Here is a 72089-nt window from a genome sequence, read left to right as displayed (position 1 = left end):
GTTATTCCTGGGCACAAGCAGAAATGACCTTCAGTGAGGAGAAACAGAAAATAGGACAACTGGTCTATCAGGCTCACATTTAAGGAAAGGACCCAAACCCCAGGGACTAGAATGACTTCAGCTTCTTCAGAAAAGAAGGGAGATGGGGAGCTTCCGCATCCTGCCTACCTGAAGGGCTACCCAGACCTGGCCAAAGGGTAGGGGGACTGCAGCAGAGGGTTCAGAGAGTCAGGGGCAGAGACAGGGCCAGCAGAGGGAAAATCAAGGAGGGGTGAGGTTGGGGTGGGAGTGGCTCTTTCCTACATATCGACTAGGACTCTTGGAATGAAAACTTAGAGATTAGTTTTTATATGATTAAATCAATGTAAGATGTCAGCCTGCTTTTCTTTACTAAGCATGAGTTTTAACATGAAGGATCTATAGTTCTGCAGGTGAAGATGAACAGGACAGGAAGCAGACATTTTTCCATTGGTCAGTTTTAAGCAAAATGTTTCATTTTGTTCTATGACTCATTATGCCCTGGTCGCATCCTAAAGATGGTGACACCAGGAAGAAGGGGACCGGGACAAGTCCTGACACACTAGTCATCCTCACCTTCACCTCCATGCAGGGCCAGGGAGTAAAACTCACACACGGAAAAAACCCCATGAAATGCCTAGGCATCTTATTGTGGAAGGCAGCTTTAAGACAAGGAAAAAGGTTCATTCATTCAGTAAATATTTATTGAACACCTACTGTGTGCTTTAGGCAATGGATACTGAGGGAGCAACAGCAAACAAAACAGTGTTCTTGTACTTATGGGCCTTGTTCTAGTCAGGGAGACAGGGAGTAAACAAATAAATACAGTGTTACCGAGAAGTAATAGAAATAAAATTGAGTAGATAGGGACTAAAGCCTAAGGGTTACGCTATTATAGAGGATGATCAGTGAAGGAAGCCCTCTCTGAATAAATGCCTTTCCAGCAGAGACCTGAAGGAAGGAAGGAAGTAAAGGAAGGAGGGAGCCATGTGCTGGGTGAAGAAACAGTGAGTGCAAAGGCCCTGAGGCAGCAGGTTTATGCTTGAGATGAGCATATGCAGATGAAATATGCATGCTCCAGGTGTGCAGGGAGAGATGTCAACAGAGTGACAGCTCTTCTGGAGGCTCTAGTGGAGAATCCTTTTCTTTGCCTTTTCCAGCTTTCAGAGGCCGCCTGCTTTCCTTGGCTTGGGGCTCCTTCCTCCCCTCAAAGGCAGGAGAATAGTATCTTCAAATCTCTCTCTCTCTTTCTCCCCCTAAACCCCTGCTCACCTCTGCTTCCCTTGTCTCCTCTCCTCAGACCCTCACCCTCCTGTCTCCCTCTTATATAGACCCTTGTGACTGCACTGGGTCTGCCTAGATAATCCAGGATAATCACCCCATCTCAAGATCCTAAATTTAATCACATTTGCAAAATTCCTTTTGCTGTGCTAAGTGACATCATGGCAACTTTCAGGCCTTAGGATGTGGACGTGTTTCAGGGGCATGATTCCATCTACCACCAGATGTAATAAGAAAGTCTACCCTCTAAACAGTCCCTTGCTCAACACTGTTCTTGGCCTTAAGATTTCTTGTAGAGACTCATTCTTCACCCCTTGAAAGCTTTCTGCTTTTTCAAGAATTCACGGATAAAACATACATGCCCGCTGACAGATACAACATGTTAAACTTTATCTGTGGACATTGTAGCAGGCGGAGAAATACCCTGGGAAATAATCAGAGAATAAGGGGTATTTGTGTACTATAAGCAAAAAAAAGAAAAAAAAAAATCACTTCCCAGTTTTAAAATTTTTTTATTTTTAAACATTTTTTATTGAGTTATAGTCATTATACAATGTTGTGTCAAATTCCAGTGTAGAGCACAATTGTTCAGTTACACATGAACATACATGTATTCATTGTCACATTTTTTTCTCTGTGAGCTACCACCGGATCTTATACGTATTTCCCTGTGCTACACAATATAGTCTTGTTTATCTAGTCTGCATATGCCTGTCTCCCAGTTTTTGCTAAGAGCTACCTCACTCTTTAGAAAGAGCACATGACTGGAGATCTCAAATCCTAGTCACTAATTAGCTGTAAACCACAGAAATTGCCTTTAATATCTTTGTGTCTCATTTTCCTCATGATATAGAAGAAATAATAGCTGTCTACCTAAATCATAGGGCAGCGTGTGGATGGAATTTAAAATCTGTACGGGAGAGCCCTTTACAATGTAACACACTAGATTGGCTAATATTCATTCAGGGATAAATCTTGGACGGGCAACATCTCCTTTAATGTTGAAACTGCTCCTTGAAGAAGGTGCTTGGATTACCCCCCATTTAACAGATGAGGAAACTGAGGTTTGGGTCAAATAACCTGACCAAGATCATACAGCAAGGATGCCGCAGGGCTGGGGTGTGAATCCAGATGGCTTAAGTCCGGGGTCTCTGCCCTCCATCACTCCAGACTATTCTGCCTGCAAAACATCAGTAGAAAAACTGTAAACCAGCCCAGGGTACAAGGCTGAGCACTGCATCAGCGTGAGGTTATAGAAAAGAAGCAAATAATAAAGAAAATAAATGCAGGCTGTCTTTAAAATTATGCAAGGCAGTAATTTCAAGGCAAGTGAGGTTTGCAAAGGAAACAGTTACAGTTTAGGGGTTAACATTATGAGCCACTTAAAAATTCAGGCCACTGGGACACAAATCAGTACAAAGCATCCCCTTTCATTCTGTCCCTCTGCCCCTCCCTGCCCCAATCTCCAGGTTGGGGAGACTGCAGACAATGCCAGTTTCAGGATACACACAATTATTTTTGTTTTTAAATTATTGAACACTTACTTCAAGACTTTCAAAAAGAAGAAGAGAAAATAATAAAATCCTGAAGGCATCAGAAGGAAAAAAGCAAGGTGATTTATGAATGAATAAATTAGAAACCAGGACATAATTTAAATGACCAACTCCATTCAAAGGAGGTTCCCTGAATAAGAAAACTCCCCACCAAAAGAGACGAATCCTGAAATGTTCTTTGAGAAAAACACAAAGGCAAGAAGAAAAATAAGAAAAGCCACGGAACAGATGAAATAAGTGACAGCATTATAAACACTGGAGCATGTATTTTCATGTCGACAAGTGTACTTTCCCAAAAAAATGACAACAGGAGAGATGAGAAATGGGAACAGACCAAACAGGAATGCACTTCGCTGGCCTGGGTCCCGCTGACTCCTCCCGTGAACTTTGGAGAATGCTGTTTGCATCTCTGCACCCTGAACTCCTACCCTCTGCTTCCTCCTTTCTTTTATCCACCCTGCTCCCCCACCCAGACCCCTTCCTGTACCACCAACCCTGTTCCCTCCGCCCCTCCCTTGCCACGCTTGTGTCTTGTGGAACTCAGGCTCCTTTCTGAACCGGCTTCCCCATAAGTTAATGTATTTTTAATTAGTTATTTACTTATACAATTATTGTGTTAATCATGAATGAAACAGACCAAAGTCCCTGTTCTCCAAGAAAGTACATTTTTAGTGGAGGATGGCTGATGATTATAATACCTCCAGAGGCGGTTAGGAGAATAATAAAAAAGAAAGGCAGGCACTGAGCCACGCCTGTGCAGAATGTCTGCCTGCATCTTTGTTATCAATCATAAGATGGATTTTCTCCTGCCTCCATCCATCACTGGATTTTCCCAAGATTATCTGACACACCTTGGTCTGACTACCTAAACTAGAAATGGTTAACACAGAGGCAAGTAATGCATTTAATCCTCATAGCAAGGCTACCAAGTCAACATTACAATATCATCGCACTTTTTTTTCACAGATGCAGAAACTGAGACACTGAGGGAGGAAGGAAGTTTCTCACAGCTGGGAAGAGGCTGAGCTGGGATCTGAAGCAGAGGGTCTGCCTCTGGGGTGGGTGCACTTACGGCTCCGACCAAAGTCATCTCACAAGGTCTTCTTCCACTATTCTCCTCCTCACTTCAAAATGTCAGTGTATTTTCAGTCTTCCCTATATTTGTTCAAAAATTGACGGTTTCTTTTCCAAGCCTCACCCCTGCTCCTGCCCCTCCCTTGCCCCTTCTGAGACCCTTTCACGCCTCTCATTGTGCTCCCTTCTGTTGCCTTTTTCAGAGAAGGAACTGAGCATGAGGATGAAATTAACATGCTCTCCTTTGGCCCCGCCCAGGACACAGACCTTTACCAGCGCCGTCCTTTGTGGCCCTGAGACGGCTGTGAATTTGGAAGGAGATTAGGATTGCTGTCAAAGGAACAGCAGCAATTCCCAAAGGGCAGGCAGAAACATCTTCCAAGATGCAATACAGGATTCTGCCTTTATTCCTCCCCACTTCTACCGCTGTCTAAGGCCAGCTGGGCTCTACTGGGTCAGCTCCTCCAGCTCTGCTATTGGCTGGGGGGAATCCCAAAGAGGGCTTTGCAGGGTCCAGGGAAGGGGAGTAAAGAGAAGAATAAGATTTAGGTGCTGTGAGAAGAGGAAGGTTGAAAGAAAGAGAGCCGGCAGAACTGTGTCCTAACCACTCCCTCTCCAGGCTCCATCCTGGAAGAGGTCAAGGTCAGTAGAGGACGGACTCCTGCCAACTGCCCATCCAGGACCCCAGGAGGTCACCTGTCCATCATGCTGCCCCATCCTGGGCCTTAGCCCCACCAAGGAGAATCTGCTTCTGTGACCAAACACCATCTTACACTACCTGAGTTCTCCTTCCTGATTTCCTCTTAATTTTTCAACTCTTCTTTCATCTTTCGCAGTTCACTGCCTTCCTTCGTCACGTGTCAGTGCTCTCCAAAGTTTTGTCCTCAACACTGTTTTCTTTCCTTTAGCGATCTCACCATTTTCTTATGGTAATTAGCAGCCACCTCTAGGAAGATGTCTCCTAAATCTGTATGTCTGGCCATAACTTCACTTTTTTTTAATTGAAGAATGGTTAATTTACAATACTGTGTTAGTTTCAGGTGTAACAGCGAGGTGATTCAGTTATACATATAGACATCTTCTTTTCCATATTCATTTTCATTATAGGTTATTACAAGATATTTAATGTAGTCTCCTGGGCTGTATAGTAGGACCTTGCTGTTTATCTGTTTTATATAGAGTAGTTTGTATCATAACTTCATTTTTGAACTTTTGTATTTTATCCCCAAACCCCCTTTTTCCACCTGTTCTTTTTGTCTGTAACTCCAATCAGTACAATTAAAACTGCATGTGTTTCCTCATCATCACCCATACCATTCTCCCTGCTTTCCTGTAAATGTTAATGACATCCCCATTTAGTGACTTTCCCTGCTTTCCATTTTGAGGGGAAAATCCTCAAAACACCTCACACACATTTGTAGTAACTTAGTCGAGCACCTAACCTGTAAATACTATCTGCTACGTGCTAAGGGCGTTTTATGTGCTAATTCACTGAGTCCTCACAACAGTTCTGTGAGATTGTTTCTATTATTACCACCATTTTACAGCTGTGGAAACTGAGCTAGTAAACAGCAGATGTTGGGATTTGAACCCAGGCAGCCAGGTCTGGAATCTGTTCTCTTTCTTTCTTTCTTTCTTTTTTTTTTTTTATATTGAAGTACAGTTGATTTACAATGTTGTGTTAACTTCTGGTGTACAGCATAGTGATTCATTTATACATACATATATATTCCTTTTCATAAATTTTTAATTGTAGGCCATTACAAGGTACTGAATATAGTTCCCTGTGCTCTACAGTAGGACCTTGTTTTTTATCTGGTTTAAATGTAGTTGTTAGTATCTGCAAATCTCTAACTCCCAGTTTATCCCTCCTCCCCGCATTTCCCCTAGTAACCATAAGTTTGTTTTCTATATCTGTGAGTCTGTCTCTGTTTTGTAAATAAGTTCATTTGTGTCATTTGGGTTTTTTTTCCTTTAGATTCTACATATAAGTGATATCATAGGGTATTTGTCTTTTTCTTTCTGGCTTACTTCACTTAGAATGACAATCTCCAGATCCATCCATGTTGCTGCAAATGGCATTATTTCATTCTTTTTTATGCCTGAGTAGTATTCCATTGTGTGTGTGTGTGTGTGTGTGTGTGTGTGTGTGTGTGTGTGTGTGTGTGTATTTTTTTTTTTATATATATAACAGCTTCTTTATCCAGTCATCTGTTGATGGACATTTAAGTTGCTTCCATGTCTTGACTATTGTAAAGAGTGCTGCTGTGAACATTGGGGTGCAGGTGTCTTTTCAAATTAGAGTTCCTTCTGGATATATGCCCCAGAGTGGGATGGCTGGATCGTATGGTAACTCTATTTTTAGTTTTTTAAGGACTCTTCATACTGTTTTCCATAATGGCTGCACCAAACTGTATTCCCACCATGTAGGAAGGTTTACATTTCATTTTGAAATGACTGCAATGCTATGAAACATGGGAAACACAATTGTCACGTAATTCCCTCTCCCCAACAGAGTCTAAGTCTTCCAGTCCCTTTCACCATCCTGGCCCTGGCCCTGGCCCTGGCCCTATGATCTCCTACCTGCATATCAACTCTCATCTGTGTAACCATCCTACATGCCAGATTAATATTTTTAAGTCAGTGTTTTCTTTCTATCACTTCCCTGTTCAGGAGGTTCTTGTCTTCCTGTTCCTCATGGAATTCGATTCATACTCTTCAGCTTGGCATTATATTTGTCCACAATCTGGCCCTAACCTTCCTTGGAGGTTTTTCTTCCATTTTCCCCCCTATATGTTTCCTCTGATCAGCCCCATTTCAATCCTTGCTCTTTCGTAGCTCTAGGCAGCTCCAAGATAATCCTGGCAGAAGCGGATTCAGCACCCCAAGCCCCGAGGTTGGAATTAGCCCCTGCCTCCTGGGGGCTGATGTCTGCTGGTCTGGGCAGATGCCCCAGGCTGCTGGGCACTGCCCTGCCTGGGAGCCTGCAGTGTGGTGAGCAGGGAGCCATGAGGGCATCTCAGCATCACCAGCCCTCCTTCCAGATGAGCTCCTGGCCTGGTGTGGGGGCCTCTTCTGCTCTGTTCCCTTTGGTTCTTCTGCTTTTTTTCCCTGAAGGAAATGATGACCAGGTGTTTTGCACAACTCCCACCAGGCTTCTGCTGGATCCCACTCAGCCCTCTGGACTTCTTGTTGGACCGACAGCTAGGTTTCCCAGGACAGTACTCTGCTCACTGAGTGAGATCTCCTGCAAGCACCTGGCCCATGTCTGGGGCCCCTGGGCTCTGGAGGGGGCATGACAAACTCCTCAGCTGTTCACGCTCACCCCACTGCGTCACACCCCCTTTCCCAGACTTGCTCCATCAGCATCCTGTTTTGCCTTGTCTTGCCAAAATTCCACAGAGGGTACCTGGGAGTCTTTAAGATTTGGCAGTTTCTGTCCCTCACCAAAAAAAAAAAAAAAAAAAAAAAAAAAAATCCTCCTGGATCTTTTCTGCCCCTTGAGCCTTTGATTATACTGTTCCTTTTGCTCAGAACCTCTGGTGAACACAAATTTTTTATACATCATTTTTTTATTGTGGTAAAATATATATTACATAAAATTTAACATGTAGAACCATTTTGAAGTGTGCAATTCAGTGGCATTTACTACATTCACAGTGTTGGGCAATCGTTACTTCCTCCATCTCCAGAACTTTTCATCATCCTCAACTGAAACTTTATCTTCAGTAAACAATAACTCCCTGTTCCTCCTTCCTCCCTGAGCTGGGCATCCACTATCTTACTTTCTATCCAAATGAATCTGCCTCTGTAGGTTCCTCATACAAATGGAATCACATAATACTTGTCTTTTTGTGTCCTGCTTATTTCACTTAGCCTAATATTGTCAAGGTTCATCCACGTCCTGGCTGACTCTCATTTTTATGGCTGAACAGTATTCCACTTAATGGATTTACCACATTTTATTTATCCATTCATCTGTTAATGAATTTACCAATCTTTTAAGATCCTTCTTTTTAAATTATTGAAGTATAATTGATTTCCAACATTGTGTCAGTTTCAGGTGTTCGCAACAGTGATACAGTAATTGTGCAGATTATCTTCCATTGTAGGTTATTATAAAAGGGGTATAATTCTCTGTTCTCTCCAGTCTATCCTTGTTGCTTACATATTTATACAGAGTAGTTTGTATATGTTAATCCCTTACCCTTAATTTGTCCCTCCCTCCTCCCCTCTCCCCTTTGGTAACCAAAAGCTTGTTTTCTATAAAGATATGCTCTAAATGCCACACCCTCAAGTGGTCCTCATCACACCGCAAGCTTCTGAGAAAGGACCATCTTCCTATCCTCACATGTGCAGCACAAAGCCTTTTACCGAACAGTTCACCAAATCCAGCAAGCATTTGATGTGTTGAATATAAGAATGAGACCTTATATAGCACGGAATCTACTAAACACAAACAACCCTTCCTTTTTTTCCTGCATTTTTATCAAAAGTAACTAGTTCTCACTAATCTCTACAATTTTATTATTCAAAGAAAAACTCTTTTAGGAAGCACACATACACTGTCTGCAGATCATCTTGCCAAAAATAACAATGCATTGTCATCATCTAACTGTTATCTAATTGTTCTATTAAGTTGAAGTAAGCCAATGCCTTTTGCCGGGAGAGAAAACTGACCCAGGTGAGTGTTTCTTTCCAGAGTTTTACTTGACCAGGTGATCAGAGATCAGATCTACGATTAGGGGTGGTTTTAATTCTCAGACAGCCTTCTGAGAAGTGAGACTCTCAGCAAAGTTATTTAATTATGGAAAAAGAAGAAGCCATGGGTTTACTGCATGGAATTCAAAACCTTGCCTAATGTGAAGTATTCTACAAAGTTTCAGATTTTCCAGGACAAGCGTTCCCCAGAAACACCCAACTAGACACATCAAACATTTTCTTAAAGTGTATCAGAGAGCGAATGGTGTGGAAGAAAGGAAAAAAGCAGTGACTGTTTATTAATAACCAGAAATATACACTATTCCCTGTACATTTGAATCCCATGACTCAAACTATAGAAATAGTCTTTTTAAAATTTTTTTTCTTTTTTCTATAAACTTTTTTTATTGATTTATAATCATTTTACAATGTTGTGTCAAATTCCAGTGTACAGCACAATCTCCCAGCCATACATGAACATACATATAATCATTGTCACACTTTCTTCTCTGTGAGCTACTGTAAGATCTTGTATATATTTCCCTGTGCTATACAGTATAATCTTGTTTATCTATTCTGCATTTTGAAATCCCAGTCTATCCCTTCCCACCCCCCTGGAAGTAGTCTTCTGAACGGGAAAAGTTCCAGTTTCTGGAAAAGAATCTAGAAAAATTTTAAGCAAGTGAAAGCAGAGAAGAGACAATGATGGAATATCCACCCTGCCTTGATGGTAGCGTGGTCACCACGATGCTGTAATTATCTCATGAACTCCAGGCAAAGACCAACACCGACACTGCCGGACTCAGCACAGGGACAGGACTGGGATTTTTTGCTATTTTTCCCTTGGGTCCGGTGGCTGAAACTTCTCGTTAAGGGTGTTAGGCTGCCATCTGCTGGTTCCCCACGGATACTGCTGGGAAAGAGGGGGTGAAATTCACAGAGGCCTCCCCAACCCCTCTCTTTTTTTTTCAACTTTCTTCTCTTTTGGAGACCATCTCCCAGATGAGACCATGGTAAACTTGAAGAAGAAGTGTTGGGCTTTTTATCTTGGTACCTGGCAGTGTATTTCAGACTGTGAACTCTAGAAAGACTCTTGAGAAAACTAGCAGGACACTGATACTACAGAGTGGTAACAAAATCCTCCGAGACCGAGAGAATTCAGAAAACCAATCTACGCATTTCTAGTTTCACGGTGTTGCCATCTGGGAACACGGGATGCATGAATTAAACCAAAAAAAAAAAAAAAAAAATCACTTCGCCCTTAAGTTCAACAGTGTTTCATTGGCTGCTTTTCTGTAAAATGGGATTAGCCACAGGGTAGCAAGAGATTCTTCCAGCTGCCATCTGCCATTGGTACTGTCAAATGGGAGCTTTGTGCAAGTCCAGGTCATTCTGTGGCATTCAGGCCCAGGAGATCGACCTGCACTCTCCAATGTGGTAGCCATCGGCCACAGATGGAGATTCTGCACTGAAACATGGCCAGTCTGAACTGAGTTTTGCTGTAAATATAATACTCATTGGATTTCAGACTTAGTATGAAAAAAAAAAAAAGAGTATCAAATATCTTGCTCATTATCTGTACTTATTAGATAATGAAGCAGTAACATTTTGGATACAGTGAATTAAATAAAAAATTAAAATGAATTTTATCTGTTTAATTTTTTTAACATGGCTACTAGAAAATTTTTAATTACACACATGGGTCCCATTATTTTTCTACTGGACAGTGCTGAGTTCCACAAACAATCATGGCTAATGTTTACTGAAAGCTTGCTGCATAGGCTAAAGGTTTTATGGACGCTGGTTTTTCATTTAATTCTCATAATAGTAGTATTAGAAATATGTATTGTTATCACTCCAATTTTACTGGTTAGGAAACTGAGACTCACAATTAGGAACAGGCTATGTGGTTGGTGTGACTCTGCCTTTTTTTTTTTAAATTGAGGTACAGTCAGTTTACAACGTTGTGTCAATTTCTGGTGTACAGCATAATGCTTCAGTCATCCATATACATACATATTCATTTTTATATTCTTTTCCATTATAGGTTACTACAAGATATTGAACATAGCTCCCTGTGCTATACAGAAGAAACATTGTGTATCTATTTTATATATGGTAGTTAATATCTGCAAATCTTTTTTTTGTATCTGCAAATCTTTAACTCCCAATTTATCCCATCCCACCCCCTCCCCCCCCGGTAATCATAAGTTTGTTTTCCATGTCTGTGAGTCTGTCACTGTCTTGTAAATAAGTTCATTTGTGTCTTTTTTTTTTTTTTAGATTCCACATGAATGATATCATATGGTATTTTTCTTTCTATTTCTGGCTTACTTCACTTAGAATGACATTCTCCAGGGCCATCCATGTTGCTGCAAATGGCATTATTTTATTCTTTTTTATGGCTGAGTAGTATTCCATTGTATAAATATACCACATCTTCTTTATCCAGTCATCTGTCAATGGACATTTAGGCTGTTTCCATGTCTTGGCTATTGTAAATAGTACTGCTATGAACAGTGGGGTGCAGGTGTCTTTTTGAAGTAGGGTTCCTTCTGGATATAAGCCCAGGACTGGGATTACTGGGTCATATACTAAGTCTATTCCTAGTCTTTTGAGGAATCTCCATACTGTTTTCCGCAGTGGCTGCACCAAACTGCATTCCCACCAGCAGTGTAGGAGGGTTCCCTTTTCTCCACAGCCTCTCCAGCATTTGTCGTTTGTGGACTTTTTAATGATGTGACTGTGCCTGTTCTTGAAGCTGGATGATTAACAAGCCAAGTCCAGGATAGTCTTATCTACAAGGCACAGACCCATCAGCACGGCTCTCCCTGGTCCTGCCTCTGTTGGAGTCTTTTCCTTGCTCTCACCCCCTGACCAGCTTGGTGGCTTGTCATAAAGCCTTTTCTTTCCCCCACTGTAGGACCACCTCACTGTAAATTCTACAGACAGGTAAAAAAGATTTCCCTCCCTAACATATTTTCCTAGACCCATATTAAATAACAAATTTAGAGGCAGGATGGTATATAAGGGTAAATTCTTTCCAATGGGTCCTTCTAATTTTTGACCATCTTGGCTTTTAGTGTCTCGAGGTATAAAATTTCTCAGACGTTATAAATCCTTGAGAAAGTGCCCTAAGAGGTTTTAGTTGCAAACAAGTTTTCCAGACTTGCCTGGAATTATTAATTTTTTTTAGGTTTTTGCAAAGAAAGAAAATTCCATTTATGCCAAAGCACTAGGTGGAATTTCTGTAAGCCTTAAATCCTTCCGTTAGTTGTGCATATGGAGGCTACACACACACACACACACACTCATCTCTCCTGCAAGGAGGTTAGGCTTTGATTTTTTTTTTTTTTTTAGTTTTGTAAAGCAAATCTTAAATTTCTCAAATAAGTAAGAGCTATTATCTCTGGAGTAATTCTTCAGGAACAGATAAATGTAACCTCTCCCCAGTGTCCAAATACTTTCTGCACTGTCTCCATTTGTTTTGATTCTCTCTGGTTGTGAAGTGCCAGGAACTTTTTAGCCGTGGCTGGCAGAGCAAACTCCAAACAAATCCCACCTTAAATAACATAGTTGTCAAGTGCAAGCAGAGAAGGCAAAGACTAGATTTCGTAAGACCCAGCCAGCCAGCCAACTATCCAGCCAGCCAGCCACCCGTCCACCTGCCCACGCCAAGCATGGGAAATAGAGATTCAACAGTAAACAAAGCAGAACTCAGCCCTGACCTCATGGAGTTTATACTCTTGTGGGAAAGGCAGACCATAAACAAGTCAACAAGCAAATAAAAACTACAAACTAAGATGGATCCTATGAAGGAAGCAATTAGGGTGCAGAGACAGAGGGCAGCCTAGTTTAGATGAAGTGGTCAAGGAAGCCTCCTGCCCTGTGGGAGCCGGTGAAGGAAATGGTGCAGCCATCCGGGCAGAAGGAGCTGCAAGGCGGCCAAGAGCCTGCAGTTTTAGGGAAGGGATGGTGGACACCGATGGAACACAGTGAGTGAAGGTGAGTGTGCAGGATTTAAGGAGAGGCCGCAAGTGTGGGGAGAGCTCACGCGGGGAGAGTAAGGAGGTTGGGTTTCACTCAAAGCTCTGTGGGAAGCTACTGGGAGTCTCTAAGCACATGAGTGACACATTCAGATTTGTCTTTTTAAAAGACTGTTCTTCAACATAGCGGCGGAAACAAGACAGAAGAGACAGGATGCAAAGTTGGCTGTTTTCCTGGCATTAGGCATCCCTCCACTCTTCCCTGGGCTTGCCCCGCTGCCAGGTGTCTCCACCTGGTTTCCCAACCTGCTCCACTTTTTTTTTTTCCAGATTAAAACCTTTTCATTTTCTTTCTCACTGTTTTTGTTTGTTGGCTTTCTCTCTGCATACCTAGAACCTTAAAGCTCCTGAAAGAATACTGTTTCTTTCCAGGGGCATTTTAAACATCAGGATGCAGTGTGGTGGAGAAGTGCATCTCTGGGCCCAGATGTGCCTGGGGTACCAAGGACCTGGCATAGCATCTCCTGGGAGACCTTTCAATGCTGCTGACTTCTAAGCACTCTAGCTTGTCAGCAAAGGTGTTTTCAGGAGGATGATGAGACAGCGTGGGTGATTCCTGGCAAAAGCTTTGGAGAACACACCCTGCCTCCAGCACGGCCCCAGGGGGACCCTCTGAAGCAGCCAGGCTCACACAAGGCCTGTCACCTGTCCCACTGGGGCTTACCTGGCGCTTTCTGCACGTCTCCACCAGCCTGCTGGCCAGGTCTCGGCTGCCCTGGGCGCCCGCCGGTTACCCTGGGATTATCACACCCCCACCACCTCTGTCAGGTGGCCTGGCCCACAGGGTGGAGGGTGGCGACCCCTTCCTCAAGGAGTGGAAACACGTCTTGTCCTGGAGCTCTTTCACGGCTCCTCCGGACCTGCTCTCCGGCCATCTCAGCCCTGCTCTTGGCCCCAGGGCCTGGCCTGCGGGCACTACCCAGTGTCCTCTGGCTTCTTGGGGGGGTTGGCCACTGAGGACCCCAGCAGGAGACGGGAGGGAGGAGAGCGAGGTCAGCATTCTCCCGCACACTTGCTGCCTGGAGGTGGTCCGGGGCAGACCGTATCCCCTCCTTCCCCACCGCCCCTCCACATGGCCGGCTCTGATTCCTGATGCCCCTTGAGGCCGCAGGATGGTAACGGCACCCCTGCTGTGACCAGTCCCAGGACCCTCTACTCCTCACCCTAAAATCATCCCAGTTAGAGTGAGCCGTCTCTCCTGCTAGGACCCTGGCAGATACTACGCTCTCCTTGAGGGTCCCTCTTGCCCTCCTCCTGACAAGGTGTAATGCCTCTGACCCCTGACCTTTGAGGGACTGGCCAACTTGTCACCCCAACCTTTCCATTGAGCAGGACACTCCTTCTCTACAGGGCCACACCACACCCTCCCAAGCCTGTCAGACCACTTACGTCATTCCAGAGCTTTTAAAAAAGATGCTTGCTTTTAAAACGAAGGTGTGTATTCATTTATAGTAAACTGGTTCCCAAACTATAGTGTAAAGACAATCGAGGGGTTTTCACATATGAAGATTCTTGGCCCCCACATCAAACTTCTGAATGTGAATCCCTGAGGCATCCCAAGAGGCAGAGTGGCCTCCCAAAGATGTCCACTTCCCAGTCCCCCAAAACCTCTGGATATATTTCCTTACTCATCAAAAGGGGCATTGTAGATGTCATTAAATTAAGGGTCGTGAGATCAGAAGATTGTCGTGCATTATCTGGGTGGGCCCAATGTACTTACAAGGGTGCTTATCAGTGAAAGAGAGGCAGGAGTTTCAGAGTCAGAAGGAGATGTGACAACAGAGGCAGAGGATGGAACAAAGGGATGCTGGTGGCCTCTAGAAGCTGGAAAAGGCAAGGAAACAGATTCTCCCCTACACCGTCCAGAAGTCGTGCACCTGCCTGACTCATCCTAGACTTCTGACCCTCAAGACTGCAAGACAATAAAGTTGTGTTGCTTTAAGTCACTAGGTTTGTGGCAACTTGTTACAGCAGCAGCAGGAAACTAATACAGACTGTTCCCGACTTACCGTGGTTCAACTCATGAGTTGACTTCAAGGTGGTGTGTAAGCGATACGTGTTCAGAAGAAACTGGACTACTTCAGATTTTGAATCCTGATCTTTTCCCAGGCCAGCAAGATGCAGCGTGATACCCCCTCATGCCCGGGCAGCAGCTGTGAGGTGGGGCTCCCACTCAGCCACCAGATTAGAAGGGCAAATAACCAGTACACTTTGCAGCCATGCTGGACCCAGACAAACATTCTGCCTTTTTACTTTCAGTAGTAAACAAATTACTGAGATATTCCACACTTTATTATAAAACAGTCTTTGTGTGAGATGATTTTGCCCAACTGTAGGCTAAGGTAAGTGTTCTGAACACGTTTAAGGTTGGCTAGGCTAAACCATGATGTCCGACAGGTGGGTGAATTAAATGCATTTTTGACTTAATGGAATTTTCAAATTACAATGGGTTTATCGGGATAAAACTCCATCATAAATCAAGGAAAATCTGCACAAGAGTTAGTTCAGGAATCTGCACTTGTGACAAGTTCTGGGTGATTCTACTGCTGATGTTCTTGGAGGAACACTGTCTAGGTACAGCCTCTGGCAACAGAAGTGATCAATAGTTCATCCAGCTTTTCCTTTTTAAAAGGAGCACCACCTGCCTCCAACATTTTACAATTTAAAATAACATTCTGGTATTTTATTTATTTAAAAAATAAAGGTCATTGGTTTACCACGTGTATTAGCAATTGATCATGATATAGTCATGAAAGGAAGTGTAGCTACAATAGAAAAAATAGGACATTTATAGAGTTAGGTGGCCCCAGGAGCCCGCCACTTCTGAGATGTGTAATCTTGAGAAAGTTCCTTCATTTCCATGAGCCTCTGTTTTAAACCCACTGGTAAATTCTAGGATAATATCATCCCAGATATGTACATTTCAAAGGCTCGGTGTAGCAGCAGACACAGGGGATGCTCAGGAAAAGAAAGTCCTTTCTCTTTTCCATGTTTCTGTCTGCCCTTTCCCTCTTCCCCCAAGTATGATGACAAAACCTTGGTAAGAGTCTATGTATGTCAGTCTACACGGAACAGCTCATGCTCATTCTGCTTCCACAGAGACCGCAAGACGGCAGGTGCTAACTGCGTGCTCGTCTCACAGTGAGGGGCTAGGCCACCCAGCCAGAAGTTGCAAAGCAGACATTTCAAACCAGTTTTGTGACCCTTAACCCAGATCCCTTCTTGCAGGTATCAAATCTTTGCAGTTGGAGGTTGGACAAGATTTCTCTGGAGAGCATGACTGATGTGCTGTGCACATTCCTTGCCAAGTGGGAAGTGTGGTCATTGTTCCATGATGCAGATGGTGTCTGCCCTGTGCTTGGAACATAATCTGCAGGCAACTAACCGCAGGGCAGCGGGAGAAGCGTGTTTGGAAAGTGATCGTGCACCCTCTAGTGGCGGATCGGAGGGGCTTGTTTCTGATGGGCCACATGTGGGCCGTGCCCGGAGTTGGGGGTGCCGGCTGGTGTGGGACCGTGAGCTGGAGGGGTTCGGAGATCTTAACAAAAGAAGATGGATGAAGCTGTTCTCCTGAAATCAGAGACCCAGGAATAAGCTCTGCTCGAACCTAAGAGAAATGCTGATGAACTGTCCAGTGCGATGGGGAGGCTCCCAAGGACCCACAAATAACCCCACAGAATAGATGCCCACGGCAGGTGTCGGGAAGGGGAATGGAAATAGAAATATCTTCATAGCAGAACTACCCCATGACCCTGCTTCTTCAATATAATGGCCTTTTTAAAAAATTTAGTGTAAAGGGAAAATTATATAAGATCGTTCTGATTTTTTTTTAGGAATAATCATATTCCAGGAAACTTTTAAACATTTTTGGAGGAATGTAAAGCCTATTTAATACCCCCTTGAACATGTAGAAATCATCTGTTTACATTTTTGCACACGAATTCCAGGACCCTCCTCCTTGCCTCAAAAGGAAATAGCTTCAGTGTTTCTTTCCAATTACAACAGTAATATGTGCTCGTTGTAAGAAAATACAAAAAGTACAGAGAAGTTTAAATAAAAAAGTGAAAATAGCTTGCAATCCCAATAGCTTGCAATCAGGGTTAAATACTGGTAACATCTTGGAACATATTCTTTCCAATTCATAATTCTCAGGGGTGGTGGAGGGTATAGCTCACAGTGGTTAGAGGACATGCTTAGCATGCAGGAGGTCCTGCGTTCAATCCCCAGTACCTCCATTAAAATAACTAAGTAAATAAATAAACCTAATTACCCTCTCAAAAAAAAAAAAAAACACCAAATTCATAATTGTCAGAGTTGGGAAAACATGCTTAGAGATGATATACATTAATGTCTCTCTGAAGGAAAGAAGTACCTCTAAAGCATCCGGGATCAGGGTGCTGTGAGTTACAGGCAGGTGGACCTTAACCTCTCCATTGCTCATTCTTCTCATCTGTAAAATGGGTATAAGAACAGATACTTTATCAGTTTGGGGAACATTTAATAAAATGATAAACATCATTTGCACTGTGTCCAACATGCAGCAAGCTCCCAATAAATGTTGGCTTTTTATCACCTCTCCCTTTACCTGACTCGGGGAGGAGTTGCCCTCTGTCTGCCTTCTGGATTTCTACAAGAGACATTCAATCCCTCTTCCATGTGAGGCCTCCTAGTATTTGAAGATTTCCCTCACACTCTTTTGTGTCTCCATTGGATGTCCACAAAGTTGTCAGTGTTCTTAAACTATGGCCCCTGGAGGGGGCCGCAGTGCCCCAGATGCCGAGGTGCTGGGCTCCATGAACAGCTAGTTACTGGTGTGTCCTGCTCACCACTTCGCACTGTACGCTCACACTCATCCTTGTCCTGGGAGCGGGCCCCATCTACTCTGCAACTGGTTTTGCAATCATATGCAACATGGTACATCCATCTCTACTCATTTTCATTATTAGACTTAGTAATCACTTTTTCTTGGAACGTGATTCTGTCATAGAACAAGATAATTTTTCTCCCTCTGTGCTATCTACGCGTTGTAATCACACCTTCCTTTTCTTAGTTTCACAAATGGACTATTCAACTACCTCTTATATAATTTTTCCAGGGTTTGAGGATAAGCTCTGTGGTTTTCAATTTCTGGAATTTTTCTTCTCTTAAAAAAGAGTATCTGCCTCCATTGGGTACCTTTCCAACCCTCTGATTGTTCGTTATGTGTTTGGTAACACACCAGTAAGTTCTTTTAGGACCCTGGGGTGTTATTTATCAAGCCCTAATTATTAGAACTTTTTTAAAGTGTGGTGTTCTGACTTTCGACCTTATATGCCTGGACTCCCATTTCTATGAATAAACTACCAGGATTAAGACAGGAGACAAAATATATCTGATACATTTCATTCATAGTTTCCTTGTTTGTTCGTGTTTATATTTAAGGGTGAGTATGCCATTTTATATGTCATACTGTTAGAATATATTACTAAAACTATGCACTAATTAAAGAGGTGGCTTAAAAACATACTATTGTGGTGATGATGACATTAATGATGAGGAATTAATGAGAAATATTAAATTGTAAAATTTTAGCTTGCCAGATTTTTCTCTAGAGCTCTATCCACTTCTTCCTTATGATCTTTCTAGCAACAGGAATTTAAAACCATAACTTGTTGTGGGGAGGGTACAGCTCAGTGGCAGAGTGCCTACCTACCTGGGTTCAATCCCTAGTACCTCCATTAAAAATAAATAAATAAAAACCTAATTACCTCCCCCACCAAAGAAACCAAACAAAATAAAATCCAAAAACAAACAAACAAACAAACAAAAACTTGGGAATAAATTTTAAAAATAAAAACATAACTTTTTGTCCTTTGAATAGCAAACATATTTTGCAGAAACTGAATTTCATAGTTACCATTTGGTCTCATAGTATTTGTATCATTTTACCTTCTAGACATGAGTGTCATTCTTCCAATGGCAAGGAGTATAATTTTTGTAATGCATCTTGTCCCCTTGATTAAAATGAATCTTTACATAAATTCTCAACGTTTCCTTATACAAATTATGTTCTCCACACTGAAAACAACGTGGACCCTCCTTCCCCACCCTCACTCCCTTAAGAGAAAATAAATATTTCTCTAGATTTCATCAAAGTATAATAAAGCATGCTGAATTTCTCAGATCCTAAAAATGCATTGATTGTAGCACATTTTAGTGGAAATTAACACATTAAGTATATGCATTGATTTTCTGGTTCATTTTGTCTTTGTGTGCTGGCTTGTTGACATTCTGTGCCATAGACTCTATGGCAGAAAACACTCACTCTCAGCTCTTGAGTTTATACGGTAGGTACAAGTCACACAAAGACTAAATCAGTCTCTTCTCTCTTACCCTCCCCCCACCCCCCACCATGCCCCCTGCAATCAAACTGTCAACGTAAGTGACTTCGGCAGGCCCCAGTGAGCTAGTACCCACCCAGTCCAGTTGTCACGCATGAGGCCAGAAGCTCCCCTCGTGAACTGCCAGGGGATAGGCAGGTGGGGGCATGTAATGGGGGAATGGTGCAGACATTCCGGAAGTCATCTGCTGTAAGAGCAGACTGACCTGCTTTTCTTGATGCTCAGTATTTTTTTTTTATTGAATTGGACCAAGAAGAGAGTTTTCAGGAGCTTAATCATTCCTGCAATTCCTGCAATTTCGGGGTAGATGTCTCCTTGGACAAGTTATGTAATAGGAATACCAATAACAACATTCAGTGCAGTTTTATTCATGCCATCATTTTGCCACTCATCACCCCAAATTGTAACTAAATATTAACATAGTAATAAGTGGAAGCCCACACGTTTCCTTAAATATTTATAGGTACTCAATTTTGGACGAGCAAAAGTAAATTTCTTAGTCCTTGGGGAAAAAACCACAAAGGCTTCAGACTTTGTTAGGAAACTTGCAAGATTCTTGGCATTCAAATTACTTTTACAAAGCAATCCTGGGATGAGTCAAGTGTAATTGAATCAGGAACATATGGATTAAATTCTCCCGTAAATACACACTGGGTATAAATCTGAAGGGGAAGAGAACTTGCCAGATGGGTTACCAAAACAAAACACTTTCAAAATCACTCAAAATAGTCAACAGACCCCAAACACAGCTGTGTTCTCTTATGTCTAAAAAATGATTTTCCCTTCGATGTCTTGATACGTTAATTTAATTTCTGTTGAACGCCTACGGCACGTTTAGATACCTTAGAAAGCTCACCAAGTCTGCAGCAGGGATTCCTGTTTGGAAACATGAACTCTTACTGAAATGGTTAGGCTAACCCTCTTCCTGATTTTCCACATCTATTTGAGTAATTGTTTAAGCCTGTGCGATCATGGACATCTTTGTCAGTCCTGTTTCCACAACGGGTTTTAAAGGCTTTAACTCCTCTTGGAGTAAACTTCTCGAAGAGGGTTAACTTTGACTTGGTTTTTACTAAAGACAGGGTGGATGGCCAAAGCGGTGGTGCTGCGTTAAGAAACAGCCCCAGCAGAAGGCAAGAGCCAAGCAGAGTTTTTAAGACACCGGATTTGCTGTGGCACCGGGGCATCAGAGCTTGATTTCTTCTTTCTTCTTTCTTTTTTTTTTTTTTTTTATTGAGGTATAGTCAGTTTACAATGTTGTGTCAATTTCTGGTGTACAGCACAGTGCTTCAGTCATACATGGATGTACATATATTCATTTTCATATTCTTTTTCACCATAAGCTACTACAAGATATTGAATATATCTCCCTGTGCTAAGAGCTTAGTTTCTGTGTTGACTTTTTCTCTACTTTTTGTAAGACTAGCATTTTCTCAGTGAGTCTGGGCAATTGTACAAGGTTCAGAATTTCCCCATCACTTCCACGTTGGTCTTCATACTGGATTATAATTTGTGTCACATCACACCAGAGAACTCTCACGCTCTTCTGAATTCTACACCAGCAACATGCAGCCCCCCACCCCGGCAGAGACTGCCCTCGCTAAAGCAGGCTTCTGGAAAGGGAGCTGCTTGTTTTACTCACTGCGGCCACCGGATTCCTGACGGCATCCAGTCAGTCAGATAAATTTCAACAATAGTATCCCAGGGTGTGCATGAAGTCTGGAATTTACAAAGGCAGCAAAAAAATAGGTTGATCACAGCTGATGATTACATGATGTCATAACAATTGACAGTTTTTACGACACAAGAAACGAGCAGAAATTCACACATCTAACCAGATCCAGCCAGCAGTGAGATGTCAACAGTTTCCAGTTCCACCTCATGAGGAAGCCTTTGGAAACACTTAGCATGGCTAAGAGAACAGTCTTTCCTCCAGACCAAAATCTTTTACGTGCTTTTTCCAAGTTCTGCTGATGCTCGTCTGCATGTCCCTGAATCTGTGTGGGGTGTTACTACCTAGTATCAGAGTCCTTACAACTATTTGCACAAAAAAATTGAGTCTCTGCCCGTACAATTTCTCAAAAACCACAGTTGACATAAACTTTATCAGTGATGTTTCAAGGCTGCCCTGAGAAGACTGCTTTCTATAAAACAAACTACCAAAATCATTTAAATGATTGTCTTGCTCTGGGACCGCTGTCTCTTTCCATTGGAGAAGTCCTAACCCTGGTTTATAACGTGCCGGGTTCCTCCATACTCCTGAGGCTGAACCAGGCTCGTTTCGCCTGACACACAGCCAGCCCAAGGCTGAGAAGGTTTGCAGCAGAGAAAAAGGCTTATTCACGAGGCAGCCAAGCAAGGAGATGGGAAAACAAACCTCAAACCCTCCTCCTGAGAGGTGGGGGGGCTCAGGGTTTTTATGGGATACAACTGAGGCATGGGGAGCTGGGGAAAGGTGATTGGAAATAAGAAAAAGGGGCGGTAACTGTGTTCTGCACGGATGCAGCTAAGCTTCAGGCTTCTTCATGGGACGCGTGCTCAGAAAATGATGGTGTTAAGTTTGTTCCCTATATATTTCTTTGAACTACATTCAATATCTTGTAATAACCTAAAATGAGAAAGAATATGAAAAGGAAACTATGTATAACTGAATCACTATGCTGTATACCAGAAACTATCTTAAGATTGCCAATCAACTATACTTCAATTTACAAAATTAAAAAAAAAGAAAATGGTGGTGTGAGCACATTCTGAGGGTGGAGTTTTGGACCCTCTGTTGTCAGAAGGTCACGGAGCAACACTAGCCCATGCCCAGTTGGAGGGTCGATGGTCCTAACCAGTGTTAACCGGCGGGAATTTGAACTGGACACAGCTGACTCCACGTTCCTGGGCAATAATTCGGGCAAATATCTTATTGTTTAGGCTGCGAGCCACTTAGAGTGCATGCAAGTTTTCTGTAGCAGCAATTACAGCAAGCTGTCAGTGGAGGCAGGTTACAGGTGCGGTGGGTCTGAGGGCTGAAGAGAGCAGTGAAGACTGTGGTCATAGAAAGAGTAACCTCTTCCGCTGAAAGTAGATGGTTTCCCCTCCCCCAGCACCCCCCTTGCTCTGCTTTTCACCCTGCGGGGAAGTTCAACTCAATAAATATTTATGAGGTACTGTTCTGTCCCAGGCACTGGGCTAGGCACCAGGGATATAAAAGGGACCTGTACATGGTCTCTGCCTCCCAAGAGCACAAGGCCTAATGGGGAAATTGGAAATGTGCTGTCAGGACAATGCAGTAGGTGTGATGGGTGCAGAGATGGGCACTCAGCCCAGGGGGTGGCGGAGAGGGAGGGAGCTCTGTTAATTCTCCATATTTCCCATAATAACCACAAATTTGGGAGCTCCAAGTGATACACATTTATTCTCTTCTAGTTCTGCAGGTCAGAAGTCTGAGACAGATCTCTCTGGGTCAAAATCAAGGTGTTGAGAAGGCTGCCCTAGGGGAGAACCCATTCCTGCCTTGGCCAGGTTCCAGAGCTGCATTCCAGGTACTCCTCGGCTCATGGTCTCTTCCTCCATCTCCAAGGACACCACTGAAGTATCTTCAAGTCTAACTGCTCCATTGTCACGTCTCCTCTTCTGTGTAGTGAGACCTTCTACTTCCTTCTACTCTGATGGCATTTGGTGACCACCTAGATAATCTGGGATAATCTCTCCCTCTCAAGATTCACAACACAGTCACATCTACAGAATCTTAGAACTGGATATCTTTGGGGGCCATACCACAGGAGGTAACCTAAGGAAAAGGGGGAAGGGTATTCTGATAGAAGGAACAGCCTAAGAGGGAACCGTGGCTGAACTCGGCACAGAGCGTGTGGGGATCCCTCATAACTTAGTATTACTGGAGCATCAGCGGTAAGACAGGCAGTGCTCCGGCAGGAGGGCGGAGCCAGCTTGCAGAGGATGACGTGTGTCATACTAAGTCATTTGGGTTTTATTCTGTAGGTTCTTATTTTTATTTTTATTTTTTTAGTGACGTATAGTTGAGTTACAACGTTTCAGTTGTACATCAAAGTGATTGGATTATACATATGTATGTATTCTTTTTCATATTCTTTTCCATTATAGGTTATAGCAAGATATTGAATATAGTTCCCTGTGCTGTACAGTAGGTCCTTGTTGTTTATCTATTTTATATGTAGTAGAGTGTATCATGAAGGCTTTTAAGTAGGGCAGTGATGTGGTTAGCAATTTAAAGAGCTCATTTTGGAGGGCAGATCCAGGCAGAGAGAGAGGTAAAAAGAGTCTCCACCAGGATAGGGGTTAGGATAAGATTTACTGAAAAAGAAAGTTTTCCAGTAAAATCCATAGGAATAGTCACCAACTGGATGGTGAGGTGAGGGAGAGAAAGAAATTGGGGGTGATCCTCAGTTGTTGGCCCAGGTAGACAGTGGCACCATTAAATACAATAAGGAGGTACACAAGGAAAACACACATCCAAGGAAGGGAAAACTGGCACTGAGTTTGACTTCGTATAATTTGAAGGAAACCTGTGGGCAGGATCGGCATCAGGGGCCGTGACCTGTGTTTCACTCAGGACCCCACACCTCGAGGAGCCTCACACTGGGTTTGGCGCTCAGCTGTCACCATCTTGACAGTCTCCATCAATTTTAAACAAGCGGCACCGTATTTTGATTTTGCACTGGGTCCCACAAACTATTAAGCCAGTTCCTCTTTTTGGCTAAGAACCAGTGCTGGAGCCGCTGTCTTCAGGGAAAGTTTTGAACATGGGTTTCCTTAGGCAGAAATGTGGACTCTCAGCCTCTCCCAGGAAGCATGATCAGACCTTCTCATTCCCAATTAACCAGTCCAAGCCCAACAGTCCATGCCCCAAGAGAAAGTCATAGATTCCAAATTAAAGGGCTCTTTTTTTTTCTGGGCCACTAAGGCCCACCCTTTTTTAGGAGACCCTATTTGGGAGAGAGGGACAAGAAAGCAGTCTCCAAGACCGGATTTTGGAATTGGATCACTCACCAGCTGACTGGTGACAAGGTCTGAATCACTTTTGGTAGGTGGACAAAACATCTTAGGATGATGGCTAACTTTTACTGTGGCAAACTGGGAGAATATATGAGAAAAGAGGACATTAAGTGCCAAATTAAAGGGCTCTGGGATCAAAACTCAGCATAGTAGAATAAATAAGGCCCTGATTTGGGCTCTCTTTTCTCGACCAGCCTCAGCTCAGAGGCTCTGGGAAGTTGAACATGGAGCCTGAAGGTTTTCATATGAATAAATTTGGTGACCAGAAGAGCGAATTCTCAAGGAGCGTGTTCATGCCTCTCGACTAAATAAATGCTTACGGCACGTTCAGGGACAGTAGAGCAGAAATTAACATTCAGAGGAGAGGGTGCCTAGATGGATTTGGGTGTGCCCTGGACAGGTCCAGAATTAGGGGAGGCAGTGCTTCCCCCTTCCCTACACCCACCCCCAGCTGCTGCCCCCCTGGTCTCCTTACCACTCCCACCCACCAGGTGGGTCCAGTTTCATCTTCCTTTGCAAAGTCAGGCTCCCCGACATTCTCAGGATAAGTCCCAGTGTGTGAGAAGCCCCTGCTTTATGGGATTTGCAGACATAAACTACTATATATAAAATAGATAAACAACAAGTTCCTACTGTAGAGCACAGGGAACTATATTCAATATCTTGTAATAGCCTATAATGAAAAAGCATATGAAAAGGAATGTGTGTGTGTGTGTGTGTGTGTGTATCTGAATCGCTATGCTGTACACCAGAAATTAACACAACATTGTAAATCAACTATACTTCAACTAAAAATAATAAGCTTAAAAAAGAAAGAAAGAGAAAGGAAGGAAGGAAGGAAGGAAGGAAGGAAAGAAAGAAAGAAAGAAAGAAAGAAAGAAAGAAAGAAAGAAAGAAAGAAAGAAAGAAAGAAAGAAAGAAAGAAAGAAAGAAAGAAAGAAAGAAAGAAAGAAAGAAAGAAAAGTTAGCTGCCTGAATCCCTTGCCCCAGTCTCACTTTACCCGGATAATAAAATCATGTCAGCCTCATTTTTCCAGCTTCCAGATCTTGGGTTTCTGGTTTTAGTTCTGGCCATACGTTAATTGATTTTCTGGGCTTCATCCTTTGCCTTCTGAAGGGCTCGGGCCTGCCCCACTCTGATGCTTCACTTGGTGTTCTGACTGAGATGACACCGAGGGGTCGGACAGAGACCCAGGGCACAGCAGAGCTCCCAGGGTCACTGTTGTTTCAGGTCCCACAGCCTTCCAGGCCCAGAAACTCTATTTTGAGACTAAACTCCATCGCAAAATTTACAGATGCATAAACCAGAAAGAGAAATTATCTAAACCATAGGGGCAAGAGAGGGAAGAAACCAATTCCTTTCCAGAGACAGGCATGCTGGCATCATCTGACTCCTTTAGAATATCGAGCTACATAGGACACTGAATTATTTATTAGGAGGTTGTTTAGAGCAATGGGGATAGATTTTCGTGAGGGCTATCTTATCCTCCAGGACACGGTGAGGCTAAGATCTCCCCTCGAACCACATGAGTGTAAACGACAGGCGTCTGCCAGACTCAGAACCTTTCTCCCCTGGACAGTGGGCAGAAACGGTGAGGTGGGTTCTCTGAAGCAGTTTCTCTTCCTCTCGGACACATGGGAAGGTGATTTCTCCCAGGGTCCGTGCTTCCAGGTGGAGCCACGTGACTGACTCTGGTCAATGTTTGGTGGAGTTCATCGGATATTTTCTGTATTAGTCAAGAGAGGTTAACTGCTGTAACCAACAGCCTTGAAAGAATGACTAAACCCCATAAAGATTAATTTCCCTTTCCCACTGGGGGACCACTGGGAGTGAGGGGTGGGGCCCCACAGGGTCATTGAGAGAGCCAGGCTTCCCCAAAGTGGTTCCATCACAGGATCTCTGGCTCATGTCAGAGGACATGGGACGAGAGGGAGTGGGGGGGTGGGAGGCTTAGGGGTCAGCCCCGGAAATGGCCTCACACTTCTGCTCCCGTCTGTTGACCAGAATTTTTTTTTCTTTAATCTTAGGGGGTAGGGATATAGCTCAGTGGTAGAGTGTATGCTTAGCATGCGTGAGATTGTGGGTTCAATGCCCAGTACCTCCACTGAAAAAGAAAAAAAAAAGTATATATATATATATAATATATATATAAAGAAGTTATATATAATAACTTCTTTTTGAAATTAAATACATTTTAAAGAAATAGAATATATAAAAACATAAAGAAAAGTTAAATCATTCATAATTCCCTAACCCAATATTTTAGCAAAAATTCTTCTTTCTCCTGAATATCAATGGATATATATCAATGTGTATATATACACATACATTGATGTACATTCACGTATGTACGTATATACATACACACAAATATGGTGACTGTATTGTGTGTATGTGCAAATAGTTTTGTTCTATTTTTAAAATAAACTGGGCTCTTACTATAATTTTTTTCTTGTATATATATATTTTATTGAATTAAAGTCAGTTTACAATGTTCTATCAATGTCTGGTCTACAGCACAATGCTTCAGTCACATATGAACATACATATATTCATTTTCATATTCTTTTTCACCATAGGTTATTACAAGATATTGAATATAGTTCCCTGTGCTATACAGTATGAGCCTTTTGTTTATCTATTTTGTATATATTAGTCAGTATCTGCAAATCTCAAACTCCCAATTTATCCTTTCCCACCTGCTCCCCCCGACCCTGTAACCATAAGTTTGTTTCCTATGTCTGTGAGTCTGTTTGTTTTGTAAGTAAGTTCATTTGTGTCACTTTTTTAGATTCCACATATGAGTGATATCATATGGTATTTGTCTTTCCCTTTCTGGCTTACTTCACTTAGAATGACAATCTCCAGGTCCATCCATGTTGCTGCAAATGGCATTACTTTAGTCTTTTTTATGGCTCAGTAGTATTCTTACTACAGTTTTATAACCTGCTTTACCACTACTACTGCCCTGAAAACTGCAATGTGGATACACGAGTATCTTTCCTTGTAGTGAACATGGCTCTACATCATACTTTTTCAAGGCTGAATAATACTTTATCCTATGTGCCTGTCATTTATTGAACAATTTAACATTTAGACTGCTTTCTTTGTTCATTTCCATTTTGCTATTACTAGCAATACTGCACTGAACATCCTTATATTTCATCTTTGCGTAACTGTGGGGTTACCTTCTAGCAATAAATTTTGAAAAGTGAAAAAGAGGATATGCACGTTTTGTATTTTGTGTTTCATATTTGATAGATGTGGACGAACTAGCCTATAAAATGTAACAATTTCTTGTAGCATCAATATTTTTTGGTACTGTACATTTTACCACGTGTTTACCAACAATCTGTTTTATCAGACATACCGTGACAAGTCTGCTAGGGGAGATGCTCTCCTGACTTTATTTCCATTTCTTTGATCTTCAGGGAGCTTGAACCTATTTTCACCTTTTTATTGGTAAATTTCCTTTTCATGTCACTCACTCATATTTCTCTTGTTCTGTCTTATTAATTTGAAAGAGCTCTTTGTACGAGAGAATAACCCTTTGTCTCTCATATCTGTTGAAGATGTTTTTTCCCAATTTGTTATTTTTTTAACTTTGTGTGGGTTTTTTCCCCCCCACATTAAAGATGTTATGCAAACCAATGTATCTACCATTTTTCTTGAGCTTCTGGGTATCTCGTCTCCACTAGCTGCTATAAAATAATTCCTAAGAATTTCTCTGGTAACAGCTTAAGCATGTATAACCTCTTTGGAAGTACTTTTGGAATTAAAAATATCTATCTATCTATCAGGACCAACTGGTGAGAGACACTGCACAGTGTAGCCTCCTCCACCTTGATACCTACTTTCTCCAGGGGGAAAAATAGCTTAAAAAAATCACTATATCAAATTTTATGTCCAGCATGATTTGTGCAAGGAGAATTCATCTTTACTAGAAATTGGGGCTTGGATTTAACATTTTCTGAATATGATTTCCCAGTAGGAGTAAGGAAGGCTTCCTGGTTATGTTGATGGGGAGTGGGATAATGAATTTGGGCAAAAACTAGAAATTTAGGGGGCCTGTGGGTGCCAAAAAGCAGAAAGTGGCTCAGTGGTTAACAGCCCAGACTCTGAAGCCAGACACCTGGGGTCCGAAACCCTGATCTTTCACTACTGGCTGAGGGAACTTGGACAAACCCCAGAGCTCTGTGCCTTAGTGTCCTTACCAGTAAATCATATATTAAAGTGAACAAATATATGTAAAGTGCTTAGAATTGTTCCTGGCGATCGGTGTTATGTAAGCACCAGCTGTTATTATTAGACATTCTTTCAGGGTTTAACTGAGTCCCCCAAAGCCCCTGTGGACCCTGGTTAAGAACCACAAGGGGATGTGAGATCACAGGCTCCCTGAGCTGGAAGGAAGCCTCACAGAGATGGAGAGCCTGGCCACTTCAGCTGGGCTCTCCCTGGGGCCACCCCACCCCCCAGTTCCCACCCTGACCCACACCCTTTCCTATTTACAACCAGACGAAGGCAGCCTGCACGCTGACTCACGCTTGGCTCAGACCAAGCCATTGTTCTGGGGTGGAGGGGAGTAAGAGTGCGGAACAGTGGCCCAAAGGAGATGGGGGATGTCAACTACACAAGTGACCCAAGACAGTGACACTCAGACACACAGCAAGATTGGCATGCCCAGCTGAGAGATGGCAATGCTGCTTCGTGGAATTTTTTGTTTCTTACTCTCAAACCCTTACGGACATCCAGCTCAGTCTCACAAACAGTGTACATAACCTTGAACAGCACAGCAACACCAAAGTCTTTCCTACACACAAGAGTACACACAAACATCTTTTTGGAATCACTATGTCATGCAGTTTGTATCTCGGTCTCTCCTGCTCTTTCCTGAACACACACATACGTAGATAATTCATCCAGTCCTGCCCAAGTATACACAAGTACACACACACCACTCACCCAAACAGCCTCACAGATGTACTCACACTGGCCAGTCAGTGTCACCCAGAGTCTCTCTCCCATACACATATATGCCAACATCATCCAGTTAGCTTCTTTTTCTTGCTGCCCCCCAACACACACTGACACACACACACACACACACCATAAGGATGACCAGCTCAGAACCACAGCCAATATCTGGAGATCTCCAGTAAAGGCATCCACCCTACCCTCCTTTCTCCATCCCCCTGTCTCCACTCTTTCACGAGTTACCTTTGACCTACTCTGCTCTCCCCTATCCACACCCATGCCCTCCCCCACCCCTGAGCCCTCCATCTGGTGGGTCCAGGCAGGCACTCAGGCCCCTCTCCTGTCTCCCCCATCCCCCAGCCCTTCCCCATCCGCTCCAAAAGCCCAGAGGCCGTCGCTGCAGGCTTTCAGGGGTTGCCATACCAATGGGGCCTCGTCCCTCGTCCCCCTGGGGGTAGGCTGAGGACCCGGCCAGCCACACCGATAAGGGGGTTCCAGTTACTGTGGCAACCATTGCAGGCCTGAGCTCTCGGCTTCTAGAAGGTGGAGGAGGGGAGTGGTGAGGGAGTGAATGATTGCCAAAGCAACTGAAAGCCAGCAAGGACTGGGAAGAGGCAGCTGAGCCCTGTCTCCCTTGCCCAGGTCTGCTGTGGGCATTGCAAATCACTTAAGCATCGTTCTTCCATCCCTTGGGGTTGTTTTAAGGGAGGGACAGGAAGTGCAGATAATGAAACAGGGATTCCACTCACTCTCCCAGCTACCCATCAAGGTCTGGGAGCCCATGCCAGCTTGCCCAGACTTACCATGTGACCTGGGGCTAGTCAGGTCCACTCTCTGGACCTCAGTTTTCTCTTTCCTTTAAATGGGACCTGTCTCTCAGGAATGCCCCTTTTCCTATCTGATGAGTGTGCCCTCTCTTCCTTGCTCCACAGGAACCACAGAGCGAGTATGCCTGGTACAGGGCACAGCAGAAGCTTTGAATGCTGTGCACAGCTTTATTGCTGAGAAGGTCTGAGAAATCCCACAAGCAATGACCAAGCCTGAGGTGGTCAACATCCTTCAACCGCAAACCGCAATGAACCCTGACAGAGCCAAGCAGGTTAGCAGGGCCAGAGATTGTGTTTCTGTAATGCTGGTGGGGCTCTGGGAGAAGATAATTCTTCCACATCACTGGACTGCAATGGACGTTCAATGGGATAATGGCTATAAAATGTTTATCAATCAAATGCATAGTAACTCCACTACTGGGGAGTCAGCCTAAGGACTCCAGACCTCTTAGGGTGATCTGATTCAGAGAGTAAAGGTCTGGGACAATCTGACCCAGACCCCCTTCCTTATACCTCCTTCCTGGATTCTCTAGATCCTCTTCTCCCTTCCACCTCATCCCACTGTCTTTCCAAAACCATCTGCTTCCCACTTCCTGTTCTCACCGGAAGTAACCTCAGTAACACCTCATCTACATACAGAAAAGTTTAGAAATGGCCTCTGGTACTTCATCTCTCTGTTAACTACTGAATAGGAGTGACCACCATTTTGGAGAAATGGTGTTTCCTTAGGGATAGAGGGGCAGGTCTCTGTAAGGAGGATGGCAGAGCCTCTTGGGTTACGGGGGGTGGCGTAGGGACTTGGCAAGGAGCAGATCCAATCACTTCACAGGCCTCTCCGATTGCCAGGACCACCGTGGGTACCAGACAGGTGGGCTTGCCTCAAAGCTCTTGGCAGCGTGGTCCTGACTGGCTACGGATCCAAGGAGGAGGAGAACGCGGGGTTGACTGCAGTAAATTCCCTGTTTTCTCTACCCTTCTCAGCTCCCACATGAGCGCACGATGCAAAGAGACAAGAAGTTCTGGGCAGACGGACAGCCCTCTTGTGAGGGTTCCTTAACGTCTGCCTAAAAGCAGAAGAGGGCCTCGGCAAAATGAAGCTGGAATTGTTGGGAATTCTTGTGGCTCTGGGGTGAGGTAGACCACGGGCCTGAGTCCCTCCAAGCTCGTGGGGAAACGGTGGCAGAAAACCGCGGAAGAATGCTGCAGAGCGGAGCATTCCCAAAAAAGACGGAGGGCTTGGAGCGCGGCTGCTGTCCTTGGTGCTGACGCAGCTCCGCTCCTTGCGCCCTGCCAGGCCTCTTCTGAACCGCGTCCTATCAGCAGGCCACAGCTTACTCACTTTACAGGAGGCGAGGGTATTGCCTCCTCCCTCCGCCTTGGTCGTGGCCGCAAGGGGCTCCGGGTTCATCAAGAGTTTGTACATGTTACAGGGAAAATGGGGTCAGCACCATCTGTGCCTGAGCTTCCCACCCCACCCCCTAAGCCACAGAACTCTGACTTAGTGGAGTCGAAAGGTTACAGAATCAAGATTTTTCTTTGCCTTATTACTCGTGGGTTCCAAAGAATGAGAAAGTTGATGGCTGAAGGCTCAGGCTCCGGAATCAGATGTTGAGTTGAATTTTACTCTGATACTTCTTACCTGAGTGACCTTGAGCAAGTTACCTGATTTCTCCATATAAAATGAGGTTTATTATGGTAACTACTTAAGAGTGATGGTTAGCATTCATTAATGTTTGAAAAGCACTGAGCATGTATGCCTAAGGCATAGAAAGTTTTCCAAAAATGTTAGCTGTTGTTATGGGATTTTTGACTCAGGAGGCAGGTCTGTTCCCTATTTGCCTTGGATTTGCTGTGTTACTCTGCTTCTTCCCTTCTGTATACCTTAGCTTCCCTTCCTTTACAGTGGGGAAGCCGGGCCAAACCAGGGATTTTTAATTTCAATGCCTCCAGGATTCAGAAATGGAACATAAAGGATTGGGGACTGTGGCCTCATCATAGAGATATAATACCCTCCCTAAAGAGAGAAGCTCAGCATGACTTGATTCTTGCCCTTTGTGAATGTGGACATAGTGTTACCACATCTTCCACAGTTTTCAAAAGAAGTCCAAAATATTTTAAAATAATTGATTTTTCAAGGTTGGCTTAGTTTTTAAACTGCTGTGTGGCTGTGGGCTGGCTCTGGCCAGAGCATCACCAGATTTGCCACCTCTGGGCTAGACCAGTGGTTCTCAGCCCTGGTTGGTATCTGAATCATCTAGGTAGCTTAAAACACAGATTTCTCGAGGGAGGGTATAGGTCAGTGGTAGAGCCCATGCTTAGCATGCACGAGGTCCTGGGTTCAATCCCCAGTTCCTCCATTTAAATAAATAAATAAGTAAATAAATAAATAAACCCAATCCCCTCAAAAACAAATAAACAGAACAAAAAAAAACCCTTGCAGCCTGAAGCCAGTGAATCAGAATTCCTGGGAAGAATGCCTGGGAATCTTAACATGAACTGTGGCCTGGGATAAGATCCTGGCACTACTATTCACTTTCTGTGTGATTCTAAGCGATTTCCTTACCTCTCTGTGCCCCTGTTTCCCAGTCTATAAAATGTGATAATCATAGTACCTGCCTTGTAGGGTTGTTGCCAAGATTAAGTAAGCTACTATATGAAAGTATTTAGAAAAGTGTCTGGCATGTGGTATGCACTGCTAGAAGCTACTGGGCTGCTGCTACTGTTGTTGTTGTTGTTACTGTTATTTTTAAATCTCCAGACTTGCAACTGCCTGGGGCAGATGGTCTCTGAGGTCTTTCTGGCTCTAAAACTCCTATAACTCTGTGGCTCTGTGATTCCAACATTCTAGACATATATTATTCTTAGAGTCTACTGTTCTGACATCCTGGGACTCCAGGATTCTATTGAACTGCACCTGCATATCTCTCTAAGATGCTGTGGTTCTGCGATCTGGGCCGATCATGAAGGCAGCTGCTGTTTTCTGAGGGCTTCCCATGTGCCAGGCAGTAGAAGGTCACTTCAGTCATTCAGTATTCCCAATGTTTGTATAGAGTAGCTGTGGTTTTGTCAGTTTCAGAGATGAAGAAACAAGTACGGAGTGAACACTGTTCCTTGGATGAAAAGGTTCCATCCTTCCCCCATTGATCTGAAATGCTGTATCACATACTAAATACCCCTTTACTCTTAGGTCTGATTTTGTACATTCTTCTGTTCTATCCCCTTGACTTGTGAAGACTTCTTTTTTTCCTAATGATTTCTTCAAAATAACAGCTGTTTTGATAATCCACATACTGTATCGTTCATTATTTTTAAATGTATAATTCAGTGGTTTCAGTATAATCACAGAGTTGCAAATTGATCATCACTATCTAATTCCAAAACATTTTCACCACCCCAAAAAGAAGCCCCATACCCATCAACAGTTCCTCTCCATTCCCCCAGTCCCCTCCCTCTCTGCCCCCTTCCCACCACTAGTCTGCTTTTAGTGTCTATGGATTTGCCTATTCTGAATAGTTTACATAAGTTGAGTGCTATTTCTGTGGCATTTTGTGTCTGGTTTCTTTTCCTTAGTATATAATGTCTTCAAGATTCATCCATATTATAGCATTTATCAAAACTCCATTTCTGGTGGGGAGGCTATAGCTCAGTGGTAGAGTGCAGGCTTAGCATGCACAAGGTCCTGGGTTTGATCCCCAGTACCCCCATTAAATAAATAAACCTAATCCCCCCTCATTTTTTTTTTAAAACTCCATTCCTTTTTGTGGTCAAATAACATTTCATTGTATGGATATACCACATTTTGTTTGTCTATTCACGACTTGATAGAAATTTGGGTTGTTTCTACTTTTTAGCTATTATGAATAATGTTGCTAATGAACGTATGTGTGGACATATGTTTTCAATTCTCTGGGGTATATACCTAGGGTGGAATTTCTGGGTCACATGATCTATGACTTTTATGAATATTAACCTTTTTTAAGAACTGCCAGGCTTTTTCCCAAGTGGCTATACCACAGATGTGGGATTTAAATCCAGGTCCACCCATAGGGATAACAATGACAACCATTTCTTGACCACCTACTATGGGTACATATTAAGTGCATGCTCTCATGGCACCCAATGCTTGGCACATAGTAGGTGCTCAGCAAATGTTGCTGGTTTGAATGCATGGATGATAACATGCTCAAAGGGACAAGCAGAAACATAACTGAGGGGAGGCAGCTCTTTATAACCTGGCAGTGGTAGGCACTGCATGTTGCCTGAAGGGCAGCCATGTGCAGTTCTAGCTGACTGTGGCCGTGGTTGAATTTCTAACTCATCATTTCATGCATGATCTCTGTTAGACCTCACAGTAATCCTATGGAAGAGATATGACTATCCCCATTTTACAGATGAGAAAACTGAGTTTCAAAGAGATTAGGTCCCTTGCCCAGCATCAGTGGTGGGGTCAGGACTTGAACCTGAGCAGACGTCTCCAGAGTCCAAGGCAGCTTTTCAGGGATTTGTGTGCACAGATTGCAGTCTGGTGGCCTCGCTACTGCACAGTGGTTCTCACGCAGTTTTAAGTGATTGCCAAGATTTAGAAACTAGGATGCTTCACATTTTACAAGTCAGAATTTCCAGTTAGTCTATAAAGCTCATATCAGGCTGAGTTTGGCTACCTAAATTCATATATACAAACACCCCACCACCACCACTAGGTGAGCCACACCTCCACTCAGCCCCATTCCTGCTTGGTCCTTTGGGCATGTCATCATCCATTTTTCATCCATCCATTCATTCACCCACCCTTTGCTGAGCATGTGCCAGGCACTCCTCTAGGCACTGAGAACCCAGTAGTAAGCAATACAGATGAAAATCTCTATCCCCATGGGTCTTAAATTCTTTCATGGGAAGCAGAAAGTAAACAAGTAAATAAATAGAATGTGTAGGATGTCAGAGAGTGAAACGACTAAGAAGGAAAAACAGAGAAGGAAAGGAAATACTGGGGCTTTTTTTTCTCTTAATATTTTATTTGGAAAATGTTTAAAGAACAAGACAATGAACTCTGTCTACACTGCACTTAGATTCACTGATTGTTAGCATCTGCTTTATCTCCACAAACACACACACACACACATATGGGTTTTTTGTTTCTTTTTTCCTGATCCATTTGAAAATAAGTTGTAGGCCTCATGATTCTTCACTCCTAAATATTTCAGCATGTATCTCCCAAGAACAAGGACAATCTCCTATATTATTATATTACTATTATCACTCCTGTAAAATTAATACATATTCAGATTGCCCCAAAATATCTTTTATATCTCTAGAATATTTTTTATTAATAATTCTGTCAGTGTTTGTGCATTGCATTTGGTGGTTATACCTCAGTAATCTTTTTTTTTTCAACTTTTTTGGGGGGAGGGGTAGGAAACTAGGTTTATTTATTTATTTTTAGTGGCAGTACTGGGGACTGAGCCCAAGACCCTGTGCATGCTGAGCATGCGCTCTACCACTTGAGCTATACCCTCCCCCCTCAGTAATCTCTTTTAATCTAGCATAGTCTGGGATGTATTTTTGAAGGTAGAGCCAGCAGAATTGCTGATTGGATGTTGCTTGTAAAGGGAAGAGAGGACTCGTAAGGGTTGGGCCTGAGTGGTGGATGGATGCATCTTCCGTTTACTGAAATGAGGAAGACCATGGCAGAAGTGCTTTTGAAGAGGAAGATAAGGAGTCAATTTTGGACTTTATGTTTGGGATGTCCACGCAACATCATACTAGAGATGTGAGGTTGGCTGTTACAAGTCTGGAGGTGTCGATGCTGGAGACATAAACAGGTAGACAAGCTTTGATCATCAGGTGGTTTGGGAAGGTCTCTCTGAGGAGGTGCATTTGTGCAAAGACCTGAATGGAAAGAGGGATGAGCCACCTTTTCTAGGGAAGAGCATTCCAGATGAGGGAACAGCAGGTTCAAAGGCCCTGAGTCTGGGCCGAGCTGATCAAGTTGGAGGAACTGCAGGGAATCTGATATGTCTGCCATGGAGTTAGCAAGGGGCAGGGAAGAGTGAAGTCAGAGTGGTATCAGGAAACAGCGTGTAGAGTTCTCAGCCCTTTCACACCTGATGTCCCTTTTCTCCTGCAAATATTTTCCCATGCCCATTTTACTCTGAAATTATGTATATGTACTATGTATATATATGTGTGTGTGTGTGTGTGTGTATATATATATATATATATATATATATATATATATATAAACATAGCTACATCTGTAAGATTTTAAACAGTTTTATTGAGATATAATTCACATAAATGCAATTGACCCATTTCAAGTGTGCAGTTCCATGGCTTTATTATATTCAGACTTCAGCATCCACCACCACAGTCAATGTTAGGACATTTCATTTCCTCAAAAGGAAATCTTGATCCCCTTAGCTATCACCCCTCAACCCTCCCAGCTCCCTCCACCCCTGCTCTAAGCCACCACTAATCTACTTTGTCTCTATAGATTTGCCTATTCTGAACATTCATATAAATGGAATTATACAATCTGTGGTCTTTTGTGCCTGACTTCCTTCACATAATGTTTTCTAGGTTCATCCATGTGGTAGCATGCATCCTGACTTTGTTCATTTAAATTGATTGCCCGTGGAGGGTATAGCTCAGTGGTAGAGCACGTGCTCAAGCTCACATGAGGTCCTGGGTGCAATCCCCAGTACCTCCAATGAATAAATAAATAAACCTAGTTACCTGCCCCCCAGAAAGGTTTAGATGATAAATTGATTGCCAAATAATATTCCATTGTATGGATGTACATCTTCTATATCCAGTAAGACTTTTTTAAATAAAGGAGAAGTGAATGAAGTTGATTTGTTAGAAAGTAAGATGAATTTTAACATGTAAATACTCAGCTTGGAGACCACAGTAGAAGAAATCATGAAATAGTCAGCTGCTCACACCTAACGTGGCCTGAGTGAGACAAGCACGGTGATCCAGAGCAGAGTCCTGGATTTAAGTTTTACACGTGGCATTACTACCGATGCCACAGTTTTCTCAAATGATGAATGACTCTTGGCAAAGTTAAGAACCAAAGTACAATCATCCCTCGATTTACTGAGAGTTACATTCCTGGAAATTTCAGTAGATCTTCATACCGTGCCAAACAAAAACAAAAACAAAACTTGGTACTTACATGTTTCAGAAGGTTGGGAGATTTGGAAATAGACTTTCACCAACATGAATGTTGAGGGGGACATTCAAAAGTCATACAGGACCTGGGACGGTTCTTCATTGTGAGAATCTGACTCTCATGTTGCAGGTGCAGACATCCTGGTCCCTGCTCACTGAATGACCGCATCTGCCCCCCAGGTACTATGACAACCAAAACCACTCCCACAATTTCTCAAACACCCCTCGGGTCTGGCTTGTGGGTGGAAAGGAGAGGCAGAGATGAGAGCTTCAGAGAGTAGAATCCACTGGTCTGAGGGGAACGTGGGAAGGGCTGAGAAGCAGGAATTTATGTGTAGAAATGCTCTTGGAGATGTGAAAGGAGACATCTGGTTTTGAAATATCCCCACTGGAATTAAGACTGATTAGCTTTGTAGCTGCAAAGGATGGGCTGCCCTATAAACTGAAAGGGGGACCATCATATGTAAGTGACCAGTTTTCTCAATCTTCTCAGCTGTAAGGTTTTGTTACCGTCATTTTCCAGATAAGACAACTGTATTAGATCGCAAGGGCTGCGTAACAAAGTACACGAACTGGGTGGCTTAAACAAATTCATTTTCTCATAATTCTGAAGACTACAGATCTGAGCTCAAGGTATCAACAGGGTTGATTTCTTCTGAGTCCTCTGTTCTTGTCTTTAGTCGGCCATCTCCTCCCTGTGTCCTCACATGGTCTTCCCCCCGTGTATGTCTGTGTCCTAATCTCTTCTTACAAGGACACTAACCATATTGGGTAGGGGCCCACCCTAATGACCTCACTGAACCTTCAATGCCTCTTTAAAGACCCAGTCTCCAAGGGGGAGGCTGTAGCTCAGTGGTAGAGCTTGTGCCTTGCATGCATGAGGTCCTGGATTCAGTCTCCAATGCCTCATTAAAAAAACAACCTTAATAACAAAGACCCAATCTCCAAATGCAGAATGTGACAAATACAGCCATATTCTGAGGTACTAGGGTTGGGACTTTGACATGTGAACTGGGGAGTGGGGAGGGGCAGCAATTCAGCCCACAACAATAACGAAAGTGTGGTTGAGTGAGGTGACCACACCACAGAGCGGGGAGCACAATGGAGTGGAACCCATGAGGCTGGGTTTCAGTTCCTTCCCTGTCTGGGTGACCTTGGGGCAAGTCCTTTCATCTCTCAGGCCTCGCGTGGCTCATCTGTAAAGTGAGACTTGTGAGGCCTTTTCTAGGGGCTGTGAGTCAGACTCAGTGTAAGAAAAGGGCGTGGGCACCAAGGCAAGCTTGGAGCGGGGGTCCAGGAGGGCCCCCACTGGGTCAGTCGTTAAGCTTTGAAGTGCTGGAGGGAAGGGAGGTCCCAGGGGGTGTGGAACAGGGTGGCTGAGAGGCTACTGAGGGGACTTGCAGTACTAGCTCGTTTTTCACCAACAATATGGAAAGTGTTCAGTATTTCTAACAACCAGTAGGACCATACTGATGCCTATCAAAGGGGCATACTGAGCCTGAGTTTGGACGCTTGAGGGTCAGGGTGGGAATGACTTGAGAAGGCAAGTCGTAGACTAATGTGACTGTTCTGTCTCTGATGACCCTCCCTCTGGCTCCCCATGCGGGCCAAGCTGATCGTCCCCAACAGCACAGCGGGCCTGATCATCGGCAAGCGGGGGCGCGACGGTGAAGGCGGTGATGGAACAGTCGGGTGCCTGCGTGCAGCTGTCCCAGAAGCCGGAGGGCATCAACCTGCAGGAGCGCGTGGTGACGGTCAGCGGTGAACCGGAGCGGGTGCACAAGGCCGTGAGCGCCATCGTGCAGAAGGTACGGAAGATCCGCAGAGCAGCAGCTGCCTGAACATCAGCTACACCAACGTGGCCCGCCCCGTGGCCAACTCCAACCCCACCGGCTCGCCGGACGCCAGCCCCGCTGATGCGCTGCCTGCCGCTGCCTCGGCCGCTGCCGCTTCTGGCCTGCTGGGCCCTGCGGGGTTGGCGGGCGTGGGAGCCTTCCCTGCCGCCCTGCCTGCCTTCTCAGGCACCGATCTGCTGGCCATCAGCACGGCGCTTAGCACGCTGGCCAGTTACGGCTGCAACACCAACTCCCTCGGCCTGGGCCTCAGCTCGGCCGCGGCCTCCGGGGGCCTGGCTGCCGTGGCTGCCGGTGCCAACCCTGCCGCCGCCGCCGCTGCCAACCTCTTGGCATCCTACGCCGGTGAAGCAGGGGCCGGGCCAGCCGGAGGGGCTGCCCCACCTCCGCCCCCGCCCCCCGGAGCCCTGGGGTCCTTTGCCTTGGCCGCCGCCGCCGATGGCTACGTCGGGGCCGGGGCGGGTGGAGGGGCAGGCGGAGGGGGTGGCCCGCTGGCGCCGCGGGGGCGGCTGGGGGCTTCCTGACTGCGGAGAAGTTGGCAGCTGAGAGCTGCTGGAGATTGCGGTGCCTGAGAACCTGGTGGGAGCCATCCTGGGCAAGGGGGGCAAGACGTTGGTGGAGTACCAGGAGCTGACAGGCGCCCGCATCCACATCTCCAAGAAGGGAGAGTTCCTGCCAGGCACGCGGAGCCGGCGGGCCACCATCCCTGGCAGCCCCGCGGCCACGCAAGCCGCTCAACACCTCATCAGCCAGCGGGTGACCTACGAGCAGGGAGTGAGGGCCTCAAACCCCCAGAAAGTGGGATGAGGCCTGTGGTGTGTGCTCCCACCCGTCTCCCTGTCCCTACTCTTCCTCCTCCTGCTCCTCCGCCCACCCCGACTCCTGACCTCAGCTCGGTATAGTCCTGCTTCTCTTGGGATGGGGCTGGGTTAGGCCTGAGTGCACCCCTCCTTTCTGGTAGTCATAGGCAGGATTGAGTGATGGCTGGGGATGGGGCCCAGAAGCTCCCTCCCCAGTCCTGAACTGACCCCTCCTTCCTTCCTCCCTCCCTGTGCTTGGCTGGGCCTGACCCTCCTCTCCCAGGGCCCAGGTCTGTGTGGTATCTGTATATATTGCATTTTGTTGATTTTAATAGAAAACAAAGTGTTATTTTCTCTTTCTTTCCCTCCTTTTCCCCCCTCCCCTTTGATAAGGATTTTTCCCCCTTTGTAAGTTTTTGTTTCCATATGGGAGGAGGGGAGGGAGCCTCTGGGTCACCTAGAATGAGGGGCCTCCCTGAAACTGCACCCCACCTCTCCTCTTCCAGCTCCAGATCTGAGGGAAATGCTGGGAGGAAAGGGAACAGAGGAGTCTGAGCTGAAACGGGGCGTTTGGAGCAGGGACCCCAGAGTTCCCAGATTTTCTCAGCTAGTCTCCCCCCACTGGAGTTGCCCCTCCTAGGTGCAGCTTTTCACTCTTGTTGTCAGGTGGTAAAGGGGTGTTGGGGGGGTGTGGTGCTGCTGGGAATGAGGCCGGCTCTGGGATTCGGCCAGTCTGGTGGGTAAGACTCTTGCGAGAGGCTGGACCAACTTCCTGTGGCATCTCCTGTGGCTCTTCCTAGAGTAATGGGTATGAAGATCCCTGTTGTGATGTCACTGAGTCAAGCACTTTCTCGGAGTGCTTCTGGCGCTCCCTGTGATGTCACAGGAAGTAGCTGCAACCAGAGGTCATGTCCTGTGACGACAGGAGAGACAGGTACTTCCTATGAGGTCTCAATGAGCCTTCCGTGAAGGTTACTTCCGTGATATCCTGGGGGCATGTTACTTCCTGCGATGTCATCAGGGTGACGCATGCACTTCCTGCATCGGGCCTTGGCCAGTCACTTTTCCTCCTTCTCTACCCACACCCCTCTTCGGTGAGTCTTGGCTTGGGGGTCTTCCTAGGAGGAGAATGAGGGGAGGGACTTGGATCTAATCTGGAGGACTCTGAAAAGACCCACTACTGTCAGGGTCATCTCCATCCAAACACACCAAGTCTGACTCCCCCAGCAGGGAAGGGTGGGAGATGACGCTAGTGACAACCGTAAAGACCCCCAGTCCCACCCCCGCCTCGCATGCATGCTTGCGTCTGCGTGGCTTTGCTTCGTAAGTCTGGTGAGCCAAGTGTGTGGTGGCTCTGTCAGGCCACGGCGGCCCAGGAGTGTTCAGTGAGCCACGGCAGGGTCTCATGAGCCAGAATGCTTCGTGTGGTCTAATGCATAGATTGACTTGTGGTTTCCAGCAAGCTGGAGTACTCTGGTGGTGTCTGATGGATCAGAATGTTTTGGTGCTCTCACCATAGGCTCTGAGGACCTAGAATGTTCTGATGAAATCTGCCAAGCCAGGCAGCCCCGAGAGTTGGTTTGTGAGTGGCTCCCTGGGCACTGTGGCTGTGGTCAGCTCTAAGACCTTGTTGGCAGGCTGAGTTTTCGGGGCCTGACAACCCATGGACTTAGGATAGCTGAGACCCACCTTACCCCTATCCATCTCCCCCTCCCCAATGGAGACCACCTCCACTTCCTCCAACCCAAGGCAGGGCCCTCCGTGCCCTGGTTCCATCATCAGCATCTCTGGGGGAGGGGCACCCCATGCCCACCCTCTCCCCCAATTGTCCCTCTCCTAGGTCTTCCAGACCCTTCCTTTCTCCATGGCTTTAGGGGAATCCGGCATCCTCGTCTCTCTCCCAGAAAAGGAGGGAAGAAAAGCCAGAGACAATTCCCACCCCTAAAGCCTGGAAGACCCCTGCCCCTCACTAGAGAGCCACCCGCAAATCAAAATGTGCAAGTCCCTAGAAAGCAATAGCCTTCAAGGAACCTTGCACTGAATTTCCCACCCCAGTCCTTCCACCTGATGGGAGGCTGTAGCTTGGGCACTAGGGTGACTTTTTCCATGCCCTCTTCATCTCCAGAATGGGGGGCAGACTCCATTTCCCCATCCTTCAACCTCCCATTGCTGCTGTCCCCACCCCTAATCTCCAGACTGAACCCAGATGGAGATTTGAGTGCCAAAACAATTCTTGATGTAACTTTGTACATATCTACTGTCGTTGGGGGCTCTTGGGGTCAGAGGTGGAGGTGGCCCTGTGGGTCATTGCCCCCCTCCACCTCACAAAAGACCTTACAGTATTTCACAGTATTTCCACTCACACGTGGGTATTGCAGTATCTAGCTGGACTATTCCCCCTACAACTGCCCAGACCCCTAGAAGGAGGGGAAGGAGCCAGGGAGAGCTGAAGTAAGGTCTGGGAGTAGGGAGGTGGGATTTGAAAGCACTAATTTGCATATCATTTGCATCCGCAGCTGCCCTTGGCTTCTCAGATGCTTTCTGTAGACCTATTTCTGGGTCCCAATCAGCGGGGTCCAGCACTCCTCTCACACAGACATGTCTCTGGAGACTGGGCCTCTTGAAAAGTGTTACCTTGGGGTATCTGTGTGACAGCCCCCTCCCTATTCACATTTTTTGGGGACCCCCTACCCCACCAGCCAGGGCTATATGAAAAGTAGTTAACTAGCTCAGTGAGCTATTTCATTCACTATGTTGGTGAGTGGAGAGCCACACCCCTTTTCCCATTTTACCCTAGGAAACTCACTCTCCCATCTTCCCCATCCCTTAAAAGTCCCTTCTGCAATCTGACCTCAATCTTCTGTGCTGCAGTTTGTCCAGAAGGGACACAGATGTGGGGTCAGGGATGGGGATCATTGAAAAACCCATCACCTCTTTTTTTTTCTCCTCTTCTTCTCTGTTAGCCAGTCAGATCTCAGAGACTCTGAGTGGCCTCCCTGCACCCTGCTCTTCAGCACCCAGTAGGTGCTTAATAAGTGTTTGCTGCATTGAATTGTCTCTTTGTTCTTTCCCATTTGCCCTCCAGCCCCCAACACCCCCCACCCCTAGCGCCCAGCATTTTCCCCTTTCTGGCTCCCAATGGCTTTCTCCTTTCTCTCCCTGTGTCTTCCATTGTTACCTGTCCTGTCTCTATCTTTGTCTGTGTCTGTCTTCTCCCTCTTCTGCTCTCAACCCCCTCCCTTACTCTGTTTCCCTCTTTGAGGAGGCCCCTAAGAGGCACTGAAGAAGTCTCTGGACACTTAGCTCAGTTGGGTCCCCCTTCCTCAGCCCTCCTACCCCTGAGTTTTTCTTAGAATCTTTGTAAGAAAAAAAAAAAAAAGTCCCCTTCAACTAACCCTAATCCTTTGGATCCCCCCAATTTCCACCAGCCAGGGAGAACCCCACTTGCCTCCTTTGGGCAAATCTGTAGAACCTGGGGAGGGGGAGACAAGCTCAACCCCTCCTCCTCTGGCCTGAGGGATGGTGCCAGCTGGATTTGAGAGAGGGACCTCAAAGCACTTATGAGAAGAAGGGGTTCAATGTGCCAAATTCACCTCCTTCATCCCCCATCTCAGGGGGTCTCTGAGCCAACCTGCCCCAGCCACCTTCTTCCACCCTGTCCCAGCCATCTCTACACGAGTAAGGAGGCGGCACTGCAATAATTATTACAGGATCAGAAGGCCAAGATCGGGCCATTTTTACCCGCCCTAACGCCTGCCCTGGACTTGTAGGAGGGAAGTATAAATATCCCAGATGGAGTTTTTAAGAATCCGCTTAATAGACGATGGGGGAGCTATACTTGGAAGAATATGGTGCCACTCTTCTCTAAGTGGTATTTCTTTTCCCCTTCTTCAGCCCCAAACCACTCACCATCCCCTTGTTCTGCTTCTCCTGCCTATCCCTCCACCCCACGCCCTCTTTATTTTGTTTCTGATTGGTGGCCTACTACTGCTTGGAAGGCGAGTGGATTCCCCTGCCTTGATTATTGCTCTTTCAAGACCGGGATCAGAGGTTGTGACAGACTGAGCGGTGGAAAAAAGTATTAACTAAGAGTGGCGATGAGGATGGCATCTGAGGCGTCCAGGCTGCTGACTGGGTGCACACCTGTCGCCACAGCCTTCCTGTTAGATGCGCACCTGCCCCCGCCGTCCAGAACCCCCAGGCAGGTTGTCGCGAAAGCCTAAACTGGATGTCACGATGGGGAGAACGGGATCGCGATGCCCAAATTCGGGTACTGCGGGCCAGGGACGCTGGTTTCACGGCTCTCGTGGAGTCGCGACACCCAGCCCTGCTGTCGCGATCCCTCTCCATTGCAGCCAGCCGCCTGGACGCCTTGGTGGAGCGGGCTTCCCTCCGTGGCGCCGCCGCCGTCGTGTGTCTGGTCCGTCTCAGCGCCCTCCGCCCCGCTGGGTGGGGGACTGATGGGTGGCCGGGAGGGACGTGGGGAGAGTCTCGGCGAGGGTGGTGGTGGTGAAGGCGGCTGGTTTTTAACCCTTTCTCAGCCAGTCCAGGATACTCTTGCCTCCCAGAGATAATTGGGGGGGGGGGACTGCCTAATCCCCCTCCCCTACTCGCTTCTTCCCCCATGCCCCACCCTCAAAACCACCAACCTCTCATCTTCTAAGTGACTCCATCACCACCGGCCACCGGGACCTGCGGCTTCATTGCTCCAGTACGCCCCACTCGACCGTCAGACTCGCTGATCGAACTCTTTTTGATTAACTCTGTGTTCATCCCACGGAAAACTGTGTCCGGCGGGGGGCAGGGAGGAGGTGAGGGGCAATAGCTACCTTTCCTCCATCTCCTCCCACCGCCCATGCCTCCCCACCCGCACCCCATCCCATGCCCCAACCCCATCCCTCACCCCTCGGGTATTCCCGGCCTGGGGATAGAGACCCGTTATAAATATCTATGCTGTTTGGCTTTGTCCCTTTCAAAGGCAGGGTCAGGGGCGTGGCCTCCCCCAAGTGGAGAACTCACTCTGGCCCACTCCTTTGTGTGCCCCTCCCACTCCCCACCCCTTCACTGTAAATAGTTACTTTTGTACTGAGTTTGAGCCAGGGGACGTGGGGAGTCTTTTTTTTTTTTCCTTTGTGTTGGCATCTCAGGCCACTGGAGGCATGGCCCACATCCTGGTTTGATTTGGGAGAATCCCAAAATGTGTCCCCTCACCTACCACCAGTGTTAAGGATTTCAAGATATCAGTATTACTCCTAAAGGGATGGGGGACACGGATTCCCTGGCAGGGAGGTGGGAGAGGTATGAAAAGGTGTAGCCTGAAAGGATGGCTCAGTTTTCCCCATCTGAGAAATGGGTTCATCCTCCAAGTTCTCTAAGGAGCCCCAGTGAGAGAATGGTGGAGTCAGAGGAGTTAGACTCTCTCTTCCTTCTTTCTGTGTTTGGGACAGACAGGGGAGGAGAGTGGGGGTGGAGGTAGGACTGTCTCTGGAGAACTGATTGCTAAATCCTCCTTAGGCCCTTAAGCTAGTGCCTCTCAGGTGTGTTCTCTCTCTTGAAAAATGGTGAGGTAGGAGCTGGAGGACCCCTAAGGCCCCTTGGGTACCCCCAATCCTTAGATTCAAAGCTCCAAGCCCAGGACTGGCCCCCTGCCTGCTGCCCAACTCCCACATTTCACTTCTTGGGCCCAGACCACCTGCCATGTGGCCATGCCTCCAGTGCTTCCATTCAACCCCCTCTAACTGATTCCTTCCATCCTCTGCGACCAGACCTGCTGCCCACCTCCTCCCCACCACCAGAAGCTCCTGGCTGGGGCCCACTGCCCTCTCCTCTCCCCCTCCCCCTATTGCCATGCCTGGGCCATGCCCACCCCCCACCCACCCCACCTACCCCCCCAGTGTCTGTCATGTGACCTAGTGCACCCTGTATTAGCTTCCATGGCCCCCACCACACCCCTCCCCCCACTTCTCCCTCGGCGACTTCACCATTTTTTGCCGCGATAAACGCCATCTCAGCATCTGTGTCTAATGTTGTCTTTTTTGCTTGACATCACACACTCCTTAACCCATCCCCCTCCCTCTTCCTCTTCCCCGCACCCCCACCCTCATCCTGAATTCTTTCCCGCTTTCCCCCAGGGCTCTGGGCATCTAAGGGAGGGGGGACCCTGAGGATGGGTCCTGGGGAGGGGGTAGGGAAGGGGCGGATTGTTCCCTCTGGACTGGGTGACCGCCCAGGGCGTGCCTAAGCAGAGCAAGTGGCCCGGGTTAGTTTCCAGGGCCTCAGCGTCCAATCAGGAGGACTGATACCGCCACCACACATACTCGGCACCACAATCCCACAAACACGCTTGGGGATGCACATCCCCACACAGCATCACAAATGCACGGCCCCAGGTAGAGTCAGGACAGCCCAGGGTTATGGTTTGGGAGTCGGGTAAGTTTAGATCCCAGTGCTGCTCTGTAACCCTGGGACTTTGAGCCTCTGAGCCTCCATCTCTCTGTCTGTAAAATGGAGATTTTTTTAAAATGTTATTTCTGTAGTTTATGCTAGGATTCCATATATCATTCACTTGAAAACATTTGTTGAGCACCTACTGCAGGTAAGGCACTGTTGTAGGTGCTGGAGATAAAACAATGAACAGAAGAGACTCAAATGTCTCTGCCTTCATGTAGCAGACATTCTATTGGAATCTGGAAATTCTTCCTTAGCACAGAGCCTGGCACATGGGACTAAAGACAATTCAGAGACTGCAAGCCATCAGCCAGCAGGCAGGTCTGGTGCACAAATCACCCCACTTGGCCTGAACAGTGTTGTGCGACTTTGGTGCCAGCATTTCCACCTTGGAAGACTTGGCCTGAAAATGCGCCCCTCTCAGGAAATGAGATGTAGCATCCCTGAGTGGCAACTGCCACCTGGTTATAACTGGCCGGAGTGGGGCAGTCACTCACTGCCCACCAACCAGGGCAGCCAACCTCAGCCCTTCCTGCTCATTTCTGTCACATGCCTGGCCCCTGGCCACGTGTGTGTTTGCAACCCCGTGGTACATGTTTAATACCAACTTCCTAACATTTTGGAGGTGTCAGAGATGCAGCTGGGCAAGGGATGATGAGCCAGGCAGGAGGAGGGATGAAGTTGGAGGTGGAGAGACAAAAGACGTAGGTTAGGGGGGAGGGTGTAGCTCAGCGGTAGAACACGTGCTTAGCATGCATGAGGTCCTGGGCTCGATCCCCAGTACCTCCATTATAAATAAATAAATACATACCTAATTACCTCCCCCCACCAAAAAAAAGAGAAGTTTAGGGGGAGGCCAGATGTGGTGGTTTTCGTGTGACCAGGGCACCTTGCTTCCTCTGTCTGGTCTTAGTCTCCACATCTGGAAATCACCCGACCAAGCTGTATTTACCTTCTGGAATATTCCAGAAGGATTTTGCAAGAAAAATCACCCCCTTGGTACCTGACACAGGGGAGATGCTCAGCACATGGTGGCCACCGGCGTGAACCTTCCAGCTGAAAAATAACAATAAAAATTATTCTAGAGGGGGTTGGGTATAGCTCAGCGATAGAGGACATGCTTAGCATGCATGAGGTCCTGAGTTCAATCCCCAGTACCTCTGTTAAAAAAAAAGCAAACAAAAAACAATGATTCTAGTGAAAGACAGAAACCAAGAGAGGCGATGGGAGGTAAAAGAAGACTGAGGTGAGGACAAAGTATGAAACAGACTGCAGTGGGGGTGAGAAGGGCAGACATGGAGAGGAGTCCTCAATTCCTTGGGGTGTAGTTTTTCATTCATTCACTCATTCATTCATTCATTCAGCAGACATTTATTGAGCAACTACTATGTTCTCAGACATGGGGACATGGCAACAACCTTGACAAGTCACAGCTCTCGTGCGTACAGCCTAAGAGCCGTATCCCCACCTCTTAGGACGTAGCAGATGCTCAAAAGTCTACCATCCCTTGCACCACAGACATCTCTGGTCCTGGCCTGTGACCCGATATTCAAAAATATCACCAAGCCAGGCCCATTTTCAGAAAAAGTAAATAAATTTTCCACCAGGAATCTGGGACCTTGGAAGAGTCTGGGGGGTGGGGGTAGGGGAGGTGGCATTTGGTCTCAGTTCTGCTGTGTGACTTTGGGAAACTTGGATGACCTCTCTGGCCCAGGAGATGGAAAGGAAAAGAGGTGAAATCAGGATGCAGGTGAGTAATGGGGCATTCCTAACTCCCTCAAAACCTCCAGATCTTCTCCCCTGGTGGGGGGGGGGATTGCAGAAGTAGGGGGGCTGCAAAGAGGAAAGAGGTGAAGAAAGAAGATGGAAGCGTCGCCTGGAGGAGAGAGCTGCCCCTAGAGAGGGGGCTGGGGTGGGAGGAGGAGGGAAGGAGGGAGCTGGGGTGGGTGTGGGGTGGTCTCAGCAGGGATCTGAGAGGCCATCGCACATTACAGCAAGATCATCAAGAATGAACAGAAAAAGGTGGAAATAGACCGGCAGAGAGAGAAAACAAGCACAAACAGGAAAAGGAAAAAAGGCAGAAACAGGACGGAGATCGAGATAGGGCTGCAGATTTAGCACATAAAAATACAGTATGTCCGGTGAAATTTCAATGTCAAATTTAAAAAAGCCCATTAATTTTCTTAAGTAGATCCCATGCAATATTGGGGCCATCCTTCCACTAAAACGTTAGTCGTTGCTTATGTTTAAGTGTTACTGGGAACCCTGTATTTTATCGGGCAACCTTAGAGGGAGGAGGACAAAGAGATCTGAGGGGCCACAGCAAAGCCAGAACCAGTCCGAGGAGCCAAGGCATCCAAGTCCACTACTTGGGATCCTAAATCTGGCACACATAGCTCACAGCCGCGCTCTCTCTGCCCCTGGGTCTCCCCCTCTCTCTGCCTCACCCTCCCCAGCTCTGTCTGGAGAGGCCTCCTCTCTCTGATCCCTCCACTCGTCTTAGCTCCTCAGCCTTCCTCTACCCTCAGGAATCTGCGTCAGACATCAAAAGCCTTTGAGTCCCCCTTCCCAAGTCCTCAAAGGGGCTGGTCTTTGAGGGTAAGACCTTAAGGGGAAGTGACAGAGAGGTGGGGATTACCTTCGGGGTCACTACTCCTTCCTCAGTCAGGGCTGTCGAAGTTGGGGCTGGGACTAGGCATTGGGAAAAAGAGACATTCTGCCAGAAAAATGCTCCTTGGGGATCCTGGCAAGTCAGGGACCTCCCCAACATCCCCTCCATCCTCCTGCCTCCAACTGCTGTGCCTTAGTTTAGTTGCTGAAGGGTCCTCTCTACCGACACTCCCACTCCAGCATTCTGGGGAGGGCTCTATATTGCTCCTCTCTGCCTCAGTTTACTTTCAGTATTTCTGAGTGTCTGTCTCAGCACATCTTCCACCTTTCCATCTCTCTCTCTCTCTTTTTTTTAAATTTTATCCACTGTATTCCTACAGAGCTCGCTCTCTCTCCTTGTCTCTGCTGGAAGGTGGAGTCTCTGTACACCACTCTGGATCACTTTTCCTGTTTCTGCCTGCCTTTGTATCTCTTTCTCCCCGTGTGGGTACTCATTATTATCGGCCAGTCACAGCAGACAGGATCCACTCGGGCCAGTGTAAGCAAAAAGGGATTTATTAAGGGACACAGACAGAGCCTGTCAAAAGAAACAACCTCCAGGGCACTCCCAAATCCACCACCCAGAAAGGGCTGCCCAAAAACTGCTGCTCCACTCTGCGATCAGGAAGTTAATCACTGGCCCCTGAACACCACCATCTCACTGAGATCTACATTGGCAGAGCCTCGTGGCTGTCTCTCAGCCAGCTTACCTTGGTGGGAAATGCAAGCTTCCCGCGGAGGCATCTGATTGGTGGAACTTAAACCTCCATCCAGAATCCCTCCAACCACATGGCATTCTGGGAAATGCAATTTTATCTTGCCGGTCTCTGCAGTTCCAGGAAAGTGCCATAGGAGAGTAGAATAGACACTAAGTGGAAAAGATGTTGAGGTTACCCATTGGCTCCCCATTATTGCACGCACTCTCTCTGTCCATCTGTGTTTCTCTGGGCACGTGTTTCTCACATTCAGTCTTTCTGTTCGTCTCTGGTTTTTGCCTTTTTTCACTGTCCAGTTTTGTTTCAGTCCTTTCTCTGTCCTCTTTTTCATCGCTGGGTGCATGATCAGTGCCAAGCTTCATAGCTTCCCTGCCTCACCCTCACCTCTTTCCCTAGTTTCAGCTCTAGTATTTAGGGAGTCTTTCTCTTGACCCACACCCTATTCTAAGCTGAAGCAGAGACACAGTGCTATAGGGAGGGAAGATATGGGTGACCCCTGGCTCAGTGGACAAGCCAGGAAGAGGACCCATGCTATGGCATTTCTCAGCTGCTCTCCCTGCAGGTGGGAAAATCCAGCCCCCACAGGTGAACAAGATGAACTGAAACAGTTTGGTGAGTTCCTGGCCAGAGCTGGAGTGGCCACGAGGGTTTGGAGACAGAGCCCGGCCCTTCAGCTGGCCAGATGAAACTGACAGCTCAGCCTGCTTTCCTGGAAGCTGTGGCAACCTCAACCCTCTCCTCTACTCACTGTTCTTCCTCTTACCCAATGACCTCAGACCTGCAGAGAAATAGAACTGCATTCTTCTCAGAAAGTACATGGTTATTCCAAAAATATTTATTATGCACCTACTATGTGTCAGGCACTGTTCTAGACACTGGGTAACAAAAGAGGCAACAAATTTCCCTATCCTAGGGTGCTTACACTCAACTGGGGGAAAGAGGCAATAAGCAGGGTAAATAACTGAAAATTATATAGTATACTAGATGATAATACATATCATGAAGAAAAATGAGGCAGAGAAGGGAAATAGAAAGTGCTGGAAGGGGGGGCATTGCAACTTTCAATAAGGGGAATGGAAAGGCTTTGCCGAGAACATGACGTATGAGTAAGGACCTGAAGGAGAAGTGGGAGTGGACATGTCGGTATCTGGGGAAAGAGCATTTCAGGCAGAGGCAAGAGCAAGTGCAAAGGCCCTGGGGTGGGATGTGCCTGGAGTACGTGTGGAATAACAAGGAGGCAAGAGTGAGCAAGGGGAGGGTGGGAGGAAATGAGGTCAGAGGGGAGACAAAGGGGGCCATATTATTTGGGATCTTGGGGGCCAATATGGGACTTTGACTTTTACTCTTAAAGAGACAGAAGCCATGGGAGGGTTCTGGCTAGGGATGTGAGCTGACTCCGGTTTTAACAGGATCCCTCTGGTCATCGTGTAGAGAACAGTCTGTAGGGGACGGGGGCTAGGAGAGTGAAATAAATGGGAGGTGCCCAGTAAGAAGGTTACTATCAAAGTCCAAGTACAATATGATGGTGGTTGGACCAAAAGGTGGCTCTAGAGGTGGAGAAAAACAGCTGGACACTGATAGAATTTGAAAGTAAACCTGACAGCATTTCCTGGTAGACTGGATGTGGGAAGTGAAAGAAAAAGAAGTCAGAGATGACTCCAAGCCACATAAAGCTCTCAGGACTGGAGTTTGGTTCCAATTAGGAGTAGAAATTAAATCGGGCTAAGGCTAAGATTAAGGATCAGTAGCAATCAATATCAGTGGAGTTTGGTTTGGGGTTGAAAATGGTTCAGATTCAGGTAAAGATGACAACTAGCCGTGGTTTATGGGTTATAGACATGGTTAGAGTTAGGATAAGGTGAAGGCGAGGTATAGAGTTAAGATTCTGGTTATAGCTAGAATCACAGTCAAGGCTAGGACTGTGGCTAAGATTAGGGCTGGATTTGGATCTAGAACTGGATTGGGGTTAAAGAGACAGATAGAAGTGATCAGAGACCAGAGAGAATAAGGAGAGAACTCAGAGAGACTAGGGGACAGAGACCTAGAGAGAGAAGGGGACAAAGATCCAGAGAGAAAGGACAGAGACAAAGAGAGGGGGAAATGGAAACCTAGGTAGATGGGGAACAGAGACCAAGAAGGAGTGAGTAAAAAAACAGAGAGAGAAGGAGACAGAGATCCAAAGATGGAGGGAGGATCCAAGGGAAGAGGAGATGGGGGGGCAGCAGATGCCCAGAAGGGTAGAAGACAAAGGCCCAGAGAGAAAGACCAAAACCAGAGAAATCTAGGGAGGAGTGACTAGTACCAAGGTAGCTACTCCAACCGCTCAGGAGTACACAGGATGGCAAACGTAACACCCAATGGACACATAGTGGAAACTGGTGGAATTTCACCCAGCACACACTGCAAAATGACACACTGAATCGAGGTGGCTACCCTTCATGAACCCCCCAGCACAGTCTGGGCCCTATGCCCAGCACCTAACAAGCACCATCTTGAATAATCACAATGCCCTATGAAGGAGAAACTGTGATTATCTCCATTTCATGGGAAAAGGAGGCTCGGGGACGCTAAGTAACTTGCCCAAAGTCACCAAGCTAGTGAGGCATGAGGTTGGAGTTGAAACCATGCAAACTTCCCGAGCCACTGCCTTGATGTACTAAGACTCAAGTACTCCCACAGACCCCCAGGAGCAGACACGAGGTAACAAGCAACAAACGCACACTATGCACACCTGACTGGATGATCCTCCCTCCACACCCACCTTGCCAGCTGTGGGACCCCCAATCCAGCCACCCCTGCCCCAAGCCTGGGGTCCTCACCCAACCTACCAGTGACAGCCCCTGATTTGCCCAGCTTTCCTGGCAGATGCGGAGTCAAATAACCTACCAGAGTTTCTGGCTGGGCTTGAGACATCTGGTAAGACCCAGGATGGACTTTAGGGCATCCTTGACCTCTGAGATTGAGTTAACTTGGAGGCGGTCCTAGCCTAATGGCTAAAGCCAGAGAGACTCCAGGTTTGTCACCCTACCTTTGTCACCGACCACCTGTGTGACTATGGGAAAGGCAGTTATCCCCTGTTTCCCATTTTCCCATCTGGATAATGAGGATCACCAAGGACCTTCCCAAGATCTTCCTCTTTGGGTTGTTGTGAACACTGAGTTACCTGCTTACAAAGCATTCAGAACAAAGCATAGCATAGCCTAAATGCTCTGTAGATGCTAGTTATTACGACTAGCTGTGAGTCTCCCTTCACCTGTGTGAGGAGTGTGGTGTCGCCCAAACCAGACAGTCTGTACCCGAGAATTCCGTGAACCCTCTGAAGTCACACACAAAATTGCACACGTTTACATAGAGCTTGTACCAGATTCTGCAATGGTGAGAGACGCACAGAGAAAGACATAGACAAAGAGGTGTCCCTCTCCAGGCAAGGGTGAAAGGGACCTTGGACCACATTCCCTGCAACTCCCTGACCCAGTGGCTTCCCATGTAAATTCCTCACGACCCACGTGGTCTGCAAAATCCCACTACATCCACCAGCCCACCAACCTGATCTTGAGGGAACCTAGGCTCAGCCTCACTTCTTTTCTCAACTTCCCCCCCATCCTGACCCGGAGCCCTCCCTCCGCTCATCAAACACAGCAAATTTTGTCTTGCCTCAGCGACATTTTACATTTGTTTTCCCCTTCTTTCCATTCAAAAGACCTCTAAGCATAGGGGTGTTGACATCCCTAATAACATCCTACCTAAAATAGCCACACACCCCACCTCACCCCACCCCAGAGTCTCTTTAGCAAATAACCCTGTTTTCAGACTCCGCATAGCACTTAATGCTATTCATTCATGCATTTCAACATGTCTTTAATGAGTGTATGTGCCAGGTGCTGCTAATTTAGGCACAGACACAGGAGTAAACAAGATAAGCTCCCTATTCAGGGGTTCACATTCTGAACTTTGTAACTATTCCTTTATTTGCTGGTCTGTTGTCTTCCTGCCGCCACACCCCCAGCTAAAATGTTTTCTTGGTTTCTGTCTCCTCTCTAATAGCAGGCACTTTTAAAAATGTTAAAATGTATACTAAACAGGATATTCACAGAGTCTGAAAGTGTTATTCCATCAATTACTTGGTAATTACAAAGAGGAGAGGGCACATACACCCTGGTGAGTTCTAGTGTGTACTGCCTTAACCAAGAGTTGGAACTCAGTGTCACCAATGACAGGAAAACTGACATCGTGTGCCCCCAGGGGACATCCCTCCTAGCACAATAGCATTTATGCACTAAAACTGCTTGAAATGCTTACATCTAATTTTGCAGAAATATCAGACAAATCCAAACTGAGGGACATTTTCCTAAATACCTGGCCTTCTTAAAAATATGTATCAATATCACAAAAAAAAAAAAAAAAAAGGAAGGGGACTATTGTAGATTCAAAGAGACTGAAGAGATATTATACTAACTGCAGCAAGGATCCTGAATTGGATCCTGGATTTAAAGGAACACACACACACACACACACACATACACAAACACAACTGTAAAAGACTCTATTAGAATGTTGGAATGATTAGGAAATTTTGAACATGTATATTTGGTGATATTGGTCATCTATGTTAAGTTCCCTGAATTGCCCCCCCACACAAAAAAGAAATAATAATAATAAAATTTAAAATAAAAATAAATAAAAAACAAAGTGGAGGCATGCAAGATAGCCCAGCAGGAGGCCAGGAGAAAATATTAGAACCTGTTTCTATTGTTGATTTTTATCTGGTTCCTTTTTTCTTTCTTGATTTTTCAGGTGGTGTAAATTTATAAGGAACATAAAATATTAGTAGAGGAAACAACACAAATATATACATAATTTGTAAATAAACGTATCTGGTGGACTAAGTGTGAAAAAATTTTATTGATGCCATGAGGATTATGAGATAGTCGGAGAAATTTGACCATTTGAGTTTTGAACACTGGATAACATTAAGGAATTATGATTGATATTTAGATATAATGTTGTATCATTATGCTTTAAAAATAATCTGTTTTCTAGTTACATACTGAAGTATTTATGTTTGAAGTGACACCATGGCTAGGGGAGGGTATAGCTCAGTGGTAGAGTGCATACAAAGTCCTGGGTTCAATCCCCAGTACCTCCTTTAATAAATAAACAAACAAACAAACCAACCTAATCCCACTTCCCCAAAGAAAAAAAACTTTTAAAAAAAGTTCTGAAGGAGAATTCTCAAATTTCAGTGTGCGTCAGAATCACTCAGGGTGCTGGTTAAAAATGAATTTTTTTTTTTTAATGGAGGTACTGGGGATTGAACCCAGGGCCTTGAACATGGTAAGCATGCACTCTACCTCTGAGCTATACCTTCCCCCCCAAAAGCAGATACTTTAAGACATCCTTAGAAGCATCTGCTTCTCTGGTGTGGGACACAGAAGGCTGCATTTTTAACAAGATCCCAAGTTCTTTCCGTTGGCCCTTGGACCACCATCACCCCACTGTACTCCCAAACTTGGAGAAACAGTGCCAAGGATTGAGATTCAGGAATTAGGAAACAACCCAGTCCTGATTACCTCTGACTGATGACCATTTATATTTAATTGTGGGATTTCTCCTAGCCCTGCCCATGTGCCAACGTGCTTAAAGAATATAACCCCTAGTGTAGTCTTATAGTCTGCAGAAGTGACTTTTAACAATGTAGGTTGTATTCATTTGCTAGGGCTGCCACAACAAATTACCACCCACTGGATGACTTAACAAATTAATTTTCTCACAGTTTTGGAGGCTAGAAGCCCAAGATTATGGTGTCACCAGGTTGGGCTCCTTCTCAGGGCTCTGGACTTGCAGATGGCCACCTCTGAGAACTCTGTGTCCTCACATGGGCCCTTCTCTATGCACCCATGTGCCTGGCGTCCCTTTATGTGTCTTAATCTCTTCTTCTTATAAGGACACCAGTCAGACTGGATTAGAGCCCACCCTAATGGGGGCCTCATTTTAATTTAATTACCTCTTTTAGCCCTACCTCCAAATCAGAATCACCCAGAGTGCCAGTTATAAAAGCAGTTACGCTCTGACCGAAGGGCCTTTGCACTGGCTGTTCTTTGAGTTGGGGCACTTTCCCCCCACATATCTACAAAGCTCCCTCTCTCACAACTTTTAAGACTCTTCTCAAATATCACCTCCTCCAAGAGGGCTTCCCTGACCACTCTCTATCTCCCTACCCACTTTATTTTTTCTCCACAGCACACAGCCTTACCTGACATACTATATTTCACTTGCATATCTTATTTGTTATCTATATAAAATTCCAGCTCCATAAAGGCAGGGATTTTTATATTTTTTGATCATTGCTTTATCTTTGGCACCTAGAACAGGGCCAGATGCATGTTAGGTATTCAGTAAAGGTTTGTTGAATGAATGAGCAGTCTCCACTTTCTGTGCCTGCACAGTCTCCTATCCTGCCTAGCACTCTTTGGTAAATCTTTAGCAAGGGAATAAAACTAAAAATAATGGCTAAAGTTCACTGTGTACCTATGCTAATGGCTACCTGTGTTGTTAGTTGTCAGCAGCCCCATAGTAGAGAGTCATCAGTGACCTCCCTTTTTGTGAAATGGGAGGACACAGAAGCCCAGGGAAGTGACATCACTTGCTAAAAACCACGCATCTGGAAGTGGCAATGCCAAGATTTCACCCAAGCCTTCTGGCTGCAGCAGCCACATGCCCAACACCCGTGCCACGTATCACTTTATTGTGCTTCTCCGCCTCTTGTTTCCATCTCTCTCTCCTGGAACCTCTGTCCCTTTCGATTCCTGTGAATGTGTCCCTCTTCTCTCCAGACCTGGATATGAGTCCAGGCTAACTGGATGACATGGACGGGAGATGTCACCTCCCTGGGCCTCAGTTTGCTGCTCTGTAAAATGGGGATATTATAACACTACTTGACAAGGTTGTTGTGAGGGTTTTATGATATCACATGGGCCAGCATCTAATAAATAGAGTCCAAAGGACAATGACCATGACCTTCTTGGTCTCTGACAGTCTTTCTTTCCCCTGGTCTTCATCTCCCCTGTCTTGGTCTCTGCACAAGTGCATCCCTCAGTCCCTCTGGGAGTCTTTGCTGCCTCTCTGTGTGTCTTTCCTCCTCTTTCTCAGGGTTTCTTTCCTCCAGATTCCCTCTTGCTTCTCCTCCCCCTCTCTGGACCCCCCATGAGCTGTTTTCTGGCAGGTGTGAAACTGAGAGGGAAACTCACAAGTAAACAGGGCAGCCATGGCGTCTGGTCAGCAGAGAGTGGTAAGGCTTTGGCATGGGGGTGGAGGTTATGATCAAGTAAACACCAGGCTGATGAATTTCTTTGACTGTCCCTCAGTACATGGCAACAACCGCACCATGGAAGAAAGCTTATCTGAGAAGGGTTGTCTTGCAGCTACTGATCCAATAAAGCACCACTCAGATGTGGGGGGGGGGGAGGAGGGTAGTCATGGCCCCAATAACAGAGTTCTAGAAGAAAACAATCAGGGAAAAAACAAAAAGAAAAGAAAAAGATAAACAAGGTCCTACTCTATAGAACAGGGAACTATATTCAATATCTTGTAATAGCCTACAATGAAAAAGTATATGAAAAGGAGTACACACACACACACACACACATATATATATCTGATTCACTATGCTGTATACCAGAAATTAACACATTGTAAACTTACGTCAATATAAAAAATTTTTTTGTAAGAAAGAAAATAAAACTCACAAGCAACAGAATCTGAGAGTCTCCAAACAATAGGCGCAATTGTTAAAGGAAGTCATGGAGCCTCGAAAGCCGCTCCACTCCTTGGTCATTCTCAGATTCCCAGCAGATGCCTCAGCTGCAGCGACCAACACTGACTGGGTCCCTGGGGCCCGGCCCTGCTGCTCACGGGAAGCTCGCACCTCTCATGCTGGAGGTTTCAGCTGTGACTTTGTGGAAAGCACTTGGTGCAGAGGCCCCCTCACCCATCCTGGGTCCTCCCTCCAGGAGCCTTCTCCTGCCACATGGCGGACCTCGGTCTCTCCTGCCCTGGAATAGGTCCACTGATGGCCAACAGCTTCTCCCTGTGAAAATCTATGTCACTCAGATCCCCTCATCCTTCGTGGTTTTCACCTCATTCTGTCCCTATGCCTGGCAAGTCCCTCTTGCTCCCTTGCTTTCTGTTGAACACCTTGGCAGGCTCTTCAGCCAGTCCTGGGTTCCAGTTCCAGCCTACCACTCATTGTCCATATAACCTTGGACAAGCCCCTCGGCCTCTCTGAAACGCCCGTGGCTCAAGTGTAAAATGGGGCTATTGCTAGACCCTGCTTCACAGGGTCTGGGGATGGTACAGGGAAACAGACGTGGGTATAGCCCTGAGCATAGTGCTGGCCCTGAGGAGATGCTCAGTAAATAAGTCCCCTTGAGATTATTGCCTTAATCTTGTCAATTATCATGGCTAACGTGTCATCAGCATATCCCACGAGCCAAGCTCTGTGCTGTTTGCAAACACAATTACAGTCCATGGCCCCTGGACGAGCACTGATGTCATTTCCTCTTGACAGATGAAAAAACTGAGGCTAAGAAAGATTAAATAATAAGCCCACAGCCACTCAGCGAGCAGGTGGTAAAGCCTGGCTTGAACCCAGGGCTGATTACTGAGACATTACCCAGGATGCTACCCACCCAGTGAACTGTGGTAGGGGGGGTGGATTTTGTGCTCAAGTCACCCCACTGCCCAACCCCATGACCCCAGTATTATAACACAGAGGTCTGATTTACCTCTTCAGGGAGATGAACAAGCAGAAAACCTCACAGCCCACCCTATGACTACATGTGTACTTTTATTAATGGGTTTCCAGAAGTTACCTGATGTGCAGGTGAATCCAGGGACCTTGGCCGGGAACCATGGCTTTAAGAGACTGAAACTCAGATCCCTCCCATCTTGAGGCCTCATTTACATCTGAAAAATAAGAAAGTAGGGTAACCTTGACCAGGTGATCTGGAAGCCACTGGGTAGCTCCCAGATGCATTCATTTATTCATTCATTCTACTGAGTATTTATTGAGGCAATGTAGGGCAGTGGTTAAGGGCAAAGACTAGACTGGGGCAGACCCAAGTTGGAATCCCAGCTCTGCTGCCTGCCTGCTGTGTGACCACAGACAAATCACCTAACTTCTCTGAACATCAGTTGCTGCCTTTGCAAATCAGGAATAATAATGGTACTTAGGAAAGCAATGAGAGTTAAATGACATGAAGCACATAAACGTACTTGTGGAACAGCCTTAGCCCTGCCCTCACAGGCTCATGGTCCAGAAGGAGAGACAGACCCAACCCCAGTCAGTGATGACTCAGTGTAGGCAGGGCTGGGAAGGGGGCACTCAGAGAAGGCTGACCCAGCCTGAGGGTCTGGCGGACTTCCTGGAGGAGGAGACATTAGAGCTGAACAATAAAGAACACCATAAGCACTTAAGACACAGGAATCACCCATTTGAATGACTTATTATTGATCTGTGGGCACTCATCCTGCTAACATCCCCTGACCTGCTCTGTGGCCGCCTGGCCTTGTGCTGGGTGATGCTGGGAACATCATCACCTGGGGCTGACCTCCTGGGGCTCACAGGTTACCAGTGAGGACAGACATCAAACAAGCCACTATCCAAATCATTACTTCAAAAGGAAATTACAGAGGGCTAAAATAGGAGTTTGGGATTTGCAATACTAACTACTATATATAAAACAGATTAACAACAAGGTCCTACTGTTTGGCACAGGGAACTATATTCAGTATCTTGTAATAACCTATAATGAGTAAGAATATGAAAAAGAATATATATATGTATAGCTGAATCACTAGGGTGAACACCAGAACTAACACAATGTTATAAATCAACGATGTTTCAATAAAAAAACAACAACACATTTTTCGCCCAGGGAAAAAAAAAAGAAATTACAGAAAGCTGGGAAATCACACCACAAAAAGACCTTTCCTCTGACATTCATAAATTCCTCCCTTTGTCCCCTCCCAACCTTGAGCCCATCCACAGAGATGATACATTCACTCAATGAGCATGTATTAAGCTCCTTCCGAAGGCAAGACCTAGTATCTGCCATCAAGGAGTCCTCAACAGACTTTGTTCAGACTTCACTCCCTGATCAGCTCAAGACAATGTGAACTGATGGGGATAGCCTCTATTCAATCGACAGCAACCAGAGGAGCATCCTAAAACATTTCTCATTTGCCCTTCCCCTGCTTTTACCCTTCAGTGGCTCCCTATTGCTCCAAAGACAAAGACCAATGGGCTGATACTGACCTACATCACGGGTGCTTAACCCAGTGAGACCTGACACCCACTTTATCTAACATATTGAGATGCCCCTTGAGGATTCTGAAATTAAGTTCCTAGGTAATAGAGCCCACCAACACACACATTTTATTTTTAAAATTGGGAAGGTGGGGGTATAGCTTAGTGGTAGGGCACATGCTTGGTGTGTACAAGGTCCTGGGTTCAATCCCCAGTGCCTCCAAAAAGGGGAAAAATAAAATAAATAAATAATAAAATAAAAATATAGTAAAAAAAAAGAAAAGAAAAGAAAATTAAGATCATGTCCTAACTGAACTGCAAAGGAGAAATTAAAAGACTGCAATTTATAATAAAAAAAATTTATTTTCAGCCCATGCTTCCCGGGCTGGCCTCATCTGGGGACTCTCACCCCATTCTGGCCGCTCCAGCCCCCTTGCTGTCCCCAGACTTCAGGGCTCCATATCTCGTGTTCCTTTTCCTGGAAGACTGTTCTATGTGATCTCAGCTTCCGGTCACCTCTCCCAGCTCAGCCTCTCTCAGAGCACCCTGTCTGTGTAATCGGGTCTTTATGGGCTGCTGTTTTCTCATTAGCTGGCTAGACTGGTTGTTTGTGAAACAGGTACAGGGTAGATGTGCTCACTGCTGAGTTTCCAGCGCCCAACACTAGGGACTTCAGTGATTGGATGCTGAGCGGTCAGGGAGACCAACTGGGGACCACAGGGGGAGGAAGAATTCCTGGAGTTGGCATGGGCAGGAGGCCAGGCTTTTACTTGGTCCTGAAGCTCAGAAAGGATCTGGGAAAATGTGCCAGGCCAAGGGGGAAGTGTGGGCATTCTAAATGAGTCTGCGTCACGCCAGGGTCCTCTTCTGCTTCTTAGATCAATTCCCAGTGTCTCTGGAGTCAGAGCTGGGTGTCAGTCCCAACTCTGCCATTTCCCTGCTGCGTGACTTTGAGTATCTTCCTTAACCTCTCTGAGCCTCATAGCCTTTCTAGAAAATGGAAACTCTGGTGCCTGCCTCCTTGAATGGTTATGAGGTTCAAAGAGACCCTTTTTCAAAAACATTGAACACTCCGGTGCATGCTCAAGAAATCTGTGTTGAATCAGTGACTCCTAATTCCAGATGTGACAAAAAATCAGGTTTTAATTCAAAAGAGATAGAAGAAGCATTTGCTTCGGAGTTGCGAGCCCTGGCTCTGCCACTTGCGTGTTGTGTGCCTCTGGGCCAGTAGGAGTTTTCCTCTCTGAGCTTCAGCAGCTTGTCTAGAAAATGGGGTAGTAGTAAAATGATTATAAATCAATTAAAAAAAAAAAAAAAGAAAAAGGAATAGTAACTGTGTTACCCATGCGGAGTTGTTGTGGGAGTGAAGTCAGATCATGAAGGTAACTGTGGGAGCCCAGCGACCAGCTCACAGTCGGGGGCTGTTGTTGTTATTAGGAATGGCTCTAGAGAGGGCAGCCCCCAGCCTTGAAGGGAGGGGGGGTGGGGGAATTTGCAGACATGGGACTTTATTGACCAGATAAAGAAACTGAGGCCCAGGGGGAAGGGCCTTTCCAGATCACAGCACCTGGCAGTTAGAGCAAGGACGAGAGACGAGGGGAATGACCCCCTTCCAGTTATCCATGGGGGATTAAAGTCAGATGGGGACCAAGGGTGAGGAGTGGGCCCTTTAAATCCTAAGCTCCACCTTTGTTCAGAAGGGTCTTTGAGGAATATAAAAATGGGTGTAGTTCCTCTCTGCTTCAGAAAACCATCTGCTGCTCCAGTCCACGGGGGCCCCAGCCCATCTCTCTCCAGCCACCTACCACCCCTGCAGGCGGCCATGGAGTTGCCACCCTTCGACATGTGGAAGGACTACTTCAACCTGAGCCAGGTAGTGTCGGCCCTGATCCAGAGTCCGGGACAAGTGCAGGAGGCCCCAGGGACTGGGGAGCTAAGCCCTGGGGAGCTGAGCCCTGGGGAGCCGAGCACTGAGGAGCCGAGACCTGGGGAGCTGAGCTCTGAGGAGCCGAGACTTGGGCAGCTGAGATCTGGGAAGCCGAGACATGGGAAGCTGAAACCTGGGGAGCCGAGACCTGAGGCCCAGCAAGAGCAGGGACCGGGAGGGCGGGGCCCTAGTGAGGCCCTGGCCACCCTCTGCAACTTCTGCAAGCACAATGGGGAGTCTCGCCGCGTGTACACCTCGCACCGGCTGAAGACCCCGGGGGGTGTGGTGGTGTGTCCCATCCTGCGGCACTACGTGTGTCCCCTGTGCGGGGCCACGGGTGACCAGGCCCACACGCTCAAGTACTGCTCGCTCAACGGGGGCTATCAGTCTCTCTACCGCCGCAGTGGGCGCAATTCGGCCGGCCGCAAGGTCAACTGCTGAGGACCATGAGGTGCTCAGCCCCCGCACCCCCAGCCCTCCTGGTTCAGTCCTACCAAGTCCCTGGGCTCACCCACCTCCCATGGACTCACCCAGCCCTTTGGAATGTCTGACCTCCAGAGCTCCATCCCTGCTGGATCCTGAAACAATGGAGGCTATGGAGAGCCTGGCCAGCCCTGCCCCTTGGACCTCTCAGCCCTAAGGGTTCTGTCCTGGAGATATCCGTGGATTCTGGGTGCAGCAGGACCCCGGCCCCTGTGGCTCCTTCTGGGCCACGGTTCATGGATCTTTAGTCCTTCTGGGCCACCAGCCCTGCCCCTTTGACTTCTTAGCCCCTGGGGTTCCATTCCTTTTGGAATTCTTGGACCCTTGGCCCTACAGGACCCCACTGTGCTCTCCCAGTCTGCCCCTCAGAATGTGGAGAGAGGGAACAGGCTGGCTTGGACCTTCCAGCCCACGAACTTCAAGATGGGATCCTGACTTCAACCCGCCTTCTCCACCTTCTTCAGCCACTGGTAGATCCACTGTTTCATCGTGGACGGCACCGGATGGGTCCTGCCCTGCCCTCAACAGCCCATCCATCAGGAGCTGGAGGGAGGAGGGGCCACAGCAGCGGGGCACCATATCTTTGCAGGCTTATCGGGGGTGGAGGGCTTTGGGGTGAGCCGACAGCCGATACCCTTGACCTCCGCCTAGTTGTTCTTCCCATGTTCATTTCATTCAGTTTCACTGCGCTCCTGCCCCCAATGGCAAATCACCGATGGGTCCTTTCCCCAGTGGAAGGCGTCTCTCTGCCACCTCCCACCCACCCACAAGTTGCGATAGTTTTGTAAAGTTCCTTTGTTTCCTCCTGCAACAGTAAAGTTCACGAAGCTCCCACAGGAAAAGTGGGTTTTGTGCCTGGATGGGCATGGCGACTCCCTAGATTTTATTTTAGGGGCAAAAAAGAGCCCTGAGTCAGATTTTAAGTTGTTTGGTTTTTGGCCCAGGGCTGGACCCGGGTGTTGAGCTCTAGTGAATAAAGAGCATTTCTGGTTGACTTTGAAATCCCTATGTCTGTTTCCTCAGAGGCTGGGGGAGGGGGGACCCGTATTTGCCCCAAAACATGGGAAGCGGGAGGTGGAGCAGGAAGGAGTCCTTGGTCCCTCCCACGAACGTGGCCCCCCCACATCCTCGGACACAGGCCACCTGTAGACTGGACCCCAACACCAACCTTCACCTTGACCGCAGATTCCCTTTCTGCATCCTTCTTCGGGCTCTGTCCAGGGTCCCCTCCCACCCTGCTAGAGCCCAGGTCTTCCGGGACCAACTTTACAGTTGTTATTAAACTCTGGGCTCCTGGACCCCACTGGAGAGGTGATAGAACCTGTGGTCCCCAGCCCTGGGGAACTGTGCAGGTGCACAACATGTTGCACGTGCTAAATACCAGGGCTTCTGTAATTCCATCGCTCCACGTGTGTTTGCTGAGCTCCTGCTTGATTCCAGGCACCGTTCTGGACATCGGCAGGCATCGCAGTGAGCAAAGCAGACAAGACCCTTGTCCTCATGAAGGTGACATTCTAGGTGGGAAGAGGGTGCAGTGACAACCACTGAATAAACAGAGACTATCATGTCAGGTGGGTGATAAGTGCTGTGAAGGAAAAGGGGGCAGAGTGAAAGGATGAGGAGGGAAGGAGAGGCTGTTTTATACGGGGTGCTCAGAGGAGACCTTTCTGTGGAGGTGACTCTTGAGCAGAGTCCAAATACATTGAGGAAACCAGGAGAAGGGTGTTCCAGGCAGAGGAGATGGTGCGTTCAAAGGCCCCAAGGTGGGATTGGCTCTGGTGTGTTTGCAGAATAAGCAGGAGGCCGGCTGAGTAAGAGATAAGATCATGCTCCCTACCCCATCCACATAGTCGTCATGGAAATGTGTGTGTGTGTGTGTGTGTGTGTGTGTGTGTGTGTGTGTGTGTGTGTGTTGGGGATGCTGCAGGCATCTAGTGGATTAAGGCCAGGGATACTGTTAAACACTACAGTACACAGGACAGCTCCCCACAGCAAAGAGTTCTCCGATCCCAAATGTTAGTAAAACTGAGGTCGAGAAGCCCTGCTTTACATCACGATGTCATGGGAGAGGTTGGTGATTCTCAGAAACACCATGCTTGAAACTCTCAGCTCAGGGGCCTGGGATCCGCACACCCTGAAACACACTGCAGCATCCTCAGCGGTCAGGCGACACAACCCCTCGGAAAGTCACAATGGTTGTTCTGTCCGCTGCCCCTTCCACTCTCATTTGGGGGCCTTGCTTGACTCTCCGTGATTGGCTATCACGCCTAATTTCTCTCAGCTTTCTTCTGCTCTTCCTCCCGGTTTACCTGCAGTCTGCTGGCTGCACCTGCTCCTGCCTGTGTGCCCTCAGTCTCCATGGCCAAGACACCACCTTGAACTGTCACCCATCCTCTCCGGATCCCACCGAGATCTTGCCCCACTGGTCCCTGCTCTCTTATGTCCAACATCTTCAGAATCTTTGGCTCCTTCCCTCAGTCTATAAATATACATAAGATTTGGCATTCTCTTCAAAAAAAAAATGAAAGAACATTTTCTTAATCCAACATCTCTCAGGTTTTTACCTTACATTCCTCCATCCTTTTACCACCCAATTTATTTCCTGTATCTGAACATACATTCTCACAGCAAAAAGATTTCCCAAAAATTTGAATAAAACTCATCTGCCTATGATTTTACCCATCCCAACCAGCCACAAAGTAACCTCCAGTAGTCAGCTCGGTGTTTCCTTCTAGACGTCTGTCTGTGTGCTGATCCAGCTATAGGATGCAGATTTATCGTGTAAAAGTTCTCCCCTAAGTGCTGTTATTTTGTGCATATTGCTCCATGACTGCTTTTTTTTTTTTCCTTTCCCATAGATTGACTGTTATCTCAGCACCATCCCTGCCCCTGTCCACACTCTTCCCGGCACTGTATGGGCTGGAAATCTGGAGAGGTCCCTCGCTCCATGCTTCTAGCATGGCTTCCATTCACGCCTGGCCCTTGCTTGAGACCTGGAAGGTGAAAGAGAAACAGAGGCCATTACTGCTTTAGAAATGGGGCCAGATTAGCAGGCTTCTGTGGATGTGAGAACGGTTTCCATACATGATGCAGGTCCTGGGAATCACGTGTTAGGGTGCCACAGGTGGCCGAGACCATCACTGCCACTTTCCCAGGGTTCCTGAACGTCCTGACTTCCCAGGTGCCAGCATTGCCTCTCCTGGCTTTTGCTTCTGTAGTCCTTTCAGCGGTTGTGGGAGCCCTGAACACACTGAGTGGAGTATTTTCCAGTTTTAAATAGCCTGAATGACGTGTTTGCCTGACTGAACCCTGACTGCTAGAGTATTTTGTCCAGAAATGGTTTTGGGGAAGACGCACAGAAATGGGGCTCCTGGATTAGGTGTCTGATCTGGTAGATTCGGACGCTGTGGAGAACGGAACACTGATAGTCCACGGCTTGGAGTAGCAGCTGACTGATGGGGAAACTTGGGACCTGGATTACAGATGGCTCTCCATAGTCCGCCAGCACCAGCTGGAAGAGAACTGATGGAATGTTACAGCCTCACTACAGGATTTTGGTATAGATTCAGAACTAACAATCAGTATACGATGTTGGCTTCTAAAGGCCAAATGTTAGTGTCCCCCAGATTCATACTCCGCAGTGTGATGCTATTTGAAGGTGGAGCCTTTGCAAGGTGATGAGGTCATGAGGGTGGAATCCTCATGAGTGGGATTAGTGCCCTTATTAAAAGATACCCAAGAGAGCTCCTTTGTCCCTTCCACCATATGAAGACAGAGGGAAAAAGCAGCCATCTACAAGCCAGGAAGAGGGCCCTCGCCAAACACCAAATCTGCCTCTACCTTGATTGTGGACTTCCCAGCCTCTAGAACTATGAGAAATACGTATCTGTTGTTTCAGCCACTCAATAGATGGTGTTCTGTTAGAGCAGCCCTAAAGGATTAAAAACTGGTCCTCCCAAAGCCAAAGTGCATCATTCCCAGAGTTAATCCTCATCACTTGCAGATTCTGTTTTTCAAATTTGCCAACTTGCCAAGATGTCTTTGTAGCCACAAAATTGATACTGGTGGCACTTTTGCCATCTTCTGAGGACATGTAGTGTCGTCCTGTGCAAACATTTTCAGCAGAGGCTGAACAAGGCAGCACCGCCTTCTTGTGTCAGCTCACACTGAACAGCTGTCCTTTCTGCAGCCTACTTAGTGCTGCGTATTTCACGTTTCTGTGGCTTTTTACGGTGGTCACACTGTTTGAAATGGCCCCCAAGCAGAGTGCTGCCTAGTACTCCCAAGCACAAGAATGTCACGATATGCCTTTTGAAGAGAATGCGTGTGTTACAATAAGCTGTGTTCAGGCAGGAGTCACAGTGCTGTGTTTTTAGTTTAATGCTAAGGAATCAATCATATGGGACACCCAGAAAAAGGAAGAAGACATTCACTGACCTGCACATCAAGTCATGCTGCCAAGTGCTAATGTCACGTCTCTGGTGTGTGATGAACCTATGGAAGAGATAGAAAAGGGGCTAAATTTGTGGATTCAGAGATGAGGACTGATTGGAGAAAAAAAAAAAAAAAGCTTAATGGACACCATTCCTCTGAGGCTAAAAGCCAAAGAAATTCACGATCACATTCCTCAGGGCCAGGAAAACATTAAACTCCCCTGGGCCAGTGCTGGCTCACCCATTTCAAAAGCCAACACAGCATGAAAAAGGTGAAACTTGCAGGTGAGGCAGGTTCTGCAGGTCAGGAGGAATTTTTAAAACGCCTGCACAGGGTTATGTGAATAAGCAGGTTTCCAGCACTGATAAGATGGCCTGTTTTACAAGGATTTGGGCAAATATTGATGAAAACACTGAGACCAGAAGCTCACAGGAACCTAACCCTGTATTTCCTTTTGGAGCAAATAGTTCAGTACTAGCCAATTCAGAATGAGTGGTGACTTGATAGAACATTATCATCCTGAATAATGGAGTGTGCATGGGTGGGAGAACCAGGATGGGGAGGGAGAGGGGTGCCTCCACTTCTATACCTCGGAATCCCCTCAGTATTTGTGATACAATCTTCATGAGTCTAGGTCCTGAAGGTTTAGGAGTCAAATACACAAGAAATGACTTTTCCTGTCAGGGGATACAATGATAGTCTCTCAAATATTTTAAAACACTTTATCAGTCACTGCAGTGTGTTTGTGCTGTGGTGAGTTTGTGTGTGTGTGTGTGTGAAGGGGTGAGGGTGAGGAGTTTCTTGTGAACTCACAACATCAACTACACTGCTGGTCCCCACCATTCCCTTTCCACCCAATCTGAACTAGTTTGCATGAGAATTTGCATCTCGGGGAGATGATGCGGGCTTGGGGAGATGACATGGGATTTGGGAGATGACGCGACTTCAGGAGATGATGCGGGATTGGGAGATGATGCTGTCTTTGGGAGATGTCTCCTTGGGTAGAAAATGTGGGCTTTGAGAGACGATGTGGGCTTGGGGAGATGATGTCGGCTTGGGGAGATGTGGGTCTGGAAACATGATGTGGGCTTGGGGAGATGATGTGAGCTTGGGGAGAGGATGTGTGCTTGGGGAGATGTTGGCTCGGAGGATGACATGGCCTTGAGATAAAGTGGGCTCCAGTAGATGACACGGGTCTACATAGATGACTTGGGCTCGTGGATATTATGCCATCTAGGGCACATGACGTGGGCTTGGCAAGATCATGTGGGATTCGGGAAATGATATGCGCTTGGGGAGATGTGGCCTTTGAAATACGATGTGGGCTTGGGGAGATGATTGGGCTTGAGGAGATGATGTTGGCTTGGGGAGATGACCCAGGCTTGGGGACATGATGCGAGCTCAGAGATATAACTCAGGCTCGGGGGGATGTCATGGGCTTGTGGAGGTCACATGGGCTTTGGGAGAGGATGTGGCCTTGGGGAGATGATTGGGCTTAGGGAGATGACTGGGTTTGGGGAGATGACTTGGGCTCGAGGAGATTACGTGGGCTTTGGGAGATGACATGGGCTTCCGGAGATGATTGTGCTTGGGTAGATGGTGTTGGATGAGGGAGATGACCCAGGCCCTATAGATGAAATGCGCGCACGTAGATGATGTGGGCTCCCGGATATGACGTTGGGTCTGGAACATGACGCTGGCTCGGGGATATGACACAGGCTCGGGGAGGTGAAGTACGCCTGGGGAGATGATTTGGGCTTGGGTAGAAGTGGGCTTGGATAGATGATGCCGGCTTGGGGACATGATTCAGCTTGGGGAGATGCTGTGGGCTCAGGGAAATATGTAGGCTTGGGGAGATGAGGGCTTGTGGAGATGATGGGGGCATGGGGAGAAGACACGGGCTCAGGGAGATCTTGTGGGTTCACAGACATGATGCTGGCTTGCAGTGATCATGCAAGATCAGAGAATGACGCAGGCTTGGAAGGTGATGCGAGATCAGGGAGATGATTCGGGCCTGGGGACATGATGTGGGCTTGCAGAGATGTTGTGGGCTTGGGGAGATGTTGGCTTGGGGACATTATGTGGACACGGGGAGATGATGTGAGCTCAGGGACTTGACGCGGGCTTGGGGAGATGATGCTGGCTCTGGGCGATGATGTGGGCATGAGGACATGATGTGGGCACGGGGTCATGATGTGGGCCTGGTAGGTGTTATGGGCTTGGGGAAGATATGCCTGTTTAGGGAGATGAGGGCTTCGGAGGATGATGCAGACTTGGGTAGATGATGCAGGCTTGGGTATTTAATGTGGGCTTGGGGAGATGATGTAAGCTTTCAGAGATGATGGAGATCGGGGAGATCATATGGGCTCGGTGAGATGACATGGGCTCGGGGACATGATGTGGGCTGGGGTAGATGTGAGCTTTGGAATATGATGTGGGCTTGGGAAGATGATGTGGCTTGGGGAGATGATTTTGGTTCGAGGAGATGACCCAGGTTTGGGGACATGATGCGAGCTCAGAGACATAACTCAAGCTCGGAGAGATGACGTGGGCTTGTGGAGGTCATGTGGGCTTTGGGAGATGACGTGGCCTTGGGGAGGTGATTGGACCTGGGGAGATGACTAGGCTTGGGGAGATGACTTGGGCTTGAGGAGATCATGTGGGCTTTGGGAGATGACTGGGCTTGGGTAGATGGTGTTGGCTGAGGGAGATGAAATGGGCTCATGTAGATTATGTGGGCTCCCGGGTATGACGCTGGCTCTGGGACATGACGCTGGCTCGGGGATATGACACAGGCTCGGGGGGATGATGTGCGCTTGGGGAGATGATTTGGGCTTGGGTAGAAGTGGGCTTTGATACATGATGCCGGCTTTGGGACATGATTTGGCTTGGGGAGATGCTGTGGGCTCGAGGAAACATGTAGGCTTGGGGAGATGTGGGCTTGTGGAGGTGATGGGGGCTTGGGGAGATGATGCAGGCTCAGGGAGATCCTGTGGGTTCACGGACATGCTGCTGGCTTGCAGTGTTCACGCGTGCTCAGAGACATGACGCAGGCTTGGAAGGTGATGCGAGATCAGGGAGATGATTCAGGCTTGGGGACATGATGTGGGCTTGCGGAGATGTTGTGGGCTTGGGGAGATGTTGGCTTGGAGACATTATGTGGACACGGGGAGATGATGTGAGCTTGGGGACTTGATGCGTGCTTGCTGAGATGATGCTGGCTCTGGGCGATGATGTGGGTATGGGAACATGATGTGGGCACGGGGTCATGACCTGGGCTTGGGGAGGTGTTACGGGTTTGGGAAGGTGATTTGGTTTAGGGAGATGTGGGCTTCGGAGGATGTTGCAGGCTTGGGTAGATGATGCAGGCTTGGGGATTTGATGTGGGCTTGGAGAAATATGGGCTTGGGGAGATGATGTGAGCTTTCGGAGATGATGGAAGTTGGGGACATCATGCGGGGTCGAGGAGATCATGCGGGCTCTGGGAGATGACATGGGTTCAGGGACATGTTGTGGGCTAGGGGAGATCGGGCTTGTGGAGATGTTGCGGATTTTGGGAGATGATATATGCTTGGGCAAATGTAGGCTTGGGGAGATGATTTGCTTTCGCGTACATGTCGCTGGCTCGCTGACACGACGCAGGCTCAGGGACAGGATGCTGGCTCGGCGATATCATGTGGGTTTGAGGATATGATGTGGGCTTGGGGAGATGATGTGTGCTCTCCTGTATTTATCATTTGTGGAGTTTTGAATGATGGCCCTTCTTTTGGTATGAAGTGATACCTCATTGTAGTTTTGATTTGCATTTCTGATAATTAGTGATATTGAGCATTTTTTCATGTGCCTGTTGGTCATTTGTATGTCTTCATTGGAAATGTGCTTGTTTAGGTCTTCTGCCCATTTTTGGACTGAGTTGTTTTTTTTTTCTTATTAAGTCATATGAACTGTTTATATATTCTTGAGGTTAAGCCTTTGTCAGTTTCATTCTTTGCAAATATTTTCTCCCATTCTGTAGGTTGTCGCTTTGTTTTGCTTATGGTTGCCTTTGCTGTGCAAAAGGTTGTACGTTTAATTAGGTTCCACTTGTTTATCAGGACCCGTCTTGTAATGGCAGGTATTTCCTGTACACCTACTCTTTGCTGGGCAGCAGGCCCCAGACACCAACCCCCAACCCCCACACCCCTCTCCCGCCACCCCCGTGCAGCCCCCACCATCCTCCTCTCAGCTTCCTTGGGGCACCTGCTTGGCTGCCACACGCCCCTCTGCGCCTGTGCTCGGCCTGCCTGTCTCCTCCCTCCCCCAGCCCAGAGGGATCATCCTGCCTGTCCCCAGCGTCTGAGGACGCTTCAAGGTGTCTGCCTGGTGGTAGAGGGTAATTGTCCTCTCTCCCCATGTGTCGGCATGGCAGAACTGTCACAGATCTAAACTGTAGTCAGGATTTTCAAGGTTGACGCCCTCAGCTTTTAGCAGGGGAATTCGGGAGCAGGTGGGTGTTATGGCTGTAAATCACACCACGTGGCAGAGGGTCTGGTACTGGGGTCGCCCTGGCCGCAGGCGTTGATTCGCTGATCAGTGAGGTCCTGAAGCTGCCCCAGACCGCACGGGTCTCTGCTGATTGGGGCTGCACTTGCTGGAACCTCATGAATACCACACAGAGACCAGACACAAATAGCGGAACAGGAACGCTAACAGCCGCCAAGGTCTGCAACCTGCTTCACATGGGCTGACTCCTGTCACTCATGCAGTGACTTAGAGAGGCGGATATGTTCATTATCCCCATTTTTCAGATGAGGAAACTGAGGCCAGAGACTTTATTTTCTCCTGATTGCAAAGCTAGGAATCAGTGCGGCTGAGATTCCAACCAGAGCCTGAGGTTCTAACCTCACCCTCTTGCCCACTTGAGTTTCCCCAAAACTCCAAACCCACACCCAATGTGAATATGTGAATTCTCTCTCTCAGTCTCTGTCTTCCTCTCGCTCTCACACACACACACACACATAGCCCTCCCACTAAAAGCAGACAGCCCCAGATACCTCCTGGTTCATTCTGTCAGCCGGTGGGAATTAGTCCAACAATTAGTTCCACTGGGAAGGGGAGCACAGAGGCTGGGAGCTGGCTGTGGCCTTGGAATCACCACGTCCTGCTCTTATACAAACGTGTGTGTGAGCCTATAGGCATGTCCCTGTTGGCGACACCAGTAAGGCCGCAGTTCTCTCTCGTGACACCTGGATTGGCCCTTCCCTCATACTCTCTGGGAGAATATAAATTGCTCTTTTGTGGCCCCCGCACTCTCTGTATCTGCCTCTGTCAGGGAGGCTCAACATGTGGGAGGCTTCTTCCATGTTGGGGACACTTGTTTACTTGAAAGCCTGCAAGGAGCATAAACTCTAGGATGGGGACTCGAGCCTCCTCATGTTTGACCAT

General features: G+C 46.8%; 1 protein-coding gene, 1 non-coding gene and 1 pseudogene across 2 annotated transcripts; all 3 read left to right on the top strand.

Annotated features, from left to right (window-relative positions):
- Positions 1 to 21879: 21879 nt before the first annotated feature.
- Positions 21880 to 39712, top strand: LOC105072478 (RNA-binding protein Nova-2-like; annotated as a pseudogene).
- Positions 39713 to 59972: 20260 nt separating this feature from the next.
- Positions 59973 to 60044, top strand: TRNAT-GGU (transfer RNA threonine (anticodon GGU)). Its single transcript has one exon. It is a non-coding gene; the product is annotated as a tRNA-Thr (tRNA).
- Positions 60045 to 61458: 1414 nt separating this feature from the next.
- On the top strand, positions 61459 to 63214 carry LOC105072453 (nanos homolog 2-like). The gene has a single exon (XM_010959399.3). The coding sequence runs from the start codon at positions 61542 to 61544 to the stop codon at positions 62187 to 62189; it is 648 nt and encodes a 215-aa protein (XP_010957701.3). The 5' UTR covers positions 61459 to 61541; the 3' UTR covers positions 62190 to 63214.
- The last annotated feature ends 8875 nt before the right edge of the window (positions 63215 to 72089 follow it).

This window comes from Camelus bactrianus, chromosome 35 (assembly GCF_048773025.1).
Source record: "Camelus bactrianus isolate YW-2024 breed Bactrian camel chromosome 35, ASM4877302v1, whole genome shotgun sequence".
NCBI classification, from domain to species: Eukaryota; Metazoa; Chordata; class Mammalia; order Artiodactyla; family Camelidae; genus Camelus; species Camelus bactrianus.
The sequence above is the reverse complement of the archived record's forward strand: the minus strand, read 5'-3'. Positions and strand labels throughout refer to the sequence as shown.

Excerpts from the sequence above, each read along its gene's own strand:
- LOC105072453 (XM_010959399.3), top strand. The coding sequence starts at position 61,542 with ATGGGTGTAGTTCCTCTCTGCTTCAGAAAACCATCTGCTGCTCCAGTC.